We start from the raw sequence: 72,089 nt of genomic DNA on the forward strand, positions 1-72,089 counted from the left end.
TTTAGAATGGGGTGCCTCAAGACTGTCCATCATTTTAAAGGGCGTCTCCGGACTCTCTATATTTTAAAGGGCGTCTCCGGACTCTCCAGAATTTTAAAGGGCGCCTCGGGACTGTCCAGAATTTTAAAGGGCGCCTCGGGACTGTCCAGAATTTTAAAGGGCGCCTCGGGACTGTCCAGAATTTTAAAGGGCGCCTCGGGACTGTCCAGAATTTTAAAGGGCGCCTCGGGACTGTCCAGAATTTTAAAGGGCGCCTCGGGACTGTCCAGAATTTTAAAGGGCGCCTCGGGACTGTCCAGAATTTTAAAGGGCGCCTCGGGACTGTCCAGAATTTTAAAGGGCGCCTCGGGACTGTCCAGAATTTTAAAGGGCGCCTCGGGACTGTCCAGAATTTTAAAGGGCGCCTCGGGACTGTCCAGAATTTTAAAGGGCGCCTCGGGACTGTCCAGAATTTTAAAGGGCGCCTCGGGACTGTCCAGAATTTTAAAGGGCGCCTCGGGACTGTCCAGAATTTTAAAGGGCGCCTCGGGACTGTCCAGAATTTTAAAGGGCGCCTCGGGACTGTCCAGAATTTTAAAGGGCGCCTCGGGACTGTCCAGAATTTTAAAGGGCGCCTCGGGACTGTCCAGAATTTTAAAGGGCGCCTCGGGACTGTCCAGAATTTTAAAGGGCGCCTCGGGACTGTCCAGAATTTTAAAGGGCGCCTCGGGACTGTCCAGAATTTTAAAGGGCGCCTCGGGACTGTCCAGAATTTTAAAGGGCGCCTCGGGACTGTCCAGAATTTTAAAGGGCGCCTCGGGACTGTCCAGAATTTTAAAGGGCGCCTCGGGACTGTCCAGAATTTTAAAGGGCGCCTCGGGACTGTCCAGAATTTTAAAGGGCGCCTCGGGACTGTCCAGAATTTTAAAGGGCGCCTCGGGACTGTCCAGAATTTTAAAGGGCGCCTCGGGACTGTCCAGAATTTTAAAGGGCGCCTCGGGACTGTCCAGAATTTTAAAGGGCGCCTCGGGACTGTCCAGAATTTTAAAGGGCGCCTCGGGACTGTCCAGAATTTTAAAGGGCGCCTCGGGACTGTCCAGAATTTTAAAGGGCGCCTCGGGACTGTCCAGAATTTTAAAGGGCGCCTCGGGACTGTCCAGAATTTTAAAGGGCGCCTCGGGACTGTCCAGAATTTTAAAGGGCGCCTCGGGACTGTCCAGAATTTTAAAGGGCGCCTCGGGACTGTCCAGAATTTTAAAGGGCGCCTCGGGACTGTCCAGAATTTTAAAGGGCGCCTCGGGACTGTCCAGAATTTTAAAGGGCGCCTCGGGACTGTCCAGAATTTTAAAGGGCGCCTCGGGACTGTCCAGAATTTTAAAGGGCGCCTCGGGACTGTCCAGAATTTTAAAGGGCGCCTCGGGACTGTCCAGAATTTTAAAGGGCGCCTCGGGACTGTCCAGAATTTTAAAGGGCGCCTCGGGACTGTCCAGAATTTTAAAGGGCGCCTCGGGACTGTCCAGAATTTTAAAGGGCGCCTCGGGACTGTCCAGAATTTTAAAGGGCGCCTCGGGACTGTCCAGAATTTTAAAGGGCGCCTCGGGACTGTCCAGAATTTTAAAGGGCGCCTCGGGACTGTCCAGAATTTTAAAGGGCGCCTCGGGACTGTCCAGAATTTTAAAGGGCGCCTCGGGACTGTCCAGAATTTTAAAGGGCGCCTCGGGACTGTCCAGAATTTTAAAGGGCGCCTCGGGACTGTCCAGAATTTTAAAGGGCGCCTCGGGACTGTCCAGAATTTTAAAGGGCGCCTCGGGACTGTCCAGAATTTTAAAGGGCGCCTCGGGACTGTCCAGAATTTTAAAGGGCGCCTCGGGACTGTCCAGAATTTTAAAGGGCGCCTCGGGACTGTCCAGAATTTTAAAGGGCGCCTCGGGACTGTCCAGAATTTTAAAGGGCGCCTCGGGACTGTCCAGAATTTTAAAGGGCGCCTCGGGACTGTCCAGAATTTTAAAGGGCGCCTCGGGACTGTCCAGAATTTTAAAGGGCGCCTCGGGACTGTCCAGAATTTTAAAGGGCGCCTCGGGACTGTCCAGAATTTTAAAGGGCGCCTCGGGACTGTCCAGAATTTTAAAGGGCGCCTCGGGACTGTCCAGAATTTTAAAGGGCGCCTCGGGACTGTCCAGAATTTTAAAGGGCGCCTCGGGACTGTCCAGAATTTTAAAGGGCGCCTCGGGACTGTCCAGAATTTTAAAGGGCGCCTCGGGACTGTCCAGAATTTTAAAGGGCGCCTCGGGACTGTCCAGAATTTTAAAGGGCGCCTCGGGACTGTCCAGAATTTTAAAGGGCGCCTCGGGACTGTCCAGAATTTTAAAGGGCGCCTCGGGACTGTCCAGAATTTTAAAGGGCGCCTCGGGACTGTCCAGAATTTTAAAGGGCGCCTCGGGACTGTCCAGAATTTTAAAGGGCGCCTCGGGACTGTCCAGAATTTTAAAGGGCGCCTCGGGACTGTCCAGAATTTTAAAGGGCGCCTCGGGACTGTCCAGAATTTTAAAGGGCGCCTCGGGACTGTCCAGAATTTTAAAGGGCGCCTCGGGACTGTCCAGAATTTTAAAGGGCGCCTCGGGACTGTCCAGAATTTTAAAGGGCGCCTCGGGACTGTCCAGAATTTTAAAGGGCGCCTCGGGACTGTCCAGAATTTTAAAGGGCGCCTCGGGACTGTCCAGAATTTTAAAGGGTGCCTCCAGACTGTCCATAATTTTAAAGGGTGCCTCAAGACTATCCATAATTTTAAAGGGTGCCTCAGGACTGTACATAATTTTAAAGGGTGCCTCGGAACTGTCCACAATTTTAAAGGGTGCCTCGGGACTGTCCACAATTTTAAAAGGTGCCTTGGCTGAAAAAAGGTTGAGAAACATTGCTCTAGGTCACAGGTAGGCAATCTGGGCCCTCCAGCTGTTGTAGAACTATAAATCCCATGAGGCATTGCAACACATTGACAGCCGCAGTCATGACTCCCCCAAGTAAGAGGTATGATGGGATTTGTATTTTCAGCATAGCTGGCGTGCCAATGTTGCCTATCCCGCTCTAGATTTACAAAACTACGTAATATCTGTTCCAAAGCTAATCAATCCATTGAATTTGTATCCAGCAAGGCAGGCCTCTACATCAGTTGTGGGTAGGACATTGTACAATCAGATGGGTATGGTCGCCAGAAAGTGGGTGGACTGGCCCTTTAAGGTACGCCCTGCTTATAGAATACTTGTATGACCGGCTTGGTTATGTCAGCCAACCAAAACATTTAATGGCCACAGACTATCACACACTATGGGTTCTAATTATAAAACATTTGTTGGATGAATGTCACACACATTTGTGCAGGCTGGACACATTTTCCCTGTATTTTCTGTAATAGATGAATTTATAAGATCGTCAGCTCTATCTAGCAGCCATAATGGGGCATTGTCTGGGCTGGGCTCCTGCTACTTAACGAGCAGCTCTTTTCTTTCAGTGCTCAGAAGCTGCTCAGCTGTCGGGTAATTACCAGCCACTTCTTGTCTCCACAGTGACTCACCTGGATGTGGTACATTTTCTCACTGACCCCCTGGTTCACATCTATGCGGCCGTACGGGCCACGTTTTGCAAGGGCATGAAGTCTATTCATTTGAATGGACTCCCGTGCCCCGTGACACGCAGGGAAGAAGTCCCTGCACTTCTTTGGAAAACGCAGCCGAGGTTCCCAGTACGGTTGCGTTTTCCAGTGCGGGCGGCGTGCCATTAGAATGGCACCCGCCCGCGGGTCCGCAATTCTCTGTGCGGGTGGTGCGGCTGCATGGATTTTCATGCGGATCCGCAGCGGCACCACCCGCACATATGTGAACTTAGGGTGAGGCATTTCAGAAATCTATACCACATTCTGGCCATTAGATGGAACAAATGATTGTAGGAATTAATCTATTATAGAAAATACAGGGAAAACGCATCCAACAAAGGTTTTAGAAGATCCCCCCCCATATCTTTCAGTAATTAACATGACAAAACAGGTTTGATCAATGGACTGTGCAAACCAACTTGTATTAAAATATATCTAAAGCCAAAACTTGTTTCTTCATTTTGGATGGAGTGGCGAATGATAGATTGAATGATACATTTGGTGAATTGATCGATAGACTGATAAATCGGTTGAATGAAATGTTCTGTCACTGGCTGTCTATTGTTGGGGAGATTTGCTTATTGTTCAAGAAAAAAAAAAAATACAAAGTGAGGGAAGCAGCTGTCCCCATTGAAATGTTTCCCCCCTATTCCTGTCCCAGTGACAACTTTAAAATTTTCGATTCCCCATCACCTGCTATGCTGCTGACAATGGTCAAAAATAAAAAAAGGTTAAAATCTCCAGCAGGAACACCGACAGCAATAAATATTTACATCTGAAATCGGAGCTCCACAATGGAATGTTAGAGTCCAAAGTAAGGTTTTATTCCAAAAGTTAATTGGGTCACAAGAGCCAACGCATTTCAGGGGCCACACATCGGGGCCAGAGAGAGATTGATCTGCTAAATGCTGCACTTGTTTGTTACTCAGACAGATTATACATACACACATATAGAATAGATATATCGATCTATCGCTTGGCAGTACTAGGGTCGTTGGTTCAAAGCACCACCTGCCTGGAGTTTGCATGTTCTCCCTGTGCCTGCGTGGGTTTCCTCTGGGTACTCCGGTTTCCTCCCACACTCCACAGACACGCTGGTAGGTGAATTGGCTCCTGTCTACATTGTCCCTAGTATGTGTATGTATGAATGTGAGTTAGGGACCTTAGATTGTATGTCCCTTGAGGGTTAGGGACCGATGTGAATGTACAATATATATGTAAATTGATGGTACTATATAAGTACCTGAAACATGGTCACCTGACCGAAAGAGACAAAAGGACATTATGTAGGATTCTGACCAAAACTAAGAACACAACTGCTGAAAAAGTGACTGCAGAGCTCAATCTCAGTCCTGTGAAAACTGAGACTCTGCAGTCACTTTTGCAGCAGTTGTGTTCTTATTCCAAGTCACAATCCTACGTAATGTCCTTTTGTCTCTTTCAGTCAGTTTACCATGTAGACCGCGTTCATGCTCATCAGACGCCGTTTTCCCGGAAACTGTATATGCCATCATATCCTTTGGTACTGGACCTCGCGACACGGCAAATAATTCGGCAACTTCATTCACAGAGGCACCAGTTAAGCGGCACCAACAATTTACCCTCTTTGAAGCTCAGTGAGCTCTGAAATGACTCCGTATTACTAGCAGCGCACGCAACGAATGAGGAAAGTGAGGCTTCCCACCTGTTAGCTAGGTGTCTCATCATGCAGCGGAAACAAACAAGTGTTACATCACTTCTGCTTCCAATGCAAAACATGTTGTCACGTTCACATCTGAGATATATTTATCTCAATCATTGTCCAAGTCCGCATGAATAGATCTCACATTTCCATAGGCACACTAATTGGGCTCAAGAGACAACCCATTTCAGGGGCTACACAGCTCTTCATCAGGCTCTACTTGAGATTGATCGGAGGGCTACTGAATGCTGCACCTGTTTGTTGTTGGATACAGATCTCATATACTATTTATATATATATATATATATATATATATATATATATATACACACATACACACACATATATACATATACACACATACATATATATATAAACATACACAAATATATAAATATAATGTGCGTATGTATACACATATATATACATACATACTCACACATATATATATATATATATATGTGTGTATGTGTGTATGTATGTATATATATGTGCGTATGTGTGTGTATATATGTATGTGTATGTATATAAGTATGTGTATGTGTGTGTATATATGTATGTATGTGTGTGTGTTTGTGTGTGTATGTATGTATGTATGTATATGTGTATATATATATATATATATATATATATATATATATATATATATATATATATATACACACACACATACACACATGCACATACATAAGTCTACATAAAAATCTCACATTTCCACAAGCCCTGATAATTGGGGTCATGTGTGGTTCATGAAACGCATTGGCTCTTGTACCCAACTGATGTTTAGAAAAAAACTTTACATTGGGCTCTGACATTCTGATGTGGCGCTTTGATTCCAGATTCAAATATTGTCTTTGTGGTTGTTCCTCGGTGCACTGAAACAGCCCACATACCTCCTGGACGCCCCGCAGAGACACGCTCAGCACAACAATGATAAAATAAACATCCAGCAGCAAAGCATCACTTAGCAATAAATAACCGGCAGAGCTTCTAACCGCTCTCTACTTCATCCAAAACTAAAAAAAAAAAAAAGTTTAAAAAAGGGCAAATATTTAGCACTTAGATATGCTTGACTTGTAGCCCATTTCATAGGATCATTTCACACGAAAGCAGCCTATAGGTGGCAGTAAACATTTAGGTTTGCTCACCCCAGGGAATATAAATAATGTAGCTCCACCTGTAGGCTGTATACTGCCATACTGGAACATCTTAAAGCGGAGCTCCACCCAAAAGGGGAAGTTCGGCTTTAAGCCTTTGTCCCCCGCTTCCTATTAAGGATTGGCACCAAGAATTTGACAGGTATCCGCTCCCACGTCCGCTGCGATCGCCTAGGCCAGGTGTAGGCAACCTGAGAGATGCAGGACTACAAGTTCCATCATGCTTCTGCAAGTCATAGCTGTAACTATCAGTTTTGTAATCTTTGCAATGCCTCATGGGAAATGTAGTTCCACAACAGCTAGAGAGCCGCAGGTTGCCTACCCCTGGCCTAGGCGATCGGAAGATGTCCCCTTCCCCATAGTCTTCTGGGACACGTGACAGGTCCCAGAAGAGCACGGGGTCATTCACAAAGCGCAGCGCTTCTCGCACATGCACAGTGGGCACCTGGCTGTGAAGCCGCAAACTGTTACAGCCGGGTGCCCACACTAAAGATGTCGGTGAAACCAGCCGTGGTGAGGACACCGCTGGACTGAGGGACAGGTAAGTGGCTGTATTTTAAAAGTCAGCAGCTACAGTTTTTGTACCTGTTGACTTTTTTTTTTTCAGGCGGAACTCCGCTTTAAGGTGTATATAAACCATAACAAACCTATTTGCTGCTCCATTTAGGTCTATTATATAACCCAACAAAAAGCATTTTCTCATTATATGCTTGATGGATTAAAAAAAACAAAAAAAAACAAACACAGCTAATCTTGTCTGAAATCATGGGAGCTTAAAAGCTTCTGTCTGTGCTGAATGTTATCAGTCGTCAATCTCTGATGACTACAAAACCACATCCCTCTAGGTTTAGGCAATAGAAGAGGGGCAGGGTTCTGAAGTAATATTTTGTTTCTACCTAACAGAGTATGGTGAGTGAGCGTTGTCACTCTCGGACAGGAAGTGTATTGCTGGCAGGATCACCAGGTGAAAATGAATGAAAAATAACCCTGAAAATGAAGAAAACTAATGCAGCCACGCACATCTAAGGACTGGATGCTGAGCCAGATTTTAGGTCCTGATAGGACAAGTGTGTGGAGACTTGTTCCCAGGAGGTGATGTTCCTAACACTGACGATTGCAAGCAGCTCTTACGGACAGGTGGTCGGTTCGCAGGCTGTAGGATGGGCACTTTCAGCAGTCCTCTCAGCGATCGCTTTCCGCAGAGTCTCCGCCAAGTCTGGGTCTGCTTCTCCCAAAACCCCAACAAAACTGTTCACCTGCAAGAACAAATGTAACATCTGCCAAAGCTGATGCAACCGGTAACAGAAGATTTAGGGCACAGAAGGGGACATCTCACCCCTGCAGGCTTACAGAAGTCATAAAGGTGTACAGGTAATGCTGCAGAGGAGGTGGCTAGGGGCGGCATGCCTTCATTGTTTTCTTGAAGAGGGTTTAAACTACAACACCATTGCTGGACTGGTTGATAATAACAGTACCACTTCCTAATTTCATCTTGCTACAAGCATACAGTGCCTTGAAAAAGTCTTCACACCCCTTGAAATGTTCCACATGTTGTCATGTTACAACGAAAAACCGTCAATGTATTTTATTGGGATTGGATGTGATAGACCGACACAAAGTGGCACATAATTGTGAAGTGGAAGGAAAATGAGAAATGGGTTTCAACATTTGTGACCAATAAATCTGTGAATAGTGTGGCGGCATTTGAATTCAGCCCCCCCGGAGTCAATAGTTTGTAGGACCCCCTTTGACTGCAATTCCAGCTTCTTTTTGGGGATGTCTCTTTGCACATCTAGAGAGGGACATTTCTGCCCATTCTTCTTTGCAGAATCGCTCAAGCTCTGTCAGATTGGATGGAGAGGGGTTTATTTACTAAAGCTGGAGAGTCCAAAATCAGACTCCCTTCTGCATAGAAACCAATCAGCTTCCAGGTTTCATTGCCAAAGCTTCATTGAACAAGCTGAGGTTAGAAGCTGATTGGTTTCTATGCAGAAGGGAGTCTGATTTTGGACTCTCCAGCTTTAGTAAATAAACCCCAGAGTGTCTGGGAACAGCAATTTTCAAGTACTGCCACAGATTCTCCATTGGATTTGGTCTGGACTGTGACTGGGCCATTCTAACACATGAATATGCTTTGATCTAAACCATTCCATTGAAGCTCTGGCTGGATGTTTTGGGTCGTTGTCCTGCTGGAAGGGGAACCTTCGCCTCGGTCTCAAGTCTTTTGCAGACTCTAACAGGTTTTCTTCTAAGATTGCCCCGTATTTGGCTCCATCCATCTTCCCATCAACTCTGACCAGCTTCCTTATCACTGCTGAAGAAAAGCATCCCAACATGATGCTTCCACCACCATGTTTCACGGTGGGGATGGTGTGTTCAGGGTGATGTGCAGTGTTCGCTTTCTGCCACACATAGCATTTTGCTTTTAGGCCAAAAAGTTCCATTTTGGTCTCATCTGACCAGAGCACCTTCTTCCACGTGTTTGCTGTGTCCCCCACATGGCTTCTCGCAAACTGCAAACGGGACTTCTTATGGCTTTCTTCCAACAATGGCTTTCTTCTTGCCACTCTTCCATAAAGGTCAGATTTGTGGAGTGCATCACTAATAGTTGTCCTGTGGACAGATTCTCCCACCTGAGCTGTGGATCTCTTCAGCTCCTCCAGAGTTCCCATGAGCCTCTTGGCTGCTTCTCTGGTGAATGCTTTCCTGGCCAGGCCTGTCAGTTTAGGTGGACGGCCATGTCTTGGTAGGTTGCAGTTGTGCCATACTCTTTCCATTTTCGGATGACGGATTGAACAGTGCTCCGTGAGATGTTCAAAGCTTGGGATATTTTCTTAAAACTTAACCCTGCATTAAACTTCTCCACAACTTTATCCCTGACCTGTCTGGTGTGCCCCTTGATCTTAACGATGCCATTTGTTCACTAATGTTCTCTAACAAACCTTTGAGGGATTCACAGAACAGCTGGATTTATACTGCGATTACATTACACACAGGTGGACTATTCACTAATTAGGTGACTTCTGAAGGCAATTGGTTCCACTAGATTTTGGTTTGGGGTATCACAGTAAAAGGGGGCTGACTACAAATGCATGTCACACTTTTCAGATATTTGTAAAAAATGTTGAAAACCATTTTTTTACTTTTCTTCCACTTCACAATTATGTGCCACTTTGTGTTGGTCTATCACATAAAATCCCAATAAAATATATTTACATTTTTGGTTGTAACATGACAAATGTGGAAAATTTCAAGGGGCATGAATACTATTTCAAGGCGCTGTAGAAGCTGATCATCGCCATTACTAGTATAGAAAAAGAAAATTCCAGTATATATCAGTTTGTAGACGCTATAACTTTCATGCAAACCAAATAATATACACTTATGGGAATTTTTTTTTTAACCAAAGACATGTTGGCTTAAATGGATGAAGAAATTTTATTGAATTTTTTTTTGGTAACATTTAAAAGTAATTTATAAAAGTAAAAGAATATATATTTTTTTTAAATGTATGCACTTTTTTCATTTATAGCCATAAAACCAGGTGGTGATCAAATACCACCAAAAAAAGTGCTATTTGTTTGCGCACAGCATTGCATAACGGCGCAATCGCCAGTTAAAATAGCGTAACACCGTCTACCAAAAAACGGTCTGGTCACAATTGGAGTTAAAATCTTTCGGAGCTGAAGTGGATAAACCCCTGCAGTGCTGGCGCAGCCTCACTGCAAGAGATCATTTCTAGGTTTGTCAGAACTGGGCTTTAAGTTATGAACAGGAAATACTTACAGAAAGAGAATAGAGGGGGAGCAAGTTCCGAAACGCACACAGACACTTCTTCTCAGTAACGTGCCTTTGTTTGAGTGCCTCCAATATGTTCTCCTGGAGAGAGAAAAGATACGTGATAAATAACCTAATAAAAGGACTCTTATTAAAGGTGAAAAGGTATAAAGGGGTTGTGGCAGATACAATCATACACTAACACAGGCTTCACAGGCACAACATGAGCGATATCTAATGTAAAGCAAGTAGTGATTTTTGACTGTAGTAGCCTCAGCTGGTAACTAATTTATTTACATTGCTATACTGAGGATGCCTCCCTTTTAACAAAAGACTTAAAAAGCGTTACTAAACCCCGGACCCTGCATTCACTATATCCGCTCTCCCTGGACCCCGCATTCACTATATCCGCTCTCCCCGGACCCTGCATTCACTATATCCGCTCTCCCTGGACCCCGCATTCACTATATCCGCTCTCCCCGGACCTCGCATTCACTATATCCGGTTTCCCGGACCCCGCATTCACTATATCCGCTCTCCTTGGACCCCGCATTCACTATATCCGCTCTCCCCGGACCCCGCATTCACTATATCCGCTCTCCCCGGACCCCGCATTCACTATATCCGCTCTCCCCGGACCCCGCATTCACTATATCCGCTCTCCCCGGACCCCGCATTCACTATATCCGCTCTCCCCGGACCCCGCATTCACTATATCCGCTCTCCCCGGACCCCGCATTCACTATATCCGCTCTCCCCGGACCCCGCATTCACTATATCCGCTCTCCCCGGACCCCGCATTCACTATATCCGCTCTCCCCGGACCCCGCATTCACTATATCCGCTCTCCCCGGACCCCGCATTCACTATATCCGCTCTCCCCGGACCCCGCATTCACTATATCCGCTCTCCCCGGACCCCGCATTTACTATATCCGCTCTCCCCGGACCCTGCATTCACTATATCCGCTCTCCCCGGACCCCGCATTCACTATATCCGCTCTCCCCGGACCCCGCATTCACTATATCCGCTCTCCCCGGACCCCGCATTCACTATATCCGCTCTCCCCGGACCCCGCATTCACTATATCCGCTCTCCCCGGACCCTGCATTCACTATATCCGCTCTCCCCGGACCCTGCATTCACTATATCCGGTCTCCCCGGACCCCGCATTCACTATATCCCCTCTACCCGGACCCTGCCTTCACTAAATCCGCTCTCCCCGGACCCCGCATTCACTATATCCGCTCTCCCCGGACCCTGCATTCACTATATCCGCTCTCCCCGGACCCCGCATTCACTATATCCGCTCTCCCCGGACCCCGCATTCACTATATCCGCTCTCCCCGGACCCCGCATTCACTATATCCGCTCTCCCCGGACCTCGCATTCACTATATCCGGTTTCCCGGACCCCGCATTCACTATATCCGCTCTCCCCGGACCCCGCATTCACTATATCCGCTCTCCCCGGACCCCGCATTCACTATATCCGCTCTCCCCGGACCCCGCATTCACTATATCCGCTCTCCCCGAACCCCGCATTCACTATATCCGCTCTCCCCGGACCCCGCATTCACTATATCCGCTCTCCCCGGACCCCGCATTCACTATATCCGCTCTCCCCGAACCCCGCATTCACTATATCCGCTCTCCCCGGACCCCGCATTCACTATATCCGCTCTCCCCGGACCCCGCATTCACTATATCCGCTCTCCCCGGACCCCGCATTCACTATATCCGTTCTCCCCGGACCCCGTGTTCACTATATCCGTTCTCCCCGGACCCCGCGTTCACTATATCCGCTCTCCCCGGACCCCGCGTTCACTATATCCGCTCTCCCCGGACCCTGCATTCACTATATCCGCTCTCCCCGGACCCTGCATTCACTATATCTGCACTCCCCGAACTCTGCATTCACTATATTCGCTCTTCCCGGACCCTGCATTCACTATATCTGGTCTCCCTGGATCCTGCATTCACTATATCTGCTCTCCCCGGACCCTGCATTCACTATATCCGCTCTCCCCGGACTCTGCATTCACTATATCCGCTCTCCCCGGACCCCGCATTCACTATATCTGCTCTCCCCGGACTCTGCATTCACTATATCCGCTCTTCCCGGACCCTGCATTCACTATATCTGGTCTCCCTGGATCCTGCATTCACTATATCCGCTCTCCCCGGACCCTGCATTCACTATATCCGCTCTCCCCGGACCCTGCATTCACTATATCCACTCTCCCCGGACTGAAATGTATCTGGTCCCTGCTAAACCAGCTGAATTTGGATCCATCTATGACCAGGTTAAAGAGGATCTTCAGGGTGTTTGCAGAACTTGTATTAAAAGAACCGTTACCTGTGCAGGATCCAGCATCATCCTCACCGGTCTTTGGGTCCCTGGCGCTGGCACGTTCAGTGTGGGAAGCTGACTGTGACTCCTTGTAGCTTCACAGCCAGCTTCTCATTGCCCCTGTGCGAGCCGTGTTGTGCCGTGTGAATAGTCCTTGAGCCTCCTAGGACCTGTGATGTGCCCCAGTAGGTTGTGGGCAAAGAAGGAGGGGGCCGAACTTCCGGTGGAATCGCCTAAGCGATTCAACCGGAAGTGGGAGTGGGTACCTACCAAAATAAAAAAAAAAAACCAAAGTGTTAGAAGAGAGGGGAAGAGGACATAAAGTGGAGCTTCCCCTTTAAGATGAAGTTTCACTATAGCTATAGAGCAGTGTTTCTCAGCCTTTATTTAGTCAAGGCACCCTCTAAAATGATGGACAGTCCCATGGCACCCTTTAAAATAATTGACAGTCCCAAGGCACCCTCTAAAATTATGGACAATATCAAGGCACCCTCTAAAATTATGGACAGTCCCAAGGTACCTTTTAAAATTATGGACAGTCCCAAGGCACCCTTTAAAATTATGGACAGTCCCAAGGCACCCTTTAAAATTATGGACAGTCCCAAGGCACCCTTTAAAATTATGGACAGTCCCAAGGCACCCTTTAAAATTATGGACAGTCCCAAGGCACCCTTTAAAATTATGGACAGTCCCAAGGCACCCTTTAAAATTATGGACAGTCCCAAGGCACCCTTTAAAATTATGGACAGTCCCAAGGCACCCTTTAAAATTATGGACAGTCCCAAGGCACCCTTTAAAATTATGGACAGTCCCAAGGCACCCTTTAAAATTATGGACAGTCCCAAGGCACCCTTTAAAATTATGGACAGTCCCAAGGCACCCTTTAAAATTATGGACAGTCCCAAGGCACCCTTTAAAATTATGGACAGTCCCAAGGCACCCTTTAAAATTATGGACAGTCCCAAGGCACCCTTTAAAATTATGGACAGTCCCAAGGCACCCTTTAAAATTATGGACAGTCCCAAGGCACCCTTTAAAATTATGGACAGCCCCAGGGCACCCTTTAAAATTATGTACAGCCCCAGGGCACCATTTAAAATTATGGACAGCCCCAAGGCACCCTTTAAAAAAATGGACAGCCCCAAGGCACCCTTTAAAATTATGGACAGTCCCAAGGCACCCTTTAAAATTATGGACAGCTCCAAGGCACCCTTTAAAATTATGGACAGTCTCAAGGCACCCTCTAAAATTATGGACAGCTCCAAGGCACCCTCTAAAATTATGGACAGCTCCAAGGCACCCTCTAAAATTATGGACAGCTCCAAGGCACCCTCTAAAATTATGGACAGCTCCAAGGCACCCTCTAAAATTATGGACAGCTCCAAGGCACCCTCTAAAATTATGGACAGCTCCAAGGCACCCTCTAAAATTATGGACAGTCTCGAGGCACCCTTTAAAATTATGGACAGTCCCAAGGCACCCTTTAAAATTATGGACAGTCCCAAGGCACCCTTTAAAATTATGGACAGTCCCAAGGCACCCTTTAAAATTATGGACAGTCCCAAGGCACCCTTTAAAATTATGGACAGTCCCAAGGCACCCTTTAAAATTATGGACAGCCCCAGGGCACCCTTTAAAATTATGTACAGCCCCAGGGCACCTTTTAAAATTATGGACAGCCCCAAGGCACCCTTTAAAAAAATGGACCGCCCCAAGGCACCCTTTAAAAAAATGGACAGCCCCAAGGCACCCTTTAAAAAAATGGACAGCCCCAAGGCACCCTTTAAAATTATGGACAGCTCCAAGGCACCCTTTAAAATTATGGACAGTCTCAAGGCACCCTCTAAAATTATGGACAGCTCCAAGGCACCCTCTAAAATTATGGACAGCTCCAAGGCACCCTCTAAAATTATGGACAGTCTCGAGGCACCCTTTAAAATTATGGACAGTCCCAAGGCACCCTTTAAAATTATGGACAGCTCCAAGGCACCCTCTAAAATTATGGACAGCTCCAAGGCACCCTCTAAAATTATGGACAGTCTCGAGGCACCCTTTAAAATTATGGACAGTCCCAAGGCACCCTTTAAAATTATGGACAGCTCCAAGGCACCCTCTAAAATTATGGACAGTCTCGAGGCACCCTTTAAAATTTTGGACAGTTCCAAGGCAGCCCATTCTAAAAAGAAAAAAACTATATATATATATATAGCTATAGCTCTCTCTCAATCACTGACCGCAGTGAGACGCAGCAACATACATACATGTAGGACACCCAACATTAGAGGCGATTTGTTCTTCCAAGGCAAATACACTTGTGCACATTGGTACTGTCTAGTATTTCAGTATTTCTCTTCTCCCTCCGTTTTTCTCCATCACTGAGCTAATGTGACCCCAGCACTGATGGCACTGATGGAGAGGGGCAAGGGGCAGTCAAACAGGGATGCTGTGCAGGCAATTGACATCCTCCTTATCAAGTGATGATGTCATTGGTTGTCAGGATACTGGTGGATAGAACGTTGTAATGGTGCACAATGAAACCCGCTGGCTTGTATACAAGCTTAGAGAAATTTTTAGGCATTTTGCCTGGGTTGAAAAAGGCTGCTACAGAGAATCCAGTGAGACTAAAGCTGGCCATACATCAAACATACTTCTTATTCAATTTCCTTTAGATTTATCTTCACCTGCTTAGTGCAAGACCCTACATGGTTGCATACAAATAGAAAGTGTTTAGGTTTGACCTCATTTTATATGATTCTGATAAATCAAAAAGAAAGTTGTATAATGTATGGCCAGCCTAAAGGGGGGGGGGGGGGGTAGGATGGGTGGGCACAATTATATGTTGCAAAATATGAAAAATCGGTTATGATTGGCCATGAACTCTTAAGGTTTTGTATCAATAAAATGATGTATGTTTTTATAAAAAGCATGTTTTCATTACTGCAGCACCTCTATGTGTCATGGTTCCTATGAGGTTTGGGACGTGGTGGAAAAAAAAAAAAAAAAAACTGGGTGACATCTTTATAGTTTTATTGCATACTTTAGAGCAGCGGTTCTCAACCTGGGGGTCGCGACCCCTTTGGGGGTCGAACGACACTTTCCCAGGGGTCGCCTAAGACCATCGGAAAACACATATTTCCGATGGCCTTAGAAACCGAGACACCGCTCCTTGATCCGTCTGCAGGTGTGGGCGGGATGACATGCCGTTCCTGTCATCTGGACACACCCCCGGGATCAATCCTTCCTCGTCGGTGATTGGCCGCCGGAACTGTAGCTCAAGAGAGGCACACAGGCGGCCAATCACCGGCGAGGAGGTGGAGCTTGGAAAGGAGGAGCCGAGCGGCACCGCGAAGCACGAGCGAGTGAAGAGGAGGAAAGCGGCCGGAGAAGGAAGCCATCTGACTGGTAAGTGTTTGTACCATGGGAGAGGGAGGGAGCGAGCCCAGGCTGGAGCAGGGGTCAGCAAGGTAAGTATCATTGGTGTCAGTGGGAGGAATAGTGCCCAATCATTGGTGTCACTATTACCAATCATGGGGCACTATTCCTCCCCCCACTGACACCAATGATGGGGCACTATTCCTCCCACTGACACCAACGATGGGGCACTATTCCTCCCACTGACACCAACGATGGGGCACTATTCCTCCCACTGACACCAACGATGGGGCACTATTCCTCCCACTGACACCAACGATGGGGCACTATTCCCCCCACTGACACCAACGATGGGGCACTATTCCTCCCACTGACACCAACGATGGGGCACTATTCCCCCCACTGACACCAACGATGGGGCACTATTCCCCCCACTGACACCAATGATGGGGCACTATTCCCCCCACTGACACCAATGATGGGGCACTATTCCCCCCACTGACACCAATGATGGGGCACTATTCCCCCCACTGACACCAATGATGGGGCACTATTCCCCCCACTGACACCAACGATGGGGCACTATTCCCCCCACTGACACCAACGATGGGGCACTATTCCTCCCATTGACACCAACGATGGGGCACTATTCCTCCCCCCACTGACACCAACGATGGGGCACTATTCCTCCCCCCACTGACACCAACGATGGGGCACTATTCCTCCCACTGACACCAACGATGGGGCACTATTCCTCCCACTGACACCAACGATGGGGCACTATTCCTCCCACTGACACCAACGATGGGGCACTATTCCTCCCACTGACACCAACGATGGGGCACTATTCCTCCCACTGACACCAACGATGGGGCACTATTCCCCCCACTGACACCAACGATGGGGCACTATTCCTCCCACTGACACCAACGATGGGGCACTATTCCCCCCACTGACACCAACGATGGGGCACTATTCCCCCCACTGACACCAACGATGGGGCACTATTCCCCCCACTGACACCAATGATGGGGCACTATTCCTCCCACTGACACCAATGATGGGGCACTATTCCTCCCACTGACACCAATGATGGGGCACTATTCCCCCCACTGACACCTATGATGGGGCACTATTCCTACCACTGACACCAATGACGTGGCACTATTCCTCCCACTGACACCAATGATGGGGCACTATTCCCCCCACTGACACCAATGATGGGGCACTATTCCCCCCACTGACACCAATGATGGGGCACTATTCCCCCCACTGACACCAATGATGGGGCACTATTCCCCCCACTGACACCAATGATGGGGCACTATTCCCCCCACTGACACCAACGATGGGGCACTATTCCCCCCACTGACACCAACGATGGGGCACTATTCCTCCCATTGACACCAACGATGGGGCACTATTCCTCCCCCCACTGACACCAACGATGGGGCACTATTCCTCCCCCCACTGACACCAACGATGGGGCACTATTCCTACCCCCACTGACACCAACGATGGGGCACTATTCCTCCCCCCACTGACACCAACGATGGGGCACTATTCCTCCCACTGACACCAACGATGGGGCACTATTCCTCCCACTGACACCAACGATGGGGCACTATTCCTCCCACTGACACCTATGATGGGGGCACTATTCCTACCACTGGCACCAATGATGGGGCACTATTCCTACCACTGACACCAATGATGGGGGCACTATTCCTACCACTGACACCAATGATGGGGCACTATTCCCCCCACTGACACCAATGATGGGGCACTATTCCCCCCACTGACACCAATGATGGGGCACTATTCCCCCCACTGACACCAATGATGGGGCACTATTCCCCCCACTGACACCAATGATGGGGCACTATTCCCCCCACTGACACCAATGATGGGGCACTATTCCCCCCACTGACAACAATGACGTGGCACTATTCCTCCCACTGACACCAATGATGGGGCACTATTCCTCCCACTGACACCAATGATGGGGCACTATTCCCCCCACTGACACCTATGATGGGGCACTATTCCTACCACTGACACCAATGATGGGGCACTATTCCTACCACTGACACCAATGATGGGGCACTATTCCTACCACTGATACCAATGATGGGGCACTATTCCTCCCATTGACATCAGTGATGGGGCACTATTCCTACCACTGGCACCAATGATGGGGCACTATTCCTACCACTGGCACCAATGATGGGGCACTATTCCCCCCATTGACATCAGTGACGGGACACTATTCCTCCCACTGACACCAATGACGTGGCACTATTCCTCCCACTGACACCAATGACGTGGCACTATTCCTCCCACTGACACCAATGATGGGGCACTATTCCTCCCACTGACACCTATGATGGGGCACTATTCCTACCACTGACACCAATGATGGGGCACTATTCCTACCACTGACACCAATGATGGGGCACTATTCCTACCACTGATACCAATGATGGGGCACTATTCCTCCCATTGACATCAGTGATGGGGCACTATTCCTCCCACTGACACCAATGACGAGGCACTATTCCTCCCACTGACACCAATGACGAGGCACTATTCCTCCCACTGACACCAATGACGTGGCACTATTCCTCCCACTGACACCAGTGACGTGGCACTACTCCTCCCACTGCAAAATTACAGTTATGAAGTAGCAACGAAAATAATTTTATGGTTGGGGGTCACCACAACATGAGGAACTGTATTAAGGGGTCGCGGCATTAGAAAGGTTGAGAACCACTGCTTTAGAGGGAAGTGTCACCTTTGTTAGCCGTTTGAGGATGTTGGAGAGGAATTCACAGCAGACGTCCTTCAATATCTTCAGATGGAAATCTTCTTCAATCACCGCTTCCTTTGTGTCACCTTGGTTATGGAGTTTGCCATTGCACTTCCTCCAACAGACCTCCAATTTCTCCAAAATTCGAGTGAGGCTGTTTATTAGTGGGAGATCTGGAAAGAAAAAATAATTCTCATTCCTGGGCCTCTTCAATACAGTGCGCTCACTGGATGGGAATGAAGTTGTACCATGACAGTGCAGTCAGAGCTTATGGGGAAACAGAGACGGGAGGACTATGGTGTCACACCGCCAGCTCCGACGTTAGGAACGCCCCAAACAGCTTATTCTGCAAGTGACATCAGACAGTTTCCCAATTATATTACAACACAAGATACTTCAAAGCTGAATTGTAATGTATGCAATATTACACCTTTTCTTGTTTCCTCCAAACAAAGGATAAAAATGGTGAAAACAAGTATATTATTTTTATATTATAAAATATTTTATAATAATATTTTATATTATTATAATTGTTTTTTTAAATACAACTGTTTATGATACACGGTGCACAGAGCAAACCACGTCACCCAGTTAGGGTTTACATCTATTATAAGTTTCATATTTTGTGGCTGTTACAAGACCTAACCTTGCAATTGTTGGGAATGCAACAGCATGTACTATAATGTACTATATAGTATTGTGTGATAATATCACTTGACCAGTAGATGGCACTATACACTAAAGGTTACTAGTTGTGCATATGTGTAAAACTTGGTTCATCCTTCGATGTGTCCTCTGCATTAGTAATTTTCTTTATTTTTTATCTGCTAATCCTACCAATAACACACTTCCTGTCCTAAGGGGACAACTGCTTACTCACTGTACTGTATCTATGGAGGTAGCCATGTTTGTTACCCTAGGCTGCCCGCCTGATGTTGACTATAAAAACATCTTCCTCTCTCCAGTCAAACGGAAAAAAAAATAAAAGTCAGCAGCTACAGTTTTTTAAAAAAACAGACCCTAACCTGGCCCACAATCCAGTGGTATACTCGCCGCAGCCGTCCTCGCTCCCCAGCACCTGCAGTGACAGCTTGTGGCTTCACAGCCAGGTGCCCACTGTGCATGCAAGAGTAGCGCAGCGCCTTGTGAATGGACCCGTAGTCTGGGCCCTGTCACGTGTCCCAGAAGACTACAGGGAGGACAACTTTCACTTCTGACCGCCTAAGTGATCGCAGTGGAAGTGGATGCAGATACCTGTCTAAATAGGGTACCCACTACCCCCCCCCCCAGCTCCCCAAAGGTGCCAATTCCACCTAAGTGATCGCAGTGGAAATGGACGCAGATACCTGTCAAAAAGGGGTACCGACTACCCCTGACTCCCCAAAGGTGCCAATTCCACCTAAGTGATCGCAGTGGAAGTGGATATTGATACCTGTCGAAATGGGGTACCCACTACCCCCGGCTCCCCAAAGGTGCCAATTCCACCTAAGTGATCGCAGTGGAAGTGGATACCGATACCTGTCAAAATGGGGTACCCACAACCCCCGGTTCCCCAAAGGTGCCAATTCTGCCTAAGTAATCACAATGGAAGTGGATGCAGATACCTGTCGAAACGGGGTACCGACTACCCCTGGCTACCCAAAGGTGCCAATTCCACCCAAGTGATCGAAGTGGAAGTGGACACAGATGCCTATCGAAATGGGGTACCCACTACCCCCGGTCCCCCAAAGGTGCCAATTCCACCTAAGTGATTGCAGTGGATGTAGACACCTGTCAAAATGGAGTACCCACTACCCCCCCAGGCTCCCCAAAAGGTGCCAATTCCGCCTAACTGATCGCAGTGGAAGTGGATGCAGATACCTGTCGAAATGAAGTACCCACCACCCCCCCCCTCTCCTCCAGGCTCCCCAAAGGTGCCAATTCCGCCTAAGTGATCGTAGTGGAAGTGGATGTAGACACCTGTCAAAATGGGCTACCCACTACCCTCCCCGGCTCCCCAAAGGTGCCAATTCCTCACGGGGAGCAGGGGACCAGTACTTAAAGCAGAACTTCCCCTTTTGGGTGGAGCTCCACTATTGTCTCTGTTACATGAGTATGGGGATATTTTTTATCTTATGCTTCCAATGGGTTATTTACCGGACCTAACGGGAGCAAAAAAACATCAGCAAGTACAGCAAATACCTGCTGATCCTGCCAGAAATGCAATGTCATTGTCACTTCCTACAACCAAAACACAAACATTACTATCATCATTTTGTATCCTACTAATCCAATCATCCCCTATGTAATGGAGATGAACAAAGGCAGACATGTTTGAAGTCCAGGATGTGAGACACATATGGCTCATTCTATAGGTACAGTGGAGTAAGCGTAGCCACAAAAGGACATGAAGTGTGTTATTTTCAGGATTACCAGGTGAATGGAAGGGAAAAAAACTGAACAAAAATGAAACAAAAGAAAGAAATGGACACCACATCTAAGGAGTGGCAGGCTGCAATAAATTACAGTCTTCGTTTTTGGCTTTAGATACACTTTCAGGGCTGGTTCACACCACAATTTAGGCATTCTGGATGCATTTTTAATACTTTCCAGTGTGTATTTTTACCTCATTTTTGTATTTTGACAATGTGCATTCTGATACGTTTGCATGCATTTTTTGTGTTTACATGCATTTTTGGCGCTACAACAGCAGGTTCTACTTTTGTTGACTACACTGACTTCACTGGAGTGGACTAAGCCCATTGGTATTCGTGGTAAACACTGCATGCATTTTTGATGCAGATTAAAAACATTTTGGAATGTATCCGGTGTGAACCAGCCCATAGGGTCAGCTGCTCCACAGACAAATTCACTCCCACTCCAAGCTGATATAAAATTAGTGATAAAGCAAATAGCAACATATAAAGATTTACTTTTTCTAGTCTCGGTGTATTCCTGGTCTATCTGTGAGGAGAACATGACTGACATGACAGCCAAAATGTAGGATAAGATGGTTTTCTGCTCCTGGATGACAAGTGGGGGGTCACCAGACTGACACAAGTCCCGACACATCAACTTGAACAAAAATCTCCAAGTCCGCTTGCCATCCTCTGGAGACTGTACTGGAAAAAAGAAAGATATTCAAAAGATATTAAAACATAAAAAAAGAAAGGAAAGAAGGAAGGAAAAAGGGAACGAAAAGAAGGAAGGAAAAAGGGAACGAAAAGAAGGAAGGAAAAAGGGAACGAAAAGAAGGAAGGAAAAAGGGAACGAAAAGAAGGAAGGAAAAAGGGAACGAAAAGAAGGAAGGAAGGAAGGAAAAAGGGAACGAAAAGAAGGAAGGAAAAAGGAAACGAAAAGAAGGAATGAAAAAGGGAACGAAAAGAAGGAAGGAAAAAGGGAACGAAAAGAAGGAAGGAAAAAGGGAACGAAAAGAAGGAAGGAAAAAGGGAACGAAAAGAAGGAAGGAAAAAGGGAACGAAAAGAAGGAAGGAAAAAGGGAACGAAAAGAAGGAAGGAAAAAGGGAACGAAAAGAAGGAAGGAAAAAGGGAACGAAAAGAAGGAAGGAAAGGAAAGAAAAGGAAAGAAAAGAAAAGAAAAGGAAAGAAAAAGAAAAGAAAAGGAAAGAAAAAGAAAAGAAAAGGAAAGAAAAGAAAAGAAAAGAAAAGAAGGAAAGGAAAGGAAAAGGAAAGGGAAAGGAAAAGGAAAGGGAAAGGAAAGGGAAAGGAAAAGGAAAGGGAAAGGAAAGGAAAAGGAAAGGAAAGAAGGAAAGGTTCTATCACACCATCACAACCATTAAACATATTACATGTTATAACCACAGTGTGAAATAGTACAGGGGTATATTTATAAAATATTTACTGTGTGAATGGCTCAGCATTCTCTCAGCCTTCATGAACAATTCCTTTATTGTGTTTATGTTTATTTCCTGTGATTGTCAGCTCCATCTTGTGGCCATAATGGGGAACTGTCGGGGCTGAGCTCCTGCTACTTAGCTAGCAGCTCTTTCCTTTCAGTGCTCAGAAGCTGCTCAGCTGTCGGTTAATTGCCAGCCACTTGTGGTCTCCACAGTGACTCACCTGGATACCTTTACCTGCCTCATTAGTCCAGCCCACAGCCAGCCCTTTTTGGCTATTTTAGCAGATTAGCTCATTTCCTCCTTGCCCTTGTGTGATCTGATCTCCATTGTGTTCCTGTATACAACTTGGTCTGACTGACTTCTCTTCTGATTCCTGATTTTTGGCTCCTGACTAGGCTGACTTCTGGTTTCCTGACCCAGGCTCATCTGATTACCCGTTCTGGCATCCAAACCCTGGCTCGCGTTCCTGAACTGTTATTTTTGCCGTTTCATTAAAGGTGTGAATTTTTTCTCTGCCTGGTTCATGGTTCTTGATAGGTATTTTGCTGAAATATCTCCATCAGGTAAACATCTCATTCTGGCCACAATATGAAGCAGACAATCATAGGAATTAAACATATAAGACACACTATGGGGCTTATTCATGACAGTTGTCTGAATATGGAGATATTTCCACAGTGAGTTTTTTTTAATAAATAGAACCCTAAGGAAGGAAGGGAAGAAAGAAAGAGAGAGAAAGAGAGAGAGAGAGAGAGAGAGAGAGAAAGAGAGAGAGAGAGAGAGAGAGAGAGAAAGAGAAAGAGAAAGAGAAAGAGAAAGAAGGAAAGAAAGAAGGAAAGAAAGAAGGAAAGAAAGAAGGAAAGAAAGAAGGAAAGAAAGAAGGAAAGAAAGAAGGAAAGAAAGAAGGAAAGAAAGAAGGAAAGAAAGAAGGAAAGAAAGAAGGAAAGAAAGAAGGAAAGAAAGAAGGAAGGAAAGAAGGAAGGAAAGAAGGAAGGAAAGAAGGAAGGAAAGAAAGAAAGAAAGAAGGAAAGAAAGAAGGAAAGAAAGAAGGAAGGAAAGAAAGAAGGAAAGAAAGAAGGAAAGAAAGAAGGAAAGAAAGAAGGAAAGAAAGAAGGAAAGAAAGAAGGAAAGAAAGAAGGAAAGAAAGAAGGAAAGAAAGAAGGAAAGAAAGAAGGAAAGAAAGAAGGAAAGAAAGAAAGAAAGAAAGAAAGAAGGAAAGAAAGAAGGAAAGAAAGAAGGAAAGAAAGAAGGAAAGAAAGAAGGAAAGAAAGAAAGAAAGAAAGAAAGAAAGAAGGAAGGAAGGAAAGAAAGAAGGAAGGAAAGAAAGAAGGAAGGAAAGAAAGAAGGAAAGAAAGAAGGAAAGAAAGAAGGAAGGAAAGAAGGAAAGAGAGAAAGAAAGAGAGAGAGAGAGAGAGAGAGAAAGAAAGAGAGAAAGAGAGAAAGAAAAGAGAAAGAAAGAAAGAAAGAAAGAAAGAAAGGTTCTATCACACCATCACAACCATTAATATTGCATATTATTACCAACTATTACATATTATAACAGTGTGGTCACATTGGTGGTTTCAAGGCGGTAAAACCCTGTGGTTGAGCTGTTTTTTTTTCTATAGCCCTCAACTGCTCCCCCTTTAGCTGTAGAGGCGTCATGACCACTGTACGAATTTTACCCGGTCTCTAGCGCCCGCCATTCAAGTGCACAGGGCTGCTCTGCAAGCGCCTGGCAAACCATGTGCAATGCATGTGGTTGTGGCATGCTAGTGTGGAATTCAAGGGGTTAAAGCAGCGGTGAGGAGGTGATACAACATCTCCTTAACGCCTGTCAAATGCTCTCTAAAGAGCAATCTGAACAGGGATCTCTCTTCAGGGACCAAAGCAATTGTGAGTGAGCCTTAAGAGTCATATACAACAGTGCCATCACAAGCAATTAGAAACTTTGTTGCTGCTGAAAAAGTCTGTTTTATATTTGGGTCTGGTATGTTCAGATTCTGTTAATATAACTATAGTTAAAATGTATACACTTTTTATGTTGTTTGTTAAGCTTTGATGTCTTTGGATGGCACTGTTACTTACCTTGGAATACAGGCTTTTTTTTTTATACAATTATTTTCTAGACATTTTTATAAGGGTCCATTCACATGGGATGGACCAGTTTAACGGATCTGCTTACTCAGCGGGGATCTCTCCGCTGAGCAAGCGGATGACAGCTCTGTGTCTGTTCCGCTGGTGCAGAGCAGACACAGAGCTGCTGACTTTCCTCGATGGGCAAAATGGATGAAAATAGACCACCTGTCCATTTCAATTTGATCCGATGGACAGAAGGGGATTTGGATCCCCATCCGTCCCTTTTTTGCAGATAGAATCGGATGTCGGCTGCAGCTCCATAGAGGAGAATGGAGGTTTCGATCAGGTCCGCCTGAAAAATGGGAAGGAAAGGAAAGTTCCGATAGGAAAGTTCCTGTGAAAGAGGCCAAACCCTTTAAACTCAGTAGGCTGCTGTTTTGTTTCACTAGATCGACAAGATTTTTTTTTTTTATATGAGATTGCAGCTGAAGTTTTGCTCTAATATTTGATCATTTGGCTTGTGGTCTTCGAGAATATGGCGGTCGTCATCGTACTTTGGCATTTGCTGGTGTTAGTGCGTTCTTGCGTATGAAGGGAGGAGCCTGTATAGTCCTCTATGTGGAACATCACCACTATCTCTGTTGGCCCAATGATGACATCCTTTTGGACGAAAACTACTACTACTACTTTTGAACTAGTAATGTCAGAATTTGGCATAAACAACATGAAAGCATGGATCCATCCTGCCTTGCATTAACACTTCATGGATGTGCACCCGACAAATCTGCAGCAACTACGTGATGCTATCATGTCCATATGGACCAAAATCACTGAGGAATGTTTCCAACATCTTGTTGAATCTATTCCACAAAGAATGAAGACAGTTCTGAAGGCAAAAGGGGGTCCAACCCGGTACTAGGAAGGTGGACCTAATAAAGTGGCCGGTGAGTGTAAATGAATATTGGTTTACGTATGGACTTTATTGCTTTCTATATATTTGATAGCGTAACACATTTTTAATAAGTAAATAAACATTTAACAAAAAGGTGAACTGTTTTTCTATAGGTCCTATTTTATTATAGACATTCAGGTCCATTTTGTACTATATATTATGCTTACCTATAGACTGAATGCCCTCATCCACTGTGGTCACCAGCTGTAATATGTGCATGTATACATCGAGACCTTCAGGGCTGTCATACCTGGAACAACACAGGACAAGATGGTTAAAGCCCAATGGAAATCTCACCCCCCTATGTATTTCTTTATAGTCCTGCGGTTAAAACCCAATGGAAGTCTCACCCCCCTATGTATTTCTTTATAGTCCTGCGGTTAAAACCCAATGGAAGTCTCACCCCCCTATGTATTTCTTTATAGTCCTGCTCCCCTCTCTATATTATAATTTGTACAAATAACTCCTGAAGAAGTGCCACTCCTGAAGAAGTCCACAAGAGGAAACACATACAAATACTGTAACTGCTAACTTTAATAATTTGATAATTACAGGATAAGTTCACCTTTAGTAACATGTTACAGGTTAAACCCATATTCAGGGTGTTCCATGTTACATATTACTAATTCACCTGCCAGCACCCGGACCAGGTCCCCCATTGTGACAGCAAGCAAAGGATCCTTTCTCCGCACCTGCTGTCACAATTCAAATACAGTGCAGTTGTGCGGGGCTCCGCCCCCAGATGGCAGTGTTATTCGTTCACAGTTTCCTGTGAATGAATAGACTACAAGTACCGTCTGCCATTGCAGCTTGTAGCTCTCGATGAACTATGAGGATGCTGGTGAGCGCTCTTGTAGTTCATTGATCTTCTTGGACTTCAGTAGCTGTCTGCTTATATGGGAGGCACGGGCACACAGCTACACTGAAAGTCTACAGGAGCCTGACATTGCACCCAGTGGTGTATTTAGGTTTCGTGCTGCCCTAGACAATGCAAAAATCACCCTTCCTCCATGGAGAGACCTTGACACTGACAAACACCCCCCTCCACCACGATAAAAGCCTGACATTGACCAACAACACCCCCCCCCCCCCTCACCTGAGAGAGCCATCCACTACCACCGCCCCCCCCCCCCATACAATGGCAACCCCCCCCTCCCAGCGAGAGGGAAGATACTCACCTTCACAGCTCAGGACAGCCCCGGGAACAAGAGTCAGACTCTGCATACACCATCAAGCAGCTTGCAGCCTCTCTCAGATCCCACCTGGTCCCCATGCTGCATGTGTCCTTTCTTTCATCCCTTCTTTTGGGGGGCGGAGCTGCCCTCCTGAAAAATGCCGCTGCCTCCTGAAAAAATGCCGCCCTAGGCAAATGCCTTGTTTGCCTTGTGGTAAATACACCTCTGACTGCACTTGTGATCTGCTGTTTGCAGGTGTAATGCCTTATAGGCTCCTAAGAAAAAAAAAAATAATGCACATTTCATACCTGCAAAAAAATGTGCATTTATTATTTTTTTTCTAAAAGGTGGAGTTATCGTTTAACAGTCATGGGGGTTCAGCGCTGTCTTCCTGCAGATGGTTCTTCTCTGATTTGTGACCGATTTTAACTTTATAATGTTGATCACTGTGACTGGCTATTGCGGTTGTCACGTGACCAGAAGACCGTCCCACCTGTCTGACAGCTCGGTCACTGTCTTGGGAGCACACATGGGAGTATGAGCAGAGCTGTGGTCATGAGGATCAGAGGCGTATGACCTAAAGGTTGGGTATATGAAGTCCGTCTCTACCGGCACACCCTATTCTGAACTCACTTCAGCTGTTTCGATGCTTCCAGTAGGGAAGGGACAAGGCCAAGCGGGGAGGGCTTCTCTTCTTCGATATCGGTAACTGGAGTTTCTGGCTGCTGGCAGCCGGCTTTTATCCAATCTATCATTATGTCTTCATCCACGTCAAACAGCTTGTCCACCAATTCACCAACTTTAACCAGGAGGTCCACTGCAAGGAGATTTCACACACTTAAAAATCATAGTTGCTTTTTAAAGGGCATCTATAAAGAGAGGCAAAACACCCGTGTGAAAAGGCTCTAATGGAAGCAGACATTCCCAGACTTGTGTTTCAAAGTAATAACACTTGTGTAAGGTTGTCCTATATGTTTAAAAGTGTATTCCGATTTTGACTTGTATCTCTATTGCAATACAAAGAGCTGCTTTTGCCAACTAAAGAGGCATCAACAGCAAGGCTCCTACTTTCCATTCATCATATATCTGCATCAGAGGTTGGTCATCAGCTCTGAGGAAAGGGATTTGTCCCTGAAACGCATCAGCCATTTGACCGCACTGACAGTGAGAACACCTTGCCTGCCGTTGTGGTCATTGTCATTTTTCTATGCTTTTTAGATACATGCTTCGTCTGTGAGTATGTTTTTATTACTCTTTCACTTCTACAATAAACCTTGGATAATGCATTAGGTGTGTGCGCCACCTGTTTTCTCTCTATCTTTTGCCAACTAAAGGACGTCCGCATTTACAAACAAGCAGAACCTCATTTGGGGAATGGACCATTTAACACTTAAAACTAAACTAAAGGCTAAACATACCATAGATCAGGGGTGTCAAACTGGCGGTCAACTCCAGCTGTTGCAAAACTACAAGTCCCATCATGCCTCTTACCTTGGGAGTCATGTTTGTAACTGTCAATCTTGCAATGCCTCATGGGACTTGTCGTTCGGCAACAGCTGGAGGGCCGTCAGTTTGACACCCTTGCTGTAGATAGTCTAAACCAGTGGTTCTCAACCTTCCTAATGCTGCGACCCTTTAATACAGTTCCTCATGTTGTGGTGACCCCACCCATTAAAATTATTTACCCAGTAATTATAGTTCAGGAAGTGTCGTTTTATCTCCAATACTGCTGCTTTCTACGCAGTAGCTGCTTTTAACAGAGTAGCTGCTTTCAACACAGCAGCTGCTTTCTACACAGTAGCTGCTCTTTACACATCAGAAATATGTGTTTTCCGATGGTCTTAGGCGACCCCTGTGAAAGGGTCGTTCGACCCCCAAAGGGGTCGAGACCCACAGGTTGAGAACCACTGGTCTAAACCCATTCATCATGTGTATTCCTCCTTGAATGTAGGTGAGCTTTGTGTAATTCCTCCAGATCTGTGCAGTAATCCAGTGTGAGACTTTCTTCCTGTAATAAAGACCGTGCACTTCTGCTCTCTCTCCTTGTGCAGGGTGACTGGTCTTGTCTCCGCCCCCCTGACCTGTAGTTTTCTGCAGGCAGCCTGTAGTAGGTGGAGCCTGCTGGGGCCCTCCCGCTGCTCTGCTCTGCTCACAGCACAGAGATGATGCCACAGTTACTTTTACAAGATAATTACTGAGTTATTATATTATTATTATTATACAGGATTTATATAGCGCCAACGGTTTGCTCAGTGCTTTACATTATAGTGGGAGACAATACAGTAACAATACAGTTCAATACAAGAGTGATATGAGGGCCTGATCCTTGGAGCTTACAATCTAGGAGGGAGGGGTGAATGGTACAGTATGTAGTAACTGTGGGGGATGGAGTGCTTGGAAGAGTAGAGGATTCCAGAATTAGCACAGGGCGGGAAAGGCTTCCCTGAAGAGAAAGGTTTTCAGTAATCGCCGAAAGGCAAGTAGAGTAAGTGATAGTCTGATAGATTTGGGTAGGGAGTTCCAGAGGATGGGTGACGCCCTGGAGAAGTCTTGGAGAGGAGCATGGGAGGAGGAGATAAGGGAGCTAGAGAGTAAGAGGTCTTGCGAGGAGCGGAGTGTACGGTTTGGGTGATATTTAGAGATAAGATCGGTTATGTAAATTGGGGCAGTGTTGTGGATGGCTTTATATGTCATTGTTAGAGTTTTGAATTTTATCCGTTGGGCAACTGGGAGCCAGTGGAGGGATTGGCAGAGAGGGGTGGCGGATACAGAACGGTTAGTGAGGTGGATGAGTCTAGCAGCAGCGTTCATGATAGACTGGAGGGGGGATAGTCTACAATGAGGTCGGCCAATGAGGAGGGAGTTACAGTAGTCGAGGCGTGATATGACAAGGGAGTGAATAAGTTGCTTAGTAGTTTCCGGGGTTAGGAACGGTCGTATCTTGGAGATGTGGCACTATGCTACTTTAACTGACAATTGCTTGGTCATGCAACACTGTACTCAAAGGAAATTTATATAATTGTTTCCCACACAAAGAGAGCTTTCCTTTGGTAGTTTGTAAACTTGGCCCTAGTATAAATGTGAGTTGGGGACCTTAAAGTGGAAAAAATCCTGGGAAAAAAAAAAAAAAAAAAAGCTTTTTTTTTCCCCCTTTCTGCTAGAAAACATATCCAATAAAAAAAAAATGAAAAAATTATAAAATGTCTTCCTATATTTGGCAAAAATGTATTTAAAAAAAAAATCCCAATAAGTGTATATTGGGTTGTGTTAATTATACGGTCTACAATCTATGGAATATAAACTGGAATTTGTATTTATTTTATACCACTAATGGCGGTGATCAGCGACTTATAGTGGCACTGTGCGGTAGGCAGTCTGACACTTACTGACACGCGGGGGGAGGGGGGGTTCAGGGGGTGTTACTAACTGCCAATGGCATCTCCAGTGACATGAATACAGTGATCAGTGCTGCTACTATACTATACACTGTCACTGTACTGGCACTGGCTGGGAGGGGGTAATCAAAGGGTTGAATGTATGCCTAACAATGTTTAGTGTTTACTGTGTGACGTTATACTAAGCCAGTGGTGGGCAACCTTTTTTTTCAACTGAGCCAAATCTTGCCAAAACCACGATTGAAATTTATTTTGAGAGCCACATTTTTAAAACTGAAAATACATCTCCCATATAGTAATTCATCCCCCATAGTAATTCATCCCCCATATAGTAATTCATCCCCCATATAGTAATTCATCCCCCATAGTAATTCATCCCCCATATAGTAATTCATCTCCCCTATAGTAATTCATTCCCCATATTAATTCATTCCCCATATAGTAATTCATCCCCCATATAGTAATTCATCCCCCATATAGTAATTCATCCCCCATAGTAAGTCATCCCCCCTATAGTAATTCATCCCCAATAGTAATTCATCCCCAATAGTAATTCATCCCCCATAGTAATTCATCCCCCATAGTAATTCATCCCCCATAGTAATTCATCCCCCATATAGTAATTCATCCCCCATAGTAATTCATCCCCCATATAGTAATTCATCCCCCATAGTAATTCATCCCCCATATAGTAATTCATTCCCCATATAGTAATTCATTCCCCATATAGTAATTCATTCCCCATATAGTAAGTCCCCCCTGTGTCAATTCACTTACCTTTGCTCCGCGCGTTCCTCTCGCCGTGTTCCCGCGCCGTTCTGGTCTTCAGGGCGGACTGTGAGAGGAGAGGAGTTCGTCACGCTGCCCCGCCTACATCCTGGCTGCCCCGCCTACATCCTGACAGCTGCAGAGTCCTGACTTTTGGGGCGGCCGCCCGAGAGGAGGGAGGGGAGGGGGCGGCCGCCCAAGAGGAGGGAGGGGAGGGGGCGGCCGCCCAAGAGGAGGGAGGGGAGCGGGCGCCCGGCACACAGAAGAGCCGCATTTAAGTTTGTAAAGAGCCGCATGTGGCTCGCGAGCCGCGGCTTGCCGACCACTGTACTAAGCAATGTGCTGGCTTTTAGGGCATTTTTCAGGGAGAAAACAAAAACCCAGCACATTGCTGCTGTTTACCAACACAGAACATCTTCGGTCATTCGCTGAGCCGATCAGCAGGCTATAAATCATTGGCCTGTACCCCCTGATCGGCTTGTGCTGCAGCCAATAACAGCACAGTCTTCCAGGTCTGCATGCGTGAGCGGAGCAGGAAGAAAGACGTGACGTACAGGTACGCGATTGTAAATGTACTGCGGCGGGTCGGCAAGTGGATAAGACACAAACCCTTAGTATGGTTACCATTAGTGGAGCTGCTCATGATAAAACACAGGTTATCACGGACGGAGGGGCGCTTCCTGATTCTTTCCAGCCACGTGCTCATTACTTCGACCCGAGATAGACACGACAAGAGCAATCTGCATCACATACATTGAAAACAAAAAGACACGAGTCAGTCAAGTCCCAACATGTCCATCAATAGAAAGAAGAAAACAAATAATAAAAATCAATATATAAACCGAAAATCTCCATATACAAAACACTATAAAATGAGTTGATCCAGAGGAAGCAAAAAATGCCAAATAAAACATGGTCCAATTTCCTCCAACGGGGAACAAAAATCTTTCCTGATCCCCCAGGTGGCGATCGTATCTTCCTTGGATCAACAACCCCTTGTATTATTAGTTATAAATGTTAATATCCAGTTATATTCTCTGAATTTAGGAATAATCTTCTAGATTTACAAAAAATTGGATTATTTGTGTTTTTTTTTCCATTCAAATTCAAAAAAGTATGTTTTTTTTTTCCCCAAACAATTGTGTTTGAAAAACCGCTGAGCAAATACCATGGGACATAAAAAATTGCAACACCCACCAATTTATTCTCGAGGGTGTCGGCTTTAAAAACATATAATGTTTGGAGGTTCCAAGTAGGTTTCTAGCAAAACATAATAATTGCTACATGTAAACAAAAAGTGCCAGAAAAGGCCTGGTCTGGAAGTGACTACTCCTATCTTGTGGACATAGATGGCCCTGAAGAAGTCCATGGGATTGTAATGTACAAACAAAACCATAGCAGACATATTCAATAGAGAAGATGGGACTTTCAGGGTGCATGAACATGAATACCAAACATTAAAAAGTTATATAATTTTTATTTCGTATTTTTGTAAAAAACACAAGAAAGGAAAAAATACAGAAAGATAAAAACAATTTCAGTTCTAAGAATACCAACTGAGATTCAGACTTGGTTAGGTAAATGTAGTTATTCCCTACATGTTTCGCCCTCACAGACTTCTTCAGGGAAGATTTTTTGAGGAAATTTCTACCGCCAAGGCAGTCTAAAGGTACAGTTGTGGCCAAAATTATTCAACCCCCAATGCTGTAAAGGGGTTTAGGGACTATAGTGTACATTTGGAATTGTATTCAGAATCAAATCCTACAAGGACGTTGTAACTACCCAAATGCAACTAAAATGACATCAATTGTTTATGTAATACAGTAGTAAATGGTTCTTATGTGGTTTCTTCATTGCCACAATTATTCAACCCCTTAAAGACTACCACTCTGAAGAACAGAGGTTCATACAGGTGCTTTCCATCAGGTATTGAAAACACCTGTGGATGTCACCGAGCAGCAATCAAGCATAATAAGCACCAATTAGGCAGCTTTAAAATGACTGTGATACTCAGCTCCTTCTAGACATTTACTGGTGTGGTTACAAACATGGTGAAGGCAAGAGAATGGTCCAGGAAGACAAGAGAAGAGGTGATTTCTCTTCACAGGAAGGGCAATGGCTATAAGAAGATTGCAAAGATGTTAAACATACCAAGAGACACCTTAGGAAGCATCATTCGCAAATTCAAGGCAAAGGGCACTGTTGAAACGCTACCTGGTCGTGGCAGAAAGAAGATGCTGACTTCGACTGCTGTGCGCTACCTGAAGCGTAGAGTGGAGAGAAGTCCCCGTGTGACTGCTGAGGAACTGAGAAAAGATTTGTCAGATGTGGGTACAGAAGTTTCAGCCCAGACAATAAGACGCACACTGCGTAATGAAGGCCTCCGTGCCAGAACTCCCAGGCGTACCCCCTTGCTGTCTCCAAAGAATAAGAAGAGTCGACTGCAGTATGCCAAAAGCCATGTGGACAAACCACAAAAGTTGTGGGATAGTGTTCTGTGGACTGATGAAACAAAATTAGAACTGTTTGGGCCCATGGATCAACGCTATGTTTGGAGGAGGAAGAACAAGGCCTATGATGAAAAGAACACCTTGCCTACTGTGAAGCATGGTGGAGGGTCAATCATGCTTTGGGGCTGTTTTGCTTCTGCAGGTACAGGGAAGCTTCAGCGTGTGCAAGGTACCATGAATTCTCTTCAGTACCAGGAGATATTGGATGGAAACGTGATGCAGTCCGTCACACACCTGAGGCTTGGGAGACGTTGGACCTTTCAACAGGACAATGATCCCAAGCATACCTCCAAGTCCACTAGAGCATGGTTGCAGAGGAAAGGCTGGAACATTTTGGAGTGGCCATCGCAGTCACCAGACTTAAATCCGATTGAGAACCTCTGGTGGGACTTAAAGAAAGCAGTTGCAGTGCGCAAGCCTAAGAATGTGACTGAACTGGAGGCCTTTGCCCATGAAGAATGGGCGAAGATACCCGTAGATCGCTGCAAGACACTTGTGTCAAGCTATGCTTCACGTTTAAAAGCTGTTATAACTGTAAAAGGATGCTGTACTAAGTACTAAGATTGAATGTCACTTGGGGGTTGAATAAAACTGATAATGCTGTGAGCACAGAAAAGACATTTGTGGTTATTTCATTATAACTGTTATGTTATATTTGTCTGACCTACAAGTGCCTCTTTAATGTAAATGTAAGCAAGATGACTGAATGATCAAAAGCAATGTCAAACTGGCCAAAACACTCAATTTCAGTGGGGGTTGAATAATTTTGGCCACAACTGTATATCAAAGGAAAATTGTTCAATTACCAAACAACTTTAATATATCCAATACAAGGTATTTAATCAAATGTGAAAGCTCACGAAGCTAGGAGAAAATGACCTAAAAAAGATAAGATCTTTTTTAGGTCATTTTCTCCTAGCTCCGTGAGCTTTCACATCCAGGGTGAGCCATTGAGTCCCATATATATTTGATTAAATACCTTGTATTGGATATATTAAAGTTGTTTGGTAATTGAACAATTTTCCTTTGATATACCTTTAGACTGCCTTGGCAGTAGAAATTTCCTCAAAAAATCTCCCCTGAAGAAGCCTGTGAGGGCGAAACATGTAGGGAGTAACTACATTTACCTAACCAAGTTTGAATCTCACTTGGTATTCTTAGAACTAAAATTGTTTTTATGTTTCTGTATTTTTTCCTTTCTTGTGTTTTTTACAAAAATCCGAAATAAAAATTATATAACTTTTTAATGTTTGGTATTCATGTTCATGCACCCTGAAAGTCCCATCTTCTCTATTGAATATTTGCAATTTTAAGGGATGTGGTGCAATAATCATATCTGGTCGTTCGCTCACCACTTCACTGTTTCAATAACAGACATACCTGGAGGTCTCTAGCAATGTTGGTGGGTCTGTGTCACTCAGTAGCAGAAGAAGAACTTCCCTTAAAAAAAAAAAAAAAAAAAAAAAAAAGCACAAATACTTACAATTGGGCATTGTGGAATTGGCAAAATCATTGTGACTTCTGTGCTGTATCATGATAAAATGGTTATATTGTCATTATACGGGTCGGTAAAGTTGATGCTAAATCCTAAATTTAATAAAAAATTTTAATTAAAAAAAAAAAAACACATTACAGCAGCGTGGGGGTTTAATAGAGCCAAGGGACTGATCATATGCACTAATCAAGAGTGCGGACTATGCCCACCCTTTCTGACCTCCTCCTCCACTCAGAGAAGACGTACTATAGCTTCTATGAATGAAAAGCGATCTATGGATAAAAACTGATCTATGAATGGAGGAGGACAGATGAAAGAAAAGTCCGCCTCCTCCATTCATAGAGCTTTTCTCATTAATAGATTGTAGGGTCTGTACACTCTAACGAGCCGGGCCCTCTGTTTCCTCTTGTACCAAACTGAACTGTAAACTGTAATGTCCACCTTCATTTTGTAAAGCGCTGCGCAAGCTGTTGACACGATATAAATCCTGTATAAAAATATAAATAATAATGGAAGCTATAGTACGGCTTCTATGAATAGAGAAGGGGGGAGGAAAGGGTGGGGGGCATAGTCTGCACTCTTGATGATTGCATATGACAAGTCCCTTGGCTCTAATACCCCCCCACTACTGTACAATTTCCAGTGTGGGGTCAGGGGGTTAATCTGAGGATGGAAGATTTCAAATAAAGCACCAGCCATCAGCACAAGGGGCACACAAAATTGACTGTAAGTAATGTCCCACACAGTGGCTAAATGGTTAGTACTTCCAACCGGCAGTACTAAGGTCATTGGTTTGAATGCCAACCACGGCACCACCTGCCTGGAGTTTGCATGTTCTCCCTGTGCCTGCGTGGGTTTCCTACGGGTACTCCGGTTTCCTCCCACACTCCAAAGACATGGTGGTAGGTGAATTGGTTTCTGTCTAAATTGTCCCTAGTATGTGTATGTATGAATGTGAGTTAGGGACCTTAGATTGTACGCCCCTTGAGGGTTAGGGGCTGATGTGAATGTACAATATATATGTAAAGTGCTGTCTACATTGACGGCGCTATATAAGTACCCATAATAAATAAATAAATAAATAAAATGTCCCTTGTGCTGATTTAAAAAAAAACAAACAGTGGAACTGCACTGCGTCTGAACACCACAAACCAAAAATGCTTTATATTTCATTGTTAATATTCAAAGCAAATACCCCCATCCATGTCTCCAAGTTTTTTTTTTTGCTACGAAATCACTTTGCAAAAACACCCCCTGGTATTTCTGGTAGCGGCCATCTTGAGTAAGGGCAGATGATTCCCGTAGCATTTACTTCCTAGAACCCATCTGCCCTTAGCTCAGGCATAGGCTGAGCTGAGAACTCTCTCTCCCCTCCTGAAGACTCCTGGGATTTATGACATCATTTGCCTAGGCATGGAAACCAGGAAGTAACTGAAGAAATGCAAAAACAAAAGTTTAAAACAAGCAAATATAATCTGCTTTCCTATCTATTTACTAATACTAGCAGCAGAAGGATTCAAAATAATCCATGTTGATTGAGAGAGTGAGGTAGATATAAAAGACGCAAATTACTGAAGTGTTGTAAGTGCTGTAATCGTTCATATATCATTACATGTATTTATTTAAAATCAAGCAGTGCAAGTACCTGAATTTGACCAAGTATCACCTGCTTGCAGCCCCTGTACAACAGAACTTAGACTGGGAGAAGTAGAAGCAGCACGAGAAGTCGGCACAGTGGCTTAGTGGTTAGCACATCTGCCTTGCAGTAAATGGGTCATGGGTTCGGTTCCCGACCATGGCGCCTCCTGCATGGAGTTTGCATGTTCTCCCTGTGCCTGCGTGGATTTCTTCCGGTGGTGCTCCGGTTTCCTCCCACACTCCAAAGACATGCTGGTAGGTTAATTGGATTCTGTCTAAATTGTCCCTAGTATGTGTATGTATGAATGTGAGTTAGGGACCTTAGATTGTACGCCCCTTGAGGGTTGGGGACTGATGTGAATGTTCAATATATATGTAAAGCGCTGCGTACATTGATGGCGCTGTATATGTACCTGAAATAATACGTCTGTGCTGTAGTGCTGATGTGACACTCCATCGCACATGTGCAATAGGTATGGATGGACCTGTGCTGCAGCACCTCACAGTGCATGTACAGTATGTGTGATGCGGTGTGCAGTTTTATTTAAAAAAAAAAAAAAAAAAAAAAAAGGGGTTCAGGTCCGGTTTTTAGTCTTTTGTTTTGGCAGTTCCCTCTAAATGAATGGTCTGCCTTAAAGTGGATCAGCATTAAATCAGCATTGACTATTTTCAATCCTTTGGCTGCTAGCAATAGCAAACAGATAGGAAAGTATATCATATTTACTTGTTTTAAACTGTTTTTTTTTTTTTCACATTTCTTCAGTTACTTCCTGGTTTCCTGCCTAGGCAAATGACGTCATACATCCCAGCAGTCCTTTAGGCGGGGAAGGATGGTTCTCAGTTCAGCCTATGCCAGATTTAAGGGAAGATGGATTCCAGGATGTAAATGCTACATGAATCATCTGCCCTTACTCAAGGGGGCCACGGCCAGCAATGCCGGGGGGGGGGGGTGCTTTTTAAATTGATTTCTCAGCAAAATAAAGCATGGAGACATGGATGGATGGGTGGGGGTGAGTTTGCTTTGAATATTAATGAATTAAATCGCATTTTTGGTTTGCAGTGCTCAGATGCAGTGCAGTTCCACTTGAGCCTAGGTTCACACTACAGCAGTGCGGTTTATCGCATGTGATTCACACAGGAACCGCACTGCATTCCTGTACAAGTCACATGCGATTTGTGTGCGGTGCGATTGGAGCTGTACATTTTGTATGGCTCAAATCGCACCGCACCAAAAACATGCAGGACCCTTTTTTAGTCCGCACTAGAATCAGATCGCACGGGTATTCACACCTAGATGATCCGATTCTGCACATCGCACAGCGTTTTGCAGACCGATGATCGGGGTGTTGTTAACATATACACCCGCAGCGGTTCGTATGAAAGGGGTGCGATTCTGATGCGGTTTGGAATTCGCACTGAAAACGCTGCAAATTTCGCACAGCATCAGTGTGAACCCAGCCTTAAAGTTGCTGTTTATTTATTTCAGGTACTTATATATCGCCATCAATGTACTCCGCGCTTTACATATATATTGTACATTCACATCAGTCCCTAACCCTCAAGGGGCGTACAATCTAAGGTCCCTAACTCACATTCATACATACACATACTAGGGACAATTTAGACAGGAGACAAGTCACCTACCAGCATGTCTTTGGAGTGTGGAAGAAAACCGGATTTCCCGGAGGAAACCCACACAGGCACAGGGAGAACATGCAAACTCCAGGCAGGTGGTGCCGTGGTTGGGATTTGAACCAACGACCCGAGTACTGCCAGGCAGAAGTGCTGGCCACTTAGCCACTGTGCTGCCCGATGTTTGACCTGTTTATGTATTTCCTTCATGCAATATTATGTGTGATGCAAACAACATCAAAAACACAAAAGAAAACATCACAACAATAATACAGACAACATAACAGGAACTTTTTCTGAAGTTTAGATCGCCCTCTTGTGTTGAAAGCGGAGTTTACAGTTTATATTCCAAAAAGAAGGCACTGAAAACTGGAGAGCCTTCCAGTAGCTTGTGTGTGATAGAAAACGAAGATTATTATGATTCTGTGCTTTGAAAGCCACCACCAGCGGTATCACATTAGCTGTAGCAGCCCATGCAGCTGTGTTGGGGCCTGGGGTACAAGGGAGGTCCTATTAGAGAGGCTGTTCAAGTGGAATGAAAGGCAAAACTGGATTTTTTTCACTTTGCATAAAGTAAGGGAGGGGTATAATCCATCAGATTTTTTTAGCATCATCTGTGTCCCATTGGAGAGAATTCATCTCACTTCCTGTCCCATAGCCAAACAGGAAGTGTGAGAAAATCCCTCCAAAGTGAGGAGTCACCAGCTTAGTGTCCCCACTGGAAGATTTCCTGTTCTGGGGACAACCCAAAATTCAGGATTTTCTTTCACTTTTTCTAACAACTATAAACCGGTCAAATATGGAGGGTGAATCTCCCGGCCAGGGACACCTGACAGGAGTTCTAATCTCTCCAAACTCTATTCCTTATTATAAGGAAAACTAAAATTGTGAGGTTTTTAGTATAGAAGAGCTGAATTCAGACCTCAGAATGGTGCTAGTCACAGTATGTAGTAAGAAGCAGCTGCTGCTATAGAGAGAATTAGCCTGAGGAGGCATCAAAGTTTTGCTACGAGGCCCCATGATTCATTAATACGCCTCTGGGCAATACTAAGGGCTTGTTCACATGTGAGGTACTCTCTGAAATGCAATCTGCACTCGGATCGCTCATCAGAGTGCACTTGACAGGTGGTGAGGAGGCATTGTGTCACCTCCTCACCACTTGCTTACTTGGAAGTAATAATTGGGGGAAATGTAGGTAAGTAACGCTTGCTTGTTCCTCTCTTCCACTCTCTGTAACTGGACAGAGAAAGAAGAATCAACAGACTGACAAGCCAATCCCTCTGTTTTCTCTCCTCCTGTCAGCATGCTCGATGGCTTCCTGTGTTGCTTCTCCCTCTCTCAGTATGAGCTCTGCTGTGTGAGGACTGCAAGAGGCTGTTACCAGGTCAGGCTCAGGTACTTCCACTGCTATCAGGTTTATTTCTATGTCTTCATACAGGACTAAAACTCACCCCAAGTCATTGTTGCTGCTGAGGTTCAGGCAGGTCTCCGGGAAGCACGCCATGTTACCCAGAATCCCCACACAGATTTCCTGCACAGAGGAGACATCATACAAGATTGAGGCTCAGTCTAGCTGAATGGATAAATTAAAAGGGCCAATCCATATTAAATGCATCATTTGCACACAGCAACTCATTAGAGCTCATGCACACTGCAGATCAAAAAACCTGCTTCAACAGGCGGCTGAGGTTTTTTTTTTTTTTTTTTTTTTAATTTCTCTCTTAACTCCCCTTTATGTTAGTTTATGTGTCCAAGCAAACTATAGGTGTTTTCTGGAGTTTAATGGCAGAAAAAAACCCTCCAAAGCTTATATAGTGTGTATATATATATATATATATATATATATATATATATATATGAGAGCGAGAGAGAGAAATTAGAGATTGACAGAGAACCAAAAAAAAAAAAAAATGAAAAAAGAACCTCCAAAAGTAAATAAAATGCAACAGTTTAATAATATTATTTTAAATAATATTAACAAAAATCTCATATATAGACAGAGATTTTTGTTAATATTATTTAAAATAATTTTATTAAACTGTTACATTTTATTAATTTATTCTTGGATGGAGGGTTTTTTTTATATACAGTTGTGTTCAAAATAATAGCAGTCAGACATCACTAACCGGATCAATCACTGTTTTTGGTAGAAATATTTCTACATGGCGAATAATTTCCTAGCAGGTGTCGTAGAGTCATAGAAATCCAACAGACCCAACAGTCATGACATGCATGCTGCTGATTCTGTGTCATTGAATCACTCATTGAAAGGGGCGTGTTCAAAATAATAGCAGTGTGGAGTTCTATTAGTGAGGTCATTCATTCTTTGAAAACCGGTGGCAATTATTGCCCTTATTTAAGGAAGGAAGGCAGCAAATGTTGGACATGCTGGTTACAGTGCATTTCTCTCTGAAATTCTGAGGAAAATGGGTCGTTCCAGACATTGTTCAGAAGAACAGAGTACCTTGATTAAAAAGTTGATTGGAGAGGGGAAAACATATAAAGAAGTGCAGAAAATGATCGGCTGCTCAGCTAAAATGATCGCAAATGCTTTAAAATGGCAACCAAAACCTGAAAGACGTGGAAGAAAGCAAAAAACTACCATTGGAATGGATAGAGGAATAGCCAAAATGGCGCGGACTCAGCCAACAATCAGCTCCAGGAAGATGAAAGAAGGTGTGACGTTCCCTGTGAGGACTGTTACAATTAGAAGACGCCGATGTGAAGCCAAGCTATCTGCAAGAAGTCCCCGCAAAGTCCCACTGTTGGAAAAAAGACGTGTGCTGAAGAGGTTACAATCTGCCAAAGAGCACATTGACCGGCCTAAAGAGAAATGGCACAACATTTTGTGGACTGATGAAAGTAAGATTGTTCTTTTTGGGTCTAGTGGGCGGAGACAGTTTGTCAGACGACCCCCAAACACTGAATTCAAGCCACAGTACACTGTGAAGACTGTGAAGCATGGTGGTGCAAGCATCATGATATGGGGATGTGTCTCATACTACGGTGTTGGGCCTATTTATCGCATACCAGGGATCATGGATCAGTTTGAATACATCAGAATACTTGAAGAGGTCATGCTGCCTTATGCTGAAGAGGAAATGCCCTTGAAATGGGTGTTCCAACAAGACAACGACCCCAAACACACCAGTAAACGTGCAACATCTTGGTTCCAGGCCAACAAGATGGACGTTATGGAGTGGTCAGCCCAATCCCCGGATCTTCATCCAATAGAAAACTTGTGGGGTGACATCAAAAATGCAGTTTCTGAGGCAAAACCAAGAAATAGAGAAGAACTGTGGAATGTAGTCCAATCATCCTGGGCTGGAATACCTGATCACAGGGGCCAGAAGTTGGGTGACTCCATGCAACACAGATGTACAGCAGTTCTCAGAAACAGTGCGACTACAACCAAATATTCATGAAGTCATTCAAAGGAAAGCAAAATCTTCAAACATTTCTCAGTTTATATAGTGAATGTTTGAGTTTGTAAAGAAGAATACAAACACTGCGATTTTTTTTGAACCGTCTAATATTCACCTTTAGAGGAACACAAATTTGATGTATTTTTCTTCATGTTGTGATTTGGAATAGAATGTGTCGTGTTCCCAATGTATTTGTGTGGATGGAAATAAAAGCTATTAGAAGGATTTTGAGCTTTATTCACTTTTTTCAACACACTGCTATTATTTTGAACACAACTGTACATAATATATATATATATTTACACACACACACATATGTTTCTCTCTCTGTCAATCTCTATCTAATATTATATACACACACACACTATATTGTCGGCATTCAGGAGTGAAAAATGAGCTGAGGGGCATGTTTGGAAAATACTACTTGTAAACGCTAACGTTCAAAAATGTGCATTAAATGCATGATAAAAATGCGACAAAACGTTTTTAGGATACCTAGTGTGCATGGGGACCTTAGACTTATGCAGGCCATAGACGGGGAAAAAAACGGCCAATTTTTCTTTTTAAAAAACGAAAAATCGGTCGTTCAAGCGGCCGACGTTACCACCAATGGTAAAAAAAAAAAATCGGCCGATTTTCATCCCGTCTACAGCCGGCAAAAAGTGTCCCTGCAGAGAGCTCTGCTATTTCTTTGACAGTTCCTTGACATTTACAGCGGTTGCAACAATGTATCTATTTGTATCCATTTAGGATACAGATGTTTTTATTTGGAAACAAATAGATACAATGTTGCAACCGCTGTAAATGTCAAAGAACTGTCAAAGAAATAGCAGAGCTCTCTGCAGGGACACTTTTTGCCAGACTGGAATTCCTCTTATTTTTCATCCTTCTTCTCCTTCTTCATCATCATCCTCCTCTTCTTCATCATCATCCTCTTCTTTTTCTTCATCATCATCTTCTTCTTCATCATCCTCATCTTCTTCTTCTTCATCATCATCCTCTTCTTTTTCTTCATCATCATCTACTTCTTCAACGTCATCCTCTTCTTCTTCTACTTCTTCATCGTCATCCTCTTCTTCTACTTCTTCATCGTCATCCTCTTCTTCTTCTTCTACTTCATCATCGTCATCCTCTTCTTCTTCTTCTACTTCATCATCGTCATCCTCTTCTTCTTCTCCTTCTTCATCATCATCCTCTTCTTCTTCATCATCATCCTCTTCTTCATCATCATCATCCTCTTCTTCATCATCATCATCCTCTTCTTCATCATCATCCTCTTCTTCATCATCATCCTCTTCTTCTTCTTCATCCTCTTCTTCATCATCATCCTCTTCTTCTTCTACTACTACTTCTTCATCATCATCCTCCTCTTCTTCTTCATCCTCTTCTTCATCATCATCCTCCTCCTCTTCTTCATCATCATCATCCTCTTCTTCTTCTTCATCATCCTCTTCTTCTTCTTCATCATCCTCTTCTTCTTCTTCATCATCCTCTTCTTCTTCTTCTTCATCTTCATCCTCTTCTTCTTCCTCTTCTTTTTTGTCTCGCTCTTGCAGGTCACTGCTCATGCGCAGATTTTTTATCGGTAGAAAAAATTGGCCGATTTGCCCATTATCGCCGTGAAAATCGGCCGATCGGCAAAATCGGCCAATTTTTTTTCCAACTTTACCGATAAAAAAAAACGGCCAAAATACCGAAAAACGGCCGAACAAATAGCCCACTAACAATCCGAAAATCGGCCGATTTTATTTTCGGCCGAAAAATCGGCCGATTTTTGACCCATCTATGGCCTGCATTAGTCTTAAATTCCTACTTACCGTCAGCCGATTACATTTCGATTTTGCAATGACTCCTAATAATATATCTGTTGCATTGAACTCCACCAGAAACTGCGCCACCTCCTGGAAGAAAATAAAATAACAGTTTTAGCAGCTTTCTTCTAAAGGTGAGGCAGACCTGGGAAAACGGGGCTCACCGGATGTTTTTGAAGCAATTTTTAGCAAAATGAGATGAAATCATATAGAATTCTGTCGTTTAAATGTAAAACTAGTATGGAGGAAGGCATCTTCGCTGAAACAGTTAATGTTGAACTCCAAGCAAACTGCTAAACACAAAGGTGCCATACACACAATGGAGCAGTAGACCTGGCAAAGGATTTGTATTTCCACCCAATCCAGTTCTGACATTTACACTGCTCTGCAAACAGCACAGCCCTGCCAGGACCTGATTTTACCCATAACAGTCTGATAACAATTCATGATCTTTAATAAAAGAACATACATTCCACATTAATAATTCTGCTACCAAAATTAGTGTGTGCTGTAAACTGCCTCCAGCTTTGCTCCTATTTCCTCTTGCTGGAGCTGCCATTTTGCTGAAGCCCAGAGCAGTCACTTCCTTACTGAGAACTCTCCTCTCTCCTTGGTTTCACAAACTATATGTCACTTTCTGTAATTAAATTGTATACATTTCAGGCCTTGTATGTCTTGGTTCAGCTAGAGAGGAGGGTTGACAGAAGCTTTAAAGTGCTGCAGTTCACAGGCTGCTGCTGGCAAGGAAGAAATGAGAGAATATCAGGAAGATAAGACACTATCCTTGAGCCCGGGTTCACACATATGCAGTGTGGCATATCGCATGAGATTCGCACAGGAACCGCACTGCATTCCTGTTCAAATCACTTGTGAATTCTGTGCGGTGCGATTTCAGCCATACATTTTGTATGGCTCAAACCGCACTGCACCAAAAAGGTGCAGGACCCTTTTTTTGGTCCGCACTAGAATTGGATCACATTGGTATTCACACCTATGCGTTCTGATTCTGTACATCGCACCGCGTTTTGCGAACCAATTTTGGGGTGTTAATATACACATCTGCAGCGGTTCGCATGAACGGGGGGCAATTGTGATGCAGCGCAGAATTCGCACAAAATCCGCTGCAAATTCTGCACAGCATCAGTGTGAACCCGGGCTGAAAGTTTAACACACTTGTGTCTTCCTGGCAGCAGAGTTTGTCCTGTCACCTCCCCTGCTTTTCTTTCTCCTTCCATAATCTGTGTTCCCCCTGCACGGTCTGTCATTCCTGTTGCTTTCTTCCCCCTTCAGCAACAGTAAATCTTAAAGCTGTCAGCTGATTGGCCTCTAGAGGCTCTGATTTTAGGCACAGTGCCAAGAATAGAGAGCAACTGAACATGTGCAGAGTGCATGAGGGGAGGGTTGGGATGCTTCTACTATCCTGACATTTCAGGGCCAACATTAGAAGTTTACGCCAGACATCCCCCACTATTCTCACCACTTGAAGACCAAGGTTTTTTTGACACTTTTTGTTTTGATAAAAAACTTTTTTTGAACCCCCAAACATTATCATTTTTTTTAAAAATAGAGGCCCTAGAGAATAAAGTAGTTGCTGTTGAAATCTTTTAGGTCACACAATATTTGCGCAGCGATTTTTACAACACAATTTGTTTGGAAAAGATACACTTTTTAGAATTGTAATGCACAAAAACACAATATACAGTCAGGTCCATAAATATTGGGACATGGACACAATTCTAACATTTTTGGCTCTATACACCACCACAATGGATTTGAAATGAAACGAACAAGATGTGCTTTAACTGCAGACTGTCAGCTTTAACATCCAAATCAGGTGAACGGTGTAGGAATTACAACAGTTTGCATATGTGCCTCCCACTTGTTAAGGGACCAATAGTAATGGGACAGCATAATAATCATAAATCAAACTTTCACTTTTTAATACTTGGTTGCAAATTCTTTGCAGTCAATTACAGCCTGAAGTCTGGAACGCATAGACATCACCAGACGTTGGGTTTCATCCCTGGTGATGCTCTGCCAGGCCTCTACTGCAACTGTCTTCAGTTCCTGCTTGTTCTTGGGACATTTTCCCTTCAGTTTTGTCTTCAGCAAGTGAAATGCTCAATCGGATTCAGGTCAGGTGATTGACTTGGTCATTGCAGAACATTCCACTTCTTTCCCTTAAAAAACTCTTTGGTTGCTTTTGCAGTATGCTTTGGGTCATTGTCCATCTGCACTGTGAAGCGTCCAATGAGTTGTGAAGCAGTTGGCTGAATATGAGCAGATAATATTCCCGAAACACTTCAGAATTCATCCGGCTGCTTCTGTCAGCAGTCACATCATCAATAAATACAAGAGAACCAGTTCCATTGGCAGCCATACATGCCCACGCCATGACACTACCACCACCATGCTTCACTGATAAGGTGGTATGCTTAGGATCATGAGCAGTTCCTTTCCTTCTCCATACTCTTCTCTTCCCATCACTCTGGTACAAGTTGATGTCGGTCTCATCTGTCCATAGGATGTTGTTCCAGAACTGTGAAGGCTTTTTTACATGTCATTTGGCAAACTCTAATCTGGCCTTCCTGTTTTTGAGGCTCACCAATGGTTTCCATCTTGTGGTGAACCCTCTGTATTCTCTCTGGTGAAGTCTTCTCTTGATTGGTGACTTTGACACACATACACCTACCTCCTGGAGAGTGTTCTTGATCTGGCCAACTGTTGTGAAGGGTGTTTTCTTCACCAGGGAAAGAATTCTTCGCTCATCCACCACAGTTGTTTTCCGTGGTCTTCCGGGTCTTTTGGTGTTGCTGAGCTCACCAGTGCGTTCCTTCTTTTTAAGAATGTTCCAAACAGTTGTTTTGGCCACGCCTAATGTTTTTGCTATCTCTCTGATGGGTTTGTTTTTTCAGCCTAATGATGGCTTCACTGATAGTGACAGCTCTTTGGATCTCATCTTGAGAGTTGACAGCAACAGATTCCAAATGCAAATAGCACACTTGAAATGAACTCTGGACCTTTTATCTGCTCATTGTAATTGGGATAATGAGGGAATAACACACACCTGGCCATGGAACAGCTTAGAAGCCAATTGTCCCATTACTTTTGGTCCCTTAACAAGTGGGAAGCACATATGCAAACTGTTGTAATTCCTACACCGTTCACCTGATTTGGATGTAAATACCCTCAAATTAAAGCGGACAGTCTATGGTTAAAGCACATCTTGTTTGTTTCATTTCAAATCCATTGTGGTGGTGTATAGAGCCAAAAATGTTAGAATTGTGTCGATGTCCCAATATTTATGGACCTGACTGTATTGCCATATTGTTTGATAAAAATAAAAGATATTATACCAAGTAAACGGATACCAAACATGACAGGTTTTAAAATTGCGCACACCCCGTACAACAGCGACATATTTAAAAGCCTTTACAGGTGACCACTTTATATGTACACAGGAGATCTAGTGCTAGAGTTACTGCCCTGGATCTGACGTTCACGGTGATACCTTACATGCATGGTGCAATCTCTTTTTACATACTGCCACGGGACCACTGCTTGTGTTTGCCTTTGTGTGCAAGCACGGGAATGGGGGTGGGGGTAATTTTTTTTTTCCAATTATTTATTTTGCTTTTTTTTTTTTTAATCATTTTAACACTGAACCTTTTATTTTTTTTTTTTTGTAATCACTTTTATTGTTATCACAGGAAATGTAAATATCCCCCCGTGATAGCAATAGGCAGTGACAGGTACTCTTTCCTGAGAAATATGGGGTCTATTAGACTTTAGAGCTCTCCTCTGCCCTTAAAGCATCTGATCACACCAAGATCGGTGTGATCAGATGCTTTCCCAATTTTAAATTGGCGCTGTTTATACCTGGCGGCAAAGCGGAAATGATGAAGTGCTCGTAGCTTCCGGTTTCTTAGACCATAGAGATGATTGGAGGCATGGGGCAGCACAGTGGCTAAGTGGTTAGCACTTCTGCCTGGCAGTACTGGGGTCGCTGGTTCAAATCCCAACCACGGCACCACCTGCCTAGAGTTTGCATGTTCTCCCTGTGCCTGCGTGGGTTTCCTCCGGGTACTCCATTTCCCTCCCACACTCCAAAGACATGCTGGTAGGTGAATTGGCTCCTGTCTAAATTGTCCCTAGTATGTGTATGTATGAATGTGAGTTAGGGACCTTAGATTGTACACCCCTTGAGGGTTAGAGACTGATGTGAATGTACAGTATAGAAAGCACTGCCCCCAAATGCTGTTGTCACCAGAACAGGAAATCTTCCAATGGGGACACTAATCTGGTGACTCCTCACTTTGGAGGGATTTTCTGACACTTCCTGTTTGGCTATGGGACAGGAAGTGAAAGGAATTCTCCCCAATGGGACACAGATGGCTCAAAAAAAAAAAAAAAAAAAAAAAAGAATTGGATGGATTATACCCCTCCCTTACTTTATGCAAAGTGAAAAAATCCAGTTTTGCCTTTCGTTTCACTTGTACAGCCTCTCTAATAGGGCCTCCCTGCTACCCCAGGCCCCAACACAGCTGCATAGGCTGCTACGGCTAATGTGATACCACTGGTGGTGGCTTTGAAAGCACAGAATCCTAATCGCAGCCTTCATCTTCGTTCTCTATCACACACAAGCTGTCATAAGGTTCTCTGGTTTTTAGTGCCTTCTTTTTTGGAATATAAACTGTAAACTCCGCTTTCAACACAAGAGGGCGATCTAAACTTCAGAAAACGTTCCTGTTATGTTGTCTGTATTATTGTTGTGATGTTTTCTTTTGTGTTTTTGATGTTGTTTGCATCACACATAATATTGCATGAAGGAAATACATAAACAGGTCAAACATCGGGCAGCACAGTGGCTAAATGGTCAGCACTTCTGCCTGGCAGTACTGGGGTCGTTGGTTCAAATCCCAACCACGGCACCACCTGCCTGGAGTTTGCATGTTCTCCCTGTGCCTGCGTGGGTTTCCTCCGGGTGCTCCGGTTTCCTTCCACACTCCAAAGACATGCTGGTAGGTGAATTGGCTCCTGTCTACATTGGCCCTAGTATGTATGAATGTGAGTTAGGGACCTTAGATTGTACACCCCTTGAGGGTTAGGGACTGATGTGAATGTACAGTATAGAAAGCACTGCCCCCAAATGCACAGAAGAAGGTGAAACAACAAGAAGCAGTATAGGGAGATGTAATGACATAACGGGATATTTGTATATATTATAATGCTCAGTCTCTGTAAATTATGGGGGATATCACAAGCAAAACATACCCCCTGATCCCTCCCACCTTTAACCTCCTTGGCGATATTCCCGAGTGTAGCTCGGGGTAAAATTTCTATACCAAGAGCGGTAACCCCGAGCTACACCCGGGCTTACCATGTGGCGTTGCTCTGGGGATCCCTGCAGCACTTACCTTGTCCTTCGCTCCCGCGATGTGTCCCCTGCAGCGTCCCCGGCCATCTCCTCCGGCCGATGCCGGTATCTGGCTTCTGTGTTCCGGTCCCTGTGACGTTGGGACGCACGGGCGCCGGAACCGGCGGGAAAATTTAAATTTTTAAAAAATGTCATTTTTGCTGTCATTGCTGTTTCAATGCCTTTCACATACATTTTGTCCCGAGTGCTTTGTCCGGCGCCCTGCCTGCATTTTTACTGTTCTTTCTGCCTGGAAACTGAGAAACGTCCATGGCGTCCAAAAAGCGTCCCTTTACGTCAAAAGCGGTTTTAGACCGGCTAGAGAACAGCGATAGTAAATCAGAACCACTTGCAGAATTGAGTGATAATGATTCGTGGGGGAAATTCCTCATCAGACACTGAAAACGATTCTGCGACTTTGCTCAGTGATGTGCGAACTTGGCGCTCTATTTCACATTTCAGTGTTTTTGGTTTGATTATATTATTGAATTAAATGTATTATTATTATATTATTATTTTTTATGATTATTTATTATATTATAATTTATGATTTCGTGTTTCAAGTTTTATCATACCCGGGATTGTTTACTAGAATCTTGTTCAGACAGATTTCAGTGAGTTATTTCTAAAAATTACAGCCTACAATAAAAAAAACTACATATTTCCATGCAAAAAAATGGTACCGCTTTCAGCACAAAAATTCGGAAAGAATCAGACCGCCGAGGAGGTTAAGTACTTTTACCTGTGTGTTCCAACAGATCCCAAAAACAATATAACCAACATTCAAACCCAAAAGGTTAATCTGAATCTGACATTTCCAGATATTTGGGCAAGAACTGGAAACTCCCAAGTGAATTATCTGAAACTAGATGCCCGACCTTTAAAAATGCCAATTAAGAAAAAAAATTATCTGCAGGTACACTGCCAGGGGTAGAGGGGTGGCATAGTGGTGTACCAGCCAGGATGTTAAAAACATAACTAACCACATGCTATGCACAGCAGGAAAGATAAACCCAACGGAGAATCTAAAAAAGACTCATCTAAAAGGAAAGAGAAGCAACTAAATATAGAAGATGGGACACATGGGGGTTTATTTACTAAAGCTGGAGAGTCCAAAATCAGACTCCCTTCTGCATAGAAACCAATCAGCTTCTAACCTCAGCTTGTTCAATGAAGCTTTGGAAATGAAACCTGGAAGCCGATTGGTTTCTATGCAGAAGGGAGTCTGATTTTGGACTCTCCAGCTTTAGTAAATAAACCCCATGTAGTCTTCACCATTATGTACAAACTACAGAGTCACCGGACCATCTGTATGAACGTCCATTTATGAGGATGATGCAAAATAGAAGTGTAAAGTGGAACTCCAGTAATACAATAAATATATACATAGATGCACGTAATTTATCTAATTTCTTTGTCATCTGCTTCTGCTAAGATCCGCCAGCGCAATTTCTGTGTGTATAGATTACATTACATTACAATACATTACGGCTACTCTAAAAATCGTAACAGATATTATTTAGGTAAACCAACCTAATTTATTTATTATTATTATTATTATGAACAGGGTGCGATTCTGATGCGCTGCAGAATTTGCACAGAAAACGATGCGAATTCCGCACCGCATCAGTGTGAACCCGGGCTTAAAGTTGCTGTTTATTTATTTCAGGTACTTATATAGTGCCATCAATGTACTCCGCGCTTTACATATATATTGTACATTCACATCAGTCCCTGACCCTCAAGGGGTGTACAATCTAAGGTCTCTAACTCACATTCCTACATACACATACTAGGGACTTGGGGCCTGGAGTAGCAGGGAGGCCCTATTAGAGAGGCTGTACAAGTAGAATGAAAGGCAAAACTGGATTTTTTCACTTTGCATAAAGTAAGGGAGGGGTATAATGCATCCAATTCTTTTTTTTTTTGCCATCTGTGTCCCATTGTGGAGAATTCCTTTCACTTCCTGTCCCATAGCCAAACAGGAAGTGTCAGAAAATCCCTCCAAAGTGAGGAGTCACCAGATTAGTGTCCCCATTGGAAGATTTCCTGTTCTAGTGACAACAGCATTTGGGGGCAGTGTTTTCTATACTGTACATTCACATCAGTCCCTAACCCTCAAGGAGCGTACAATCTAAGGTCCCTAACTCACATTCATAGGGACAATTTAGACAAGAGCCAATTAACCTACCAGTGTGTCTTTGGAGTGTGGGAGGAAACTAGAATACCCGGAGGAAACCCACGCAGGCACAGGGAGAACATGCAAACTCCAGGCAGGTGGTGCCGTGGTTGGGATTTAAACCAGCGACCCGAGTACTGCCAGGCATAAGTGCTAACCACTTAGCCATTGTGCTGCTCGACCTTCATATCTACAGGCAGCTATTTGCAAGACAGACAAACAGAGATTAGATAACAAGAGAAAAAAAAAATATATATATAATAATAAAAAAATAAAAAATATAAATTAAATATATATTTATTTTACACAGTAGATAAATAGAAGAATGAAAAGATATATAGAATGTAAAAATAGAGTACACAAGATAGAGAGAAGAATGTAACAGAGAGAGATTAGAGAATAAGATAAATATTAGAGAGCGTGGTAGATAGATGGATAGAGAGAAGATTAGATATAAACTAGAGAAGATTATAGTGAGAGGGAAAATACAGTTGCAAGAAAAAGTATGTGAACCCCTTGGGATTACGTGGAGTTTTGCATGAATTGGGCATAAAATGTGCTCTGAACGTCATCTAAGTCACAACAATAGAAGAACACAGTCTACTGAACATAATACTACACAAACATTAGATGTTGCCATGGTTTAATTGCACATAACATGTAAACATTCACAGTGCAGGGAGGAAAAAGTATGTGAACCTTTGGACTTAATAACTGGGTGACCCTCCTTTGGCAGCAATAACCTCAACCAAACATTTCCTGTAGTTGCAGATCAGACCTGCACAACGATCTGGAGTCATTTTGGACCACTCCTCTTCACAAAACTGTTTCAGTGTAGCAATATTCTTGGGATGTCTGGTGTGAATCTCTCTCTTAAGGTCATGCCACAGCATTTCAATCGGGTTGAGGTCAGGACTCTGACTGGGCCACTCCAGAAGGCGTATTCTGTGCTGTTGCAGCCATTGTTTTGTTGAATTACTTGTATGCTTTGGGTCATTGTCCTGTTGCATCACCCATCCTCTGCGGAGCTTCAGTTGGCGGACAGATGGTTGTACGTTTTCCTGCAAAATGTCTTGATAAACTCTGGAATTAATTTCCCATCAATGACAACAATCCGTCCAGGCCCTGAGGCAGCAAAGCAGCCCCAAACCATGATGCTCCCTCCGCACATTTTATGCCCAATTCATGCAAAACTCCACGTAATCCCAAGGGGTTCACATACTTTTTCTTGCAACTGTAGATATAGAGAGATAGGCAGAGAGAGCAGGAGAGAAATAGTGCCTTGAAAAAGTATTCGTACCCCTTGAAATTTTCCCCATGTTGTCATGTTACAACCAAAAACATCAATGTACTTATTGGGATTTTATGTGATAGACCAACACAAAGTGACACATAATTGTGAAATTGAAGGAAAATGAGGAATGGTTTTCAACATTTTTGCAAAGAAAACACCTGAAAAGTGTAGCATGCATTTATATTCAGCCCCCTTTACCCCTAACTAAAATCTAGTGTAACCAATTGTCTTCAGAAGTCACCTAATTAGTAGAGTCCTCCTCTATTATAAATACAGTGGTTCTGTGAAGCCCTCAGAGGTTTGTTAGAGAACATTAGGGAACAAACAGCATCATGAAGTCCAAGGAACACACCAGGGGTGTCAGAGAGAGAGAAAAAAGGGAAAAAGAAACACCATATGGATAGAGACAGAGATAGAAAATTCTTATAATCCATTAGTAAATATAGACGGGCATTAGTAAATGTTTTTACACATTTATCAGTAAAACCCGCACCCCTGATCTTACACTGGGGTCTCTTCCATTATTAATATTATATAGAAATAATGCCAATCCTCTGCCAATCCCTCCACTGGCTTCCGATTGCGCAACGGATCAAATTCAAAATCCTAACACTGACGTACAAAGCCGTCCACCATACTGTCCCGAACTACATCACTGACCTAATATCCAAGTACCACCCAACACGCACACTCCGCTCCTCACAAGACCTCCTTCTCTCTAGTTCCCTGGTCTCCTCCTCCCATGCCCGCCTCCAGGACTTCTCCAGGGTGTCACCCATCCTCTGGAACTCCCTGCCCCAACCCATCAGATTATCACCTACTCTCCTCTTCTTTAGGCGCACCCTGAAAACCCATCTCTTCAGGGAAGCCTACCCCACCCCCTGCTAACTTGCTGACCTCATCCACTCTTCCTACCACTCCATCCCCCACAGCTATCTCCTCCTGTGCCCCTGTCCCCTCCCTCCTAGATTGTAAGCTCGAAAGAGCAGGGCCCTCGATCCCCTCATGTTTTGCATTGTATTGGTATCGTTCTGTCACATGTTCTGTCCCCCTTTGTACTGTACAGCGCTGAGCGAACTGTTGGCGCTTTATAAATACTGTATAATAATAATAATGTGAGATACATTACCTCATTCATAGACATGTCCCAGATTTTACAGATGTCGTTCTCCATGTCTTCCTCCAGATCCACACTGGCCTCATCTTCCGCTTGCTCCGGTTTATCTTTATCCACAGTAACAGTCTGGGTAGAATATAAAAAGATAAACTCCGATCAAACAAACATGAACATTTTGGCCTCACACTGACAGAGGATCCAGTATAGCCGTTGAGCAGCTCTAACTCCCTCCCCGCTATTCATTGTCTGCCCCTGACTATCCTAAACTCCACACCTCCAAAAGTCATTATTAATATCATGTAATGGGCAAGAACTGCTTTAAAGGATAAGTTCACCTTTCGTAACATGTTACATCCATATTCAGGGTGTGTAACATGTTACATCCATATTCAGGGTGTGTAACATGTTACATCCATATTCAGGGTGTGTAACATGTTACATCCATATTCAGGGTGTGTAACATGTTACATCCATATTCAGGGTGTGTAACATGTTACATCCATATTCAGGGTGTACATCCATATTCAGGGTGTACATCCATATTCAGGGTGTGTAACATATAACATCCATATTCAGGGTGTGTAACATGTTACATCCATATTCGGGGTGTACATCCATATTCAGGGTGTGTAACATGTTACATCCATATTCGGGGTGTACATCCATATTCAGGGTGTGTAACATGTTACATCCATATTCGGGGTGTACATCCATATTCAGGGTGTGTAACATGTTACATCCATATTCGGGGTGTACATCCATATTCAGGGTGTGTAACATGTTACATCCATATTCAGGGTGTGTAACATGTTACATCCATATTCAGGGTGTGTAACATGTTACATCCATATTCAGGGTGTACATCCATATTCAGGGTGTGTAACATGTTACATCCATATTTAGGGTGTACATCCATATTCAGGGTGTGTAACATGTTACATCCATATTTAGGGTGTACATCCATATTCAGGGTGTGTAACATGTTACATCCATATTCGGGGTGTACGTCCATATTCAGGGTGTGTAACATGTTACATCCATATTCGGGGTGTACATCCATATTCAGGGTGTGTAACATGTTACATCCATATTCAGGGTGTGTAACATGTTACATCCATATTCAGGGTGTACATCCATATTCAGGGTGTGTAACATGTTACATCCATATTCAGGGTGTACATCCATATTCAGGGTGTGTAACATGTTACATCCATATTCAGGGTGTACATCCATATTCAGGGTGTGTAACATGTTACATCCATATTCAGGGTGTACATCCATATTCAGGGTGTGTAACATGTTACATCCATATTTAGGGTGTACATCCATATTCAGGGTGTGTAACATGTTACATCCATATTTAGGGTGTACATCCATATTCAGGGTGTGTAACATGTTACATCCATATTTAGGGTGTACATCCATATTCAGGGTGTGTAACATGTTACATCCATATTTAGGGTGTACATCCATATTCAGGGTGTGTAACATGTTACATCCATATTCAGGGTGTACATCCATATTCAGGGTGTGTAACATGTTACGTTCAGACCGGCCTTAGCTAGCGGGGGATCTTCATCTTCTCCCCACTCGCAAGCAGCAAAATTAAAAAAAAAAATTGGCCATGTGGGCTCCGCCCACACAGCCATGTCACTTACTCATAGTCAACTGGAATGAGGAACTACTAGTCCTGACAGCGTTAGCGGCTGTCGGCTTGTAGCCCTCAATGAACTACCACGGCGCTTTAAGCGATGTGGTAGCTCCTTCATTCTTACTGTCAGAATATCTACTTGACCGTACATCCCGTACACCCTGTACATCCCGTACACCCTGTACATCCCGTACACCCTGTACATCCCGTACACCCTGTACATCCCGTACGGCAAGCAGATATTCTGACAGGTCTGAATGAGACCTGCATGGCATCAGCAATCTACTGACCTCTGGTGCAATGCTTTCCAGGCCCCTGCAGACAAAAATAATAAATGGCTTAACAAAAGGAACAAACGCTGCGACAGTGGCTACAGTTGAACCTCGCTGGGAGGTGTACCTTTATTGTAATACTAGTTGGTAAGAATCACAAGGAACGCCTGGGCCAGGATGGACGGCCCGTCCGCTCCGATATGGATGGTATGAGACAAGGGGCTCTCCTGTCACTGGTGTGGACCATGTTACCGCGGCATCTCGGAAGTCCCTTGACAAGGCTCATGCGAGCGAAATGCGTTGTCCAGGTTACCGGCCTCCATTTTGGCTTGTGTTCCAGCGTTGGATTCTCCCTCCCGCTTCCTCCATAGACCGTGGTGACGTCATTCTGGGACGCCGCGGTCACGTGGTCCACACCAGTGACAGGAGAACCCCTTGCCTCATACCATCCATATTGGAGCGGACGGGCCGTCCATCCTGGCCCAGGCATTCCTTGTGATTCTTACCAACTGGTATTACAATAAAGATACATCTCACAGCGCTGTTCCTTTTGTTAAGCTATTGGTTTTGCTACATGTGCTAACACAGCAGCAGTGGGGTGTTCACGCATATGTACTCTTTTTCCGCACATGGATAGTTTCTTTATATATATATATATATATATATATATATATATATAAACATATATATATATATATATATATATATATATATATATATATAAACATACATACATACATACACACACACGCAAGTGACGAGGGCCATCTTCCTCTGCCATTTTTCGCCAACATTGAGCAGTCCTATGTAATGCAGAGATCGGTACTGATGCAGTGATGTCAGTGCCACATTCTGCATCAATACAATGAATTTCGGACACCACGAGGACACCCCTCAGGAGGCACGCCCATGAAGCCCTGCACTCACAGTATATCCTCAATCTACCCAGAAGACTGAGGACATCTTGTGGTTGGAAAGAAGCACTGCAAGGGAATTAGTGGAATGAAGGTGAGTATGGTTGACGGAGCTGCTTTCTTTGTTGATATTGCTGGGGGAGAAATTTCTATAAAAAAAAAAAAAAAAACAGTTGACCTGTACGTGGGCTGTAATTATAATGCTAAGGCTCCATGCACAGGTGCCCCATCCAGCTCATCAAAATCAAGACGCTGACATCTGCTGCGGCAGGACAGTTCCCCTAAGAGGTACAAATGTTTAGCGCACCATGCGCCCAGAGACAAAAGCGGACTATTTGCATTCTGGTCATCTCTCTCTGGGCGCATACGGTCCTAAACATTTATACCACTAGATGCACCACCCAGCCACAGCAGTTGTCAAGCCAGTTATAGAGTTTGACAGGTTGCCATCAGCAGGGAAGCACCTCCAACCTCATCCCACATCTAAACCCCAGAGCCCCATCCACCAAGGCTAAGCGCCCAGTGTGCAAGGGGATTTCAAAAAGAAAGTGATCTAAAAACAGAGGAACGGGAATAATCTGAGAAGATCTCAGTCACACACATACATCTATCAGTTTGGTCAGAGTGCTGAAGAACCAATGCTTGCTGTACACGGTGTTCCCGATACAATCTCCCGACGGTTCCTCTTCATCCTCGCTGGTGGGAGGAGATGGGTTTCGGTCCATGTGATCGGAATCCGATGCTTGTTTTGGACTGCAATCCCCGTCTTCCTTCTCTGAAAAGAAAGAACATTACCATATGAAAACTCTTTTCTGTTTAAAGGTTATCTCCTCCCAAAACTGATATTTTCACTTTACAATTAGATTGCCCAACAAAGCATTATGGAAGAGGACCCGTGACAATGAAAACATACAACCTGGCACTGCTGATATTTTTGTAAACTTAACACATAAAGATGCAGATGAAATACATATACAGGAGCTGCTTTACCTGCCAATGGATTATCTGTCAACAAAGTCCTGAGATTTGCACAGCCCTTCAGGAGAGCAAAGCCAACGATTTTTCTTTGCTGCAGTTAAAATGGTCGTAACCCTCAGACATGAAATATGAACAAAGCATATCCCTCTATTGTGTGTACTTGTCTCAATCCAGAGTGTCATTTTTGTCAGCTGTCTCCTTCGTCTGCTATCTACATAAGTCACTTCTGACAAGTTTTCCTGACACCAAGAGAAAAATGGAGAGAGGGAAGGGCCCTCCAGCACACAGCCTGCGGTTGACAGCCTCAGCTCTCTGTGTGCTGTAAGAAGGGGGGTGTCCCTACCCTCCAAACAGCTCTCAGAGACCTCCTTACGGATGTAACTTAAGCTCCATGCCCCTTGCTTTTCAGAGCTGAGAGATCCTGTATAAATTTGGCACTTTGAATGGATTTAGGGGGAGGAAAGCTGTAGATAAACAGGTACAACTTACATAGGATGATTTGTTTCAGAGGCCAGTCACTTCTCTGGGTATATGTGAGGGAGCCACTTTAAAGTAATTTTAAACTTTTAGGTTTTTTTTTTTTTTTTAAATAATTAACAGGTTATACTTACCTGCTCTGTGTAGTGGTTTTGCACAGAGCAGCCCCAATCCTCTTCTTCTGGGGTCCCCCACCAGCGCCTCTGAATCCTCTTGTTTGGCAAGTGCTTTGCAGGGATGAGAAACAGAGGGATCATTCCTTCTGTACAGAGCCCTGTGTGGGCTCTGGGCTGTGATTGGACACAGCCGATCAGCAGGTCCTGGCCACGAATCATTGGCAGGGACTTGCTGTCAGGCTCCTACGGTGTACAGTCAGAGCAGGTGCTGGCCGGGGGGGGGGCAAGCACGTACCCTAAACCTGGAAGTATGCAGCAACTTACAGGTATGTCACTTTGCCTACAGTGGGTGGGCAGGCAGGAGTTCATCCTTGGGTCAGCTGATAGCTTCCCATGGTTTCCAATACCATTTCTATGCCGATGACACACAAATCTATCTCTCTACTCCTCAGCTCACCCCATCAGTGTCCACATGTATCACCGATTTCCTAACAGACATATCAGACTGGATGTCACTCCGCTTCCTACAACTCAATCTATCCAAAACCGAGCTCAGAATATTTCCTCCCCACATGCCTCTTCCCCTGATTTCTCGGTCAGGATCAATAGCACCACTATCAACCCATCCCTGCATGCCAGGGTGCGGGGGGTAACCCTGGATTCTGAACTGTCCTTTCAGGCCCACATCCAACCCCTGTCCAAATCATGTCGCCTCAACCTCCGCAACGTCTCCATTATACGCCCCTTCCAAACCAATGATACCACAAAGCTTCTAAATCACTCCCTGGTCATCTCTCGCCTCGACTACTGCAACTCCCTCCTCATTGGCTTACCTTTACATAGGCCACCCCCCCCTCCAGTCCATCATGAATACTGTTGCCAGGCTCATCCACCATACCAACCGTTCAGTGTCTGCCACCCCCCACTGCCAATCCCTCCACTGGCCTCCATTCAGTGTCCTCCACCCCTCTCTGCCAATCCCTCCAATGGCCTCCATTCAGTGTCCTCCACCCCTCTCTGCCAATCCCTCCACTGGCTTCCATTCAGTGTGCTCCACCCCTCTCTGCCAATCCCTCCACTGGCCTCCATTCAGTGTCCTCCACCCCTCTCTGCCAATCCCTCCACTGGCTTCCATTCAGTGTCCTCCACCCCTCTCTGCCAATCCCTCCACTGACCTCTACTCAGTGTCTGCTACCCCTCTCTGCCAATCCCTCCACTGGCTTGCATTCAGTGTCCTCCACTCCTCTATGCCAATCCCTCCACTGGCTTCCATTCAGTGTCCTCCATCCCTCTCTGCCAATCCCTCCACTGGCTTCCATTCAGTGTCCTCCACCCCTCTCTGCCAATCCCTCCACTGACCTCCATTCAGTGTCCTCCACCTCTCTCTGCCAATCCCTCCACTGACCTCCATTCAGTGTCCTCCACCCCTCTCTGCCAATCCCTCCACTGACCTCTACTCAGTGTCTGCTACCCCTCTCTGCCAATCCCTCCACTGGCTTGCATTCAGTGTCCTCCACTCCTCTATGCCAATCCCTCCACTGGCTTCCATTCAGTGCCCTCCACCCCTCTCTGCCAATCCTTCCACTGGCTTGCATTCAGTGTCCTCCACCCCTTTCTGCCAATCCCTCCACTGGCTTCCATTCAGTGATCTCCACCCCTCTCTGCCAATCCCTCCACTGGCTTGCATTCAGTGTCCTCCACCCCTCTCTGCCAATCCCTCCACTGACTTCCACTCACCCAATGAATAAAATTTAAAATACTAACAACAACTTACAAAGCCATCCACAACTCTGCCCCCAGCTACATCACCAACCTAGGCTCAAAATATCAACCAAACCGCTCTCTTCAATCCTCCCAAGACCTTCCGCTCTCTAGTTCCCATGTCACCTCCTCCCATGCTCGCCTCCAGGATTTCTCCCGAGCTTCCCCCATCCTATGGACCTCCCTACCGCACTCTGTCCGACTATCTCCTAATCTATCCACCTTTAGAAGATCCCTAAAAACCTTTTCTCTTTAAAGTCGTCTATCCTGCTTCTACCTAGTAAACCGCCATTTATTTCCTCTATCATCTCCATCCCCCCCACAGCTATTACCTTTTGTATCACTCAACCCTTCCTCCTAGATTGTAAGCCCTGATGAGCCGGGCCCTCCGATTCCTCTTGTACCAAATTGTATTGTAACTGTAATGTCTGCCTTCATTTTATAAAGCGCTGAGCAAACTGTTGGCGCCATATAAATCCTGTATAATAATAATATTGTCCTGTATTCCCTCTATATACAAACAGAATCTCAGCCCTGATGAAGGGGGATTTTTGGCCCCCGAAACGCATTGACCTCATTTCTCTGACTTATAATGGATACTTATTGGACTTTTATGGGATTTTATTTGCTCTCATCTTGTATCATTCAGACGTCTTTAATGAGATCAGATAAATGTAAGTGAACTCCTTATCTTTATCTCATGACATTTCGGACTGGATGAGTAATCTGTATATAAACATAACAAAAAACAATCCAATTACTTAAACCAAATCATGATAAGCATCAAAAGAAAAGAGGATATTTATACTTCCTCCCCTCCAGACTGGCAGCATTATATATTATAAAAGGATTATTCCGCAAGTGAAGAAAATCGGAAATTCCCCTTTCCCGACGGGTCAGCTACAAGCCAAGGTAGGTTGCTGAGAAACTAAATAATAAGCAAAACAATGTCCTATAAGAGGATATACAAGACTTCTACCAATCTTCTGTAAAATGTATCTAAACCCAAGGAAAAGGAGGTAATATTGCTGGTTACCCGTGATTAGATGGAGCTGCTGCATTTGTTTCTTTTTTCAGACGAATATGTGTAAATCCTGGTGATTCGACATATCTTGGCTATGCTCACACACGTCTGATACGGATCTGCAACAGCATCCATTCAGTGTCCTCCACCCCTCAGCAGTCTGATCACTGGGGACTGAGGAAAATGCTTCTTGCTGCCTGCAGCAGACTGATGACATCATCCCAGCCCTAGGCAAAGTCACTGATTTCAGCTTGGGAAGGGTTTTTTTAATGATCAAAGTTTGAGCTATTTTAACCACTTGCCCGGTTTTAACCACTTGTGGGCGGTTTCACTGTGCAAAATCACGCAAATATATGTGATTTTGAATCTCCAGGTAGGGGGCGCGCATGCCGCCCTGCCCAAGCTGCTATTGGTACATGAGGATGTCAATCACCGGGACTCCGTGATCATTGGAGAAGCTGAGAGGGGAGAGATCTGTGAGTGTGAACAACATAGATCTCTCTCCTGCCAGCATGGATGTGCTGCTTTCTATCTCTCTGCACAGCATAGAGATAGAAAGCAGCAGGCCTCCTAAGTAAAACACAATGTAGTACACAATAACATCACCTCCTAACACACAGTTAACCCTTTGATCGCCCCAGACGTTAACCCCTTCCTGCCCAGTGTCATAAGTACAGTGTCAGTGATTTTTATTAGCACTGATATGAATGTACAATATATATGTAAAGTGCTGCGTAAATTGACGGCGCTATATAAGTACCTGAAATAAAATGTAAAAATAAATAAATTAGGAGTGATCACTGCATTGGCATCACTGGAGATGTCAGTGGCAGTTAGTCAGTCCCCCCACCCCACTGACCTCCATTTAGTGTCTGCTACCCCTCTCTGCCAATCCCTCCACTGACCTCCACTCAGTGTCCTCCACCCCTCTCTGCCAAACCCTCCACTGACCTCCATTCAGTGTCCTCCACCCCTCTCTGTCAATCCCTCCACTGGCTTCCATTCAGTGTCCTCCACTCCTCTCTGCCAATCCCTCCACTTGCTTCCATTCAGTGTCTGCCACCCCTCTCTGCCAATCCCTCCACTGACCTCCATTCAGTGTCCTCCATCCCTCTCTGCCAATCCCTCCACTGACTTTCATTCAGTGTCCTCCACTCCTCTCTGCCAATCCCTCCACTGACCTCAAATCAGTGTCCTCCACCCCTCTCTGCCAATCCCTCCACTGACCTCCATTCAGTGTCCTCCACCCCTCTCTGCCAATCCCTCCACTGGCTTGCATTCAGTGCCCTCCACCCCTCTCTGCCAATCCCTCCACTGACTTCCACTCACCCAACGAATAAAATTTAAAATGCTAACAACAACTTACAAAGCCAACCACAACTCTGCCCCCAGCTACATCACCAACCTGGTCTCAAAATATCAACCAAACCGCTCTCTTCGATCCTCCCAAGACCTTCCGCTCTCTAGTTCTTGTGTCACCTCCTCCCATGCTCGCCTCCAGGACTTCTCCCGAGCTTCTCCCATCCTATGGACCTCCCTACCTCAATCTGTTCGACTATCTCCTAATCTATCCACCTTTAGAAGATCCCTAAAAACCATTTCTCTTTAAAGAAGTCTATCCTGCTTCTACCTAGTAAACCGCCATTTATTTCCTCCATCATCTCATCCCCCCCACAGCTATTACCTTTTGTATCACTCAACCCTTCCTCCTAGATTGTAAGCTCTGACGAGCCGGGCCCTCCGATTCCTCTTGTACCAAATTGTATTGTAACTGTAATGTCTGCCTTCATTTTATAAAGCGCTGCGCAAACTGTTGGCGCCATATAAATCCTTTATAATAATAATATTGTCCTGTATTCCCTCTATATACAAACAGAATCTCAGCCCTGATGAAGGGGGACTTTTGGTCCCCGAAACGCATTGACCTCATTTCTCTGACTTATAATGGAGACTTATTGGACTTTTATGGGATTTTATTTGCTCTCATCTTGTATCATTCAGACGTCTTTAATGAGATCAGATAAATGTAAGTGAACTCCTTATCTTTATCTCATGACATTTCGGACTGGATGAGTAATCTGTATATAAACATAACAAAAAACAATCCAATTACTTAACAAACCAAATCATGATAAGCATCAAAAGAAAAGAGGATATTTATACTTCCTCCCCTCCAGACTGGCAGCATTATATATTATAAAAGGATTATTCCGCAAGTGAAGAAAATCGGAAATTCCCCTTTCCCCGACGGGTCAGCTACAAGCCAAGGTAGGTTGCCGAGAAACTAAATAATAAGCAACACAATATCCTATAAGAGGATATACAAGACTTCTACCAATCTTCTATAAAATGTATCTAAACCCAAGGAAAAGGAGGTAATATTGCTGGTTACCCGTGATTAGATGGAGCTGCTGCATTCGTTTCTTTTTTCAGACGAATATGTGTAAATCCTGGCGATTCGACATGTCTTGGCTATGCTCACACACGTCTGATACAGATCTGCAACAGCATCCATTCAGTGTCCTCCACCCCTCAGCAGTCTGATCACTGGGGACTGAGGAAAATGCTTCTTGCTGCCTGCAGCAGACTGATGACATCATCTCAGCTCTAGGCAAAGTCACTGATTTCAGCTTGGGAAGGGTTTTTTTAATGATCAAAGTTTGAGCTATTTTAACCACTTGCCTGGTTTTAACCACTTGTGGGCGGTTTCACTGTGCAAAATCACGCAAATATATGTGATTTTGAATCTCCAGGTAGGGGGCGCGCATGCCACCCTGCCCAAGCTGCTATTGGAACCTGAGGATGTCAATCACCGGGACTCCGTGATCATTGGAGAAGCTGAGAGGGGAGAGATCTGCGAGTGTGAACATAGATCTCTCTCCTGCCAGCATGGATGTGCTGCTTTCTATCTCTCTGCACAACATTGAGATAGAAAGCAGCAGGCCTCCTAAGTAAAACACAATGTAGTACACAATAACATCACCCCCTAACACACAGTTAACCCTTTGATCGCCCCAGACGTTAACCCTTTGATCGCCCCAGACGTTAACCCTTTGATCGCCCCAGACGTTAACCCCTTCCTGCCCAGTGTCATAAGTACAGTGTCAGTGACTTTTATTAGCACTGATGTGAATGTACAATATATATGTAAAGTGCTGCGTAAATTGACGGCGCTATATAAGTACCTGAAATAAAATTTAAAAATAAATAAATTAAGAGAGATCACTGCATTGGCGTCACTGGAGATGTCAGTGGCAGTTAGTCAGTTCCCCCCCCCAGTGTCAGAATGCCCGCAACAGTCTCACTATAAGTCGCTGATCGCCGCCATTACTAGCATTAGAAAACAATAAGAACTCCAGTATATATACCACCATTTGTAGACGCTATAACTTTCCCGTAAACCAATTAATATTCACTTATTGGGATTTTTTTTCTTCTTTTTAATCATAATTATCGGAATACCTTTTGGCCAAAATTTATGAAGAATTTTGATTGTATTAGATGTTTTATAACAAAGTAAAAAATATTGTTTTTTTTCCCCAAAACTTTTAAGTCTTTTTTTTAGTTTATATAATAAAAAATTAAAAACCCAGCGGTGATCAAATGCCACTAAAAGAAAGCTCTATCTGTGTGAAAAACATTTTATAAATTTAATATGGGTGCAGTGTTGCATGACCGTGCAATTACCAATTAGGTAGCACAGTGCTGAATAGCAAAAAAAAGAAAAAGGCCTGGTTATGAAGAAGGTGAAACCTTCCGGAGGTCAAGTGGTTAATCATACAGCCTGTGAATGGTAAAGTAGACTTTAAAGTGTTACTAAACCCACAACAGTACAATCAGTCTGTATATGCAGTAAAGCATGCTTGTTATACTCACTGTGGAACCTACGGGGTTAATCCTCCGCACTGTGTAAAAACACTGTTTGAGTCTGTCTTCTCTGATCCTCCCCCTTCTTCCAGTGCCCCCCTCTAATCTCCTGATAAAACATATCGTATGGAGTCACTCTGCACATGCTCAGTTTGGTGTATATTGCAAGAGAGGTTTTTTTTTTCCTTGGGAGAGTGTATGTGTTCAGCACAGGGCCAATCGGCACTGTCCAGACAGAGTCAGAGGTTCTGTATCCTCCTAGAGCAAAATGAAAACTGTTCCTACAAGATTAACTAGTGCTCTGCTGATAGAAGTCGCAAGACTGCTATATACTGCTGATAAGAAAAGGTATTTAGCTGTTTATATTTACTAAAATAATTGCATTTCCATGTTGTGTGTACTGTGGGAGACCAAATTATAGTGAATGCAGGGTCCGGGAGACCAGATATAGTGAATGCAGGGTCCGGGGAGAGTGGATATAGTGAATGCAGGGTCTGGGGAGAGCGGATATAGTGAATGTGGGGTCCGGGGAGAGCGGATATAGTGAATGCAGGGTCCGGGGAGAGCGGATATAGTGAATGCAGGTTCTGGGGAGACCAGATATAGTGAACGCGGGTTCCGGGGAGAGCGGATATAGTGAATGCAGGGTCCGGGGAGAGCGGATATAGTGAATACAGGGTCCGGGGAGACCGGATACAGTGAATGCAGGGTCCGAGGAGACCGGATATAGTGAATGCAGGGTCCGGGGAGAGCGGATATAGAGAATGCAGGGTCCGGGGAGACCGGATACAGTGAATGCAGGGTCCGAGGAGACCGGATATAGTGAATGCAGGGTCCAAGGAGACCGTATATAGTGAATGCAGGGTCCGGGGAGACCGGATACAGAGAATGCAGGGTCCGAGGAGACCGGATACAGTGAATGCAGGGTCCGAGGAGACCGGATATAGTGAATGCAGGGTCCGGGGAGAGCGGATATAGAGAATGCAGGGTCCGGGGAGACCGGATACAGTGAATGCAGGGTCCGAGGAGACCGGATATAGTGAATGCGGGGTCCGGGGAGAGCGGATATAGTGAATGCGGGGTCCGGGGAGAGCGGATATAGTGAATGCAGGGTCCGGGGAGACCAGATATAGTGAATGCGGGGTCCGGGGAAACCAGATATAGTGAATGCAAGATCCGGGGAGAGCGGATATAGTGAATGCAGGGTCCGGGGAGAGCGGATATAGTGAATGCAGGGTCCGGGGTTTAGTAGACCTTTAAACAATGATTGGTTTGGGCTATACAATGGTTGCGCTTTACTGCTCCCTTTCACAATAAAAGTCCAGCAGAGGTGGTGGGAACAGCGGGTGTGTAGAGCCAGGAACTCAGCACAGAGATGCCATATCCTTCCAGGGACCAAGAGCTGCATAGAGTGAGGCCACCAGACCAGCCAGAACACCCTAACGCTGGCCATACACCAGTAGAATTAAATTTTTTTTCATTTTGAGAACATTCATGTGATTTTCTAGTTGTTAGTGAGGTCAAATCAACATTCGTTTGCGACCATAGCGGCGAGAAAATTCGAAGGAGCAGGATGGAACACTTCTCTCGAACAAATTAATTTCTAACAGTGGATGTAGTTTTTGTTTGGAAAAGTCCATTTACTTCAAAATCGAATGTTAAAAGTGACTTTCGAACAACATTTGTCAAGTCACCGAATGTACTGAAAATTTTCGTACAAATCTTTGTTAAAAAATCTACCAGTGGATGATCAGCTTTAAGAAAAAAAAAAAGGGGTGCAGGGGGTAACTATTACCAGGAAAATTCATCCCTGGTTCACCAAAACAAAAAGATGTACAAAATTATTTGTTTTCTTTAGAAAGCAGCCACAGTCTGAGTAGAAAAGTCTGTCCCTGCCAGCATACTACTCTAAGCAGAACCAATGGTCTCTCTGCAGTGGTGCTTTAACACCACAAATGTCATATATTGCAGCTTACTAATCATTAGATGTGCCGGCTGCATTAGTTTTTTTTCAGGCTTTTCCCCCCTCTCTGTTTTCACCTGGTGATCTGGCCAGCAACACGCCTCATGTATTAGAGCGCCCCCATATTGGGTGAAGGAGCACAGGGGGCACCTTTGGACAGCAGCATTGTCACTCCGGGGGGAGGGAAGTGTTAGCTGTACTAGCAGATTTAGATACACTAACAAACTGAAACCAAACTCCAGATAACACTTTATAAGCGGTTACAGCAAACAGTTTTTTCCTTTTGGGATAAAGGCTTTACACAAATAATTAAAGGCTGATCATTGTAAACACCCCAGGTCAGTGCTAAATGGTTTGTTTCATCTCTGTAACTGATACACTTTCTGGAGAGCTTGTTCTTTTGAGAAACAACAGACATACTGGCAAGATCACCGGATGAAAATAAAAGAAAGAAAACCTAAAAAAGAAAACTAATGCAGCCATCACATCTAAGAAATTGGTAAGCTGTAATATAATACATATTTGGGTTTAATGCTGCTTTAATTCTAAATACGTTTTCTGCTGGAAAATGCATCATCAGCTAAACCTTGTGTCCTCCTAGAACGACTACCTGACGTCTGTTTATGATGAAGGCTGCGTTTTGCGCTTTGATACTGGCTGTGGGCCTACACTTGGCTGAAAACTTTGGCTTTCCCAAAGAGAACGCGGGAGACGAAGATCAAGGTAAGATTTGGATTGCAAAATGAAAAAAAACGTAAGCATGAATATTAAAGTAACTTCAGATGATGAAACTTTACAATACAGAGGAGCAATTGCAATGAAAATTGAGAAAGACAATTTGTTCTACTGGAAATATGGTACAGCAAGCTTGTAGGAATCTGAAAGTTACATCATTACAAAAATCACTTCAACTTTAATAATCGCTCAAAATATGTGCTGAAAGCCCGACTCCAAGCAAAACTTTTCAGCAGTGTGTGCTTTACATTGATGGGCTGTCAAAAAAGTGTCCCCAGTGGTGAGAACAATGGACATTGCGGCAATAATAGTCAAGTTTACCTTTTGTCTTGAATTCCTCCTGAAAAACTGTAGCTTGCCCCCTGTGTGCCTGAGAAGCCCTGTGCCATGAGGCTTATAGCGGCCTCCAGCAACAGATTCTCTAACCTCCCACAGTGCTTCTCAACCTTCCATAGTGAACCGCAATGCCCCTTAGCCCCCACAGTGCCCTCCAACCTTCCACAGTACCGCCCCAACCTTACATAGTGGCCCACAATGCCCCTTAGCCCCCACAGTGCCCTCCAACCTTCCACAGTACCGCCCAACCTTACATACTGGCCCACAATGCCCTCCAACCTTCCACAGTACCGCCCCAACCTTACATAGTGGCCCACAATGCCCCTTAGCCCCCACAGTGCCCTCCAACCTTACATACTGGCCCACAATGCCCCTTAGTCCCCACAGTGCCCTCCAACCTTCCACAGTACCGCCCCAACCTTCCATAGTGGCCCACAATGCCCCTTAGCCCCCACAGTGCCCTCCAACCTCCCACAGTACCGCCCAACCTTATATAGTAGCCCACAATGCCCCTTAGCCCCCACAGTGCCCTCCAACCTCCCACAGTACCGCCCAACCTTATATAGTAGCCCACAATGCCCCTTGGCCCCCACAGTGCCCTCCAACCTTCCACAGTACCACCCAACCTTACATAGCGGCCCACAATGCCCCTTAGACCCCACAGTGACTTCAAACCTTCCACCGTGCCTCCCAACCTTCCATAGTGAACCGCAATGCCCCGTAGCCCCCCTGTGCTCTCCAACAGTACCTCCCAACCTTCCACAGTGAACAAACCGCAATGCCGCTTAGCCCGCCCCAGTTCCCTCCAACCTCCCACAGTGCCACCCAACCTTTCATAGTGGATCAAAATGCCCCTTTTCTCCCCCTGCCCCCCCCCCCCCACAGTGCTCTTCAACCTTCCATAGTGCACCACAATGCCCCTTAGCCCCCCCCTTGTGCCCTCTAACCTCCCACAGTGCCTCCCAACCATCCATAGTGCACCGCAATGCCCCTAAGTCTTCCCTGTGCCCTCTAACCTCCCACAGTGCCTCCCAACCTTCCATAGTGAACCGCAATGCCAATTAGCCCCCCCCCCCCCGCCTCCCACAGTGCCACCCAACCTTCTATAGTGGACCACAACAGCCCTTAGCTCCCACAGCACTCTCTAACCTCCCACCCTTCCACAGTGGACCAGAAATCTACTTAGCCCCCACAGCGCCCTCCTATCTCCCACAGTGGAACACAATGCCCGTTAGCCCCCACAGTGCCTCCCTTCCAAAGTGAACCATAATGCCCCTTAGCCTCCACAGTGCCCTCCAACCTCCCACAGTGGACCACAATGCCCCTTAGCCCCCACAGTGCCTCCCTCCCTTCCAAAGTGGAGCATAATTCCCCTTAGCCCCCACAGTGCCCTCCAACCTCCCACAGTGGACCACAATGCCCCTTAGCCCCCACAGTGCCTTCCTCCCTTCCAAAATGGAGCATAATTCCTCTTAGCTCACACAGTGCCCTCCAACCTCCCACAGTGAACCACAATCCCCCTTAGCTCCCACAGTGCTCTCCAACCTTTCATAGTGGACCGGAATCCTCCTTAGCTTCCACAATGCCCTCCGACCTTCAAAAGTACCACCCAGTCCCCAGAGTACCCCCCACCCATCCTAATAAGGAGCTTCAAGACTTCTGTAGTGCCCCCAACCTTCCACAGTGTCCTCCTGCCCAGTCAGCACTCTCCAGTCTCTCTTAGTGCCCCTGCAAAGTCCCTAGCCTCCTAGAGAGACCCCCCCCAACCACCTCAGGGATCCCATCCCCCAGTTTCTCCAGCCACTGCCAGAAACCTCATCCCCTAAAGGGTCATCATGTCTACTAGAGTCCCCTAAACCTCCCCAGAACTTTCATCCCCCCCCCCCCCCACAGTGACAACAAGACCCATCCAGAGCCTTCTAGTATTTCAATATATTTTTTTCATTTCCATACTTTTACTGTGCAGATATAAACGGTTTGTTTTTTTCACTGTTGGGGCATGTACAGTTCTGAAAGGACTTACTGGTCCCCAGTCTCAATAAGGTTGAGAAGCACAGATCTAAGGTACTGCTATTTCTGATTGCTAGTTTCCAAAGATTTGGAGTGAAATTTGGTGAGGAAAGGTACTGGAGAGGAAGCTGTACCTAAGGAGTAACAGTGCAAGGATCTCCCTGACTCAAACTCTGGTAGATTGTGTAGATCTGGGCTTGCGACACCTCTCCTGCTGGTTTTTGATCATTCTCCCACCAATTGTCAGAGGGGGCACCTCTAAAGAACAAAGGTATACCGCTCAGGCAAACAATCCAGATCAATCCACAACAGGTGCAGGCTCTGGCTCGCCACCATACACGATGCAATAGGAAGAAGGGTCAGCCGCACACCGGAGGATGGATGAATATAGTGTGTATTTATTAATCCATAGGACACACAACACCAGGACATGAATACAGGCAAAATGGTCACCAGAACAAAAAGTTAGGGCGGCCTCACACGGACTCGCTGTTGTTTGGGTAAAGTGCAGCTAACCCAAAGTTCTTGTGCATGTTAGCTTCACTTTCCCATAATCTTCTATGAGGTCCTGAGGTTTTGGTGCAGTTTCAGAAAGTAGTGGTGTACCAAAATGAAAATTTTGGTGATTAACCCAAAACCGAAAATTCAGAATGCATGTGGCCGAAAACCGAACCAAAAGGTCTGCGTATGTGGGGGTGGGAAGGCTCCAATTTTTTTCTACTTTCATGCATATTATTTATTTTTTTAACTTGTATTGCTATCACAGAGGGGACCAATAGTCTATGTGATAGCATATATGAGTGACAGGTCCACTTTGTAGGAGGGACAGTGTATGCAAGGAGGGGGTAGGAGAGGAGAAGTGTATACAGTGAGGGAGCAGTGTATACACTCAGGCTCCCTCACTGGCTGTCACTATAGGTCAGTGCCGGTTTTTAAATGCAATTGCCAGCTTTTTTTTTTCTCTTCACTTTAGCTCAGAGAATGAGCTGTCACTTTCCCGGAGCTAAAGGAAACTTTGTTTCTTTTAGCTCGGGAAATAAACTAAAAAGGAACTTTGTTTCTTTTAGCTCGGGGAAAGTGACAGCTCATTCTCTGAGCTAAAGGAAACTTTGTTTCTTTTAGCTCGGGAAATAAACTAAAAAGGAACTTTGTTTCTTTTAGCTCGGGGAAAGTGACAGTCCACTCTCCGAGCTATAGTGAAGAAAAAAAAATCCGGCAATTGCATTTAAAAACAATGCCATTTTTTAAATGCAATTACCGGCTTTTTTTTCCTTCACTACAGCTCAGGCAATGAGTTGTCATTCTTCGAGGGCTAAAAGAAACAAAGGGGCGGGGTCACTCAGTGACCCTGCTTCTTAGTCTCCTTTAGCTCTGGGGAAAGTGACAGCTCATTCTCTGAGCTATAGTGAAGAAACCAAAAAGCCGGTAATTGCATTTAAAAACCGGCACCGACCTATAGTGACAGCCAATCACTGTATACACTGCTCCTCTCCTGTTTTTCTCCACCGCCCCCCACATCTGCAGTACACACAGTCCCACAGCAAAATGCCGATAGGGCTATTTTCGGCCGATATGTTTCAGTGGTCGAAATTTCGGTGCATCCCTATCAGAAGGCACACCAAAACTCCTGCATGCTGCATCTTTGATGCGCTTTCTAAAACCACACCAAAACCACAGGACATCATAGAAGTCTATTGGAAAGCGCAGCTAACTCGCAGGAAAACCCTTAGGGGTTAGCTGGGCTTTACCCAAAGCGTAGTGGGACCGTTCTGGGGCACTGTGAAGCAGCCCTTAGTGGGAATCATCCAATGGGAACACTTTTGACTTCACTTTAGAGACATTTTCTCTCCTTTCCTTTTCGGTCTCCAGGAAAAGGAAAGTGAAGGGAAATCACTTTGGTGGAACTGAGGGGGGAAAATAAATAAATAGTAGGGGTTTGAACTCTTTCTTCATATATCCAAGTTATCATCTGGTGCCCATTTTTGCAACACAAAGTACAATATTTTTTGCCAGTCCAAGTATGTAAAAGCACTACGATGTGGTCAAAAGTACGTGGGATCCCCTCCAACTTATTGAAGTTGGGGTATTTCCAGCGATGGGTACTGGTAATACTACAGCATAGAAAGTCATTTTGGACAATTGTGTGCTTTCAACATATTATTATTATTATACAGGATTTATATAGCGCCGACAGTTTGCTCAGCACTTTACAGTATGGTGGGAGACAGTACAGTAACAATACAATTTCATACACGAGGGGTTCGAGGGCCCTGCTCCTTGGAGCTTACAATCTAGGAGGGAGGGGATAGTGGTACAGGAGGAAATAGCTGTGGGGGGTGGAGTGGTAGCAAGAGTGGAGGAGTTCAGTAATTAGCTGAGGGCGGGATAGGCTTCCCTGAAGAGATAGGTTTTCAGAGTGCGCCTAAAGGTGAGCAGAGTAGGTGATAGTCTGATGCAGGGGAGGACTGACAACTCATGGGGCCCCCGGGCAATAGGGAATCATGGGGC

At 44.7% G+C, this 72,089-nt stretch overlaps 1 protein-coding gene across 1 annotated transcript; it reads right to left on the minus strand.

Annotated features, from left to right (window-relative positions):
• Positions 1 to 5,932: 5,932 nt before the first annotated feature.
• On the minus strand, positions 5,933 to 57,084 carry SAAL1 (serum amyloid A like 1). Its single transcript, XM_089658170.1, has 12 exons — positions 56,920 to 57,084; positions 53,490 to 53,603; positions 43,478 to 43,561; positions 39,687 to 39,766; positions 34,851 to 34,910; positions 31,585 to 31,700; positions 27,431 to 27,614; positions 25,790 to 25,872; positions 21,686 to 21,874; positions 18,759 to 18,946; positions 10,250 to 10,342; positions 5,933 to 7,719 (listed from the first exon to the last, which is right to left on the minus strand). The coding sequence occupies exons 1-12, from the start codon at positions 57,037 to 57,039 to the stop codon at positions 7,591 to 7,593; spliced, it is 1,440 nt and encodes a 479-aa protein (XP_089514296.1). The 5' UTR covers positions 57,040 to 57,084; the 3' UTR covers positions 5,933 to 7,590.
• Between the last annotated feature and the right edge of the window lie 15,005 nt (positions 57,085 to 72,089).

This window comes from Staurois parvus, unplaced genomic scaffold (genome assembly GCF_062004578.1).
Source record: "Staurois parvus isolate SC_StPar_1 unplaced genomic scaffold, SC_StPar_1.0 ptg001054l, whole genome shotgun sequence".
NCBI lineage: Eukaryota > Metazoa > Chordata > Amphibia > Anura > Ranidae > Staurois > Staurois parvus.

Coding starts and splice junctions, on each gene's coding strand:
- SAAL1 (XM_089658170.1), bottom strand. CDS start 57,039: ATGGACCGAAACCCATCTCCTCCCACCAGCGAGGATGAAGAGGAACCG. Junction 31,701..34,850: donor ACATTGCTAGAGACCTCCAG/GTATGTCTGTTA, acceptor TATGTGATGCAG/ATTGCTCTTGTCGTGTCTAT. Junction 27,615..31,584: donor CATGAGCAGCTCCACTAATG/GTAACCATACTA, acceptor ATCTCCTTGCAG/TGGACCTCCTGGTTAAAGTT.